Here is a 69,276-nt window from a genome sequence, read left to right as displayed (position 1 = left end):
AATCCATTACTTGTAACCCAAAATAAAGAGAGCAAAAAAAAGAAAAAAAGAAAAAAAGAAAAGAAAAAAAAAAGGCAAAAAGCTAACAAGACTGCAAAATACCAAAAAGTATTCCAGAGCAAGTCATGGCACACATCCCTTGTAACTTTGTTGATCTCAAATCTACTGACAAGACACATATATGCCTTTAAAATACTTACTAATAAATGCAAGATTTGTATGTGTTCATGTGTTTCCCTATATATATAAAAATATTCAAAACTGTAGTGTAACATGGAAGCTGGCAACGTCCCTTTTAATTTTGGTAGAAACCATTCATTTGTCTCTATTATTATTGAAAAAAATTCTTTTTTTCAGTAAACAATATGAATTCTGGCTTTATCATTCTTCATTATCTGAAATTCAAAAATACTTCACAAAACATATTCAAATTACTGAAATCCCACATTCTCAAAACATTAATATTTGGATTTCATATATTTTTGTTGTAGTTGTCCAGAAAATTAGAGGTTAAAATCACACATTTGTGTCCTACGCTGGGACAAATAAACTTTTTAAAGGAAAAAAAGCAGTTAATATAATTTATTCCCTCTACCCAGTTAAGGAAAAGCTAAACTAAATTCATTTTCTAGATGAGGTACAGTGAAAAGCAAATGCCACATGGTTTTTCCTAGGGTTTGTTAACCTATATTAAGCAATAATTGAAATCAGATGACTTTTAGGTTATTCAGGCCATGTTATTTTAAAAGCATGTGGATATGAGTACATTTTAATTCTCCAAAGATATAAGCAATCCTGCCCTTTCACCTATGCATGATGTAGATGATGAGGATGGAATAGGTACTCTTTAGATTACAATGGAAATGAGATATCCAGCTCCTTCAAATTTCACCTCCAGTACCATTTTCCACCACAAATACAGGCATCTTTGACTTGAGCACAGGTCCTATGAGGAGAGACTGAGGGAGCTGGGGTTGTTTATCCTGGAGATGAGGAGGCTCAGGGGAGACCTTATGACTCTCTATAAGTACCTGAAAGGAGGTTGTAGCCAGGCGGGGGTTGGTCTCTTCTCCCTGGAACCAGCAGCAGGACAAAAGGGCACAGTCTTCAGCTGTGCCAGAGAAGGTTTAGGTTGGATATAAGGAAGAAATTTTACAGAGAGAGTAATAAGACATTGGAATGGGCTGCCCAGGGAGGTGGTGGATTCACCGTCCCCGGAGGTTTTTAAGATGAGACTGGATGTGGCACTTAGTGCCATGGTCTAGTAACCATGGCAGTGTTGGATTAAGGGTTGGACTTGATGGTCTCCGAGATCTTTTCCAACCCAGTTGAATCTATGATTCTATGACCTTCAGCCATAGGGGCTGAGGCCTCTTGGCTTGTTCAGCCTGGTGAAGAGGGGACTGAAGGGAGATTTCACTGTGGTCTACAATTTCCTCACGAGGGAAGCAGAGGGTCAGACACTGATGTCTCCTCTGTGGTGACCAGTGACAGGACATGAGAGAATGGCCTGAAGTGAGGGAATGGCCTGAAGTTGTGTCAGAGGAGGTTTAGGTTGGGTATTAGGAAAGGTTCTTCACTCAGAGGATGGTTGGGCACTGGAACAGTCTCCCCAGAGAAGTGGTCACAGCACCAGGCCTGGCACTTGGACAATACTCTCAGGCAGATGGTGTGACTCTTGAGGATGGTCCTGTGCAGGGCTAAGAGTTGGACTAAATAGTCCTTATAGGTCCCTTCCAACTCAGGATATTCCGTGATTCTGAGCTGCTAATGTGATACTCATAAGCCTGCAGAAGCCAAAAAACTCTCTCCAGCTGCTACAGCATCTAATACTCATATATCAAAATATAACAGATCAGACCAGACTAGGTTTATTCCAATTATTTCTGTCTTTCCTGTTTAATTTGCGCATTTGGCACTCTCTCAGTATTGTCCACTTTGCAGCTACTTCGTAGATACTTTGTGCAGGAAAAATTATCCAAGCTGTGTGTATTAGAGAACTGAGGTGCCTGCATTGGAAATGCCTGTACCTTTGCCAAGACAAATAACCTGATCAGATGTAATCATGAGGAAATTTCTAATGTCATATTTACTGTGAAATACACATTTGGGTTCCACGAAACACTGAATGCCTTCCTATAGAAGCCTCAGGGAACAAATAGAAAATGTTGAGGTTATTTCAGTCTGTAAATGACTGCAGCTTCATGAAGGCAAACTCACTCTTTTCCTTTGTGCTGGCTGCAGAATTGCTTCCAAATCTGCCTAGAATCTAATAAATTATTCACATCACCTTTTTCTTTTAATAGGTGAATATTCATGATGATAGTTTGCAATTATAATTTGTAGGATGCTAAATTTCTGGCAAAATTTGCACAGAAATAACCAGTTTCTTTTAATTTTAATGATCATACATCTTCAAGGCACTTGTTGAAGCTGCCTATAGGAATTCAGAGGAGGATTGCCAATTAGTGGAACTCAAAGTATGCAAAGAGTATTGCTAATAAAGACACAGGTGAAAGCTTTGATGAGAGAGTGAGGAAAGGTTAGAGAGGAAGTCCCTCTTGAATTCCTCATTTCTTTTTATCTCTTCTTTAAGGTGTCTACAAAAACTGATGCAAGTGAAGTTTGGAAGGCAGAGCCACATCTCTGGCCTTCCCATGTTTCACTCTGGCACTCTCAGCTGTGCAAGCTCTGCCCCGTTTGGCAAAATGAAGCGCAAGCTGTTTTCTCCTCTGGGAATAAAGCACAAGGGTGAACACCAGGATTGCAATAGCTGCACACCAGGCATGAAATTTCTCCTTGGTATCACAGCTAATTTGTGTAGAGGGAGAATCTGTTCAAAATGCAATTCTGCCCATCTCTGTTCATCAGAGTATTGACAATGTCATTTGGGTGGCTCTGCCCTGTGCAGGTGAGGTCTTCAGTGGCTCTGCAGGTGACCTACAGCTTCCTTGAGGCTCTGCTGCAATACTGTTAAAGTTTGTGGAGATCCACAACACTGACTGTGACCTTCTGGTGCAACTGTCCTGAAGAACCTCACCTATTCCCATCTCATTCCTATATACAGACTTATTTAAGTGTAATTAATTGCATTTATTATACTGGAAACTTTCTCGTTAAAAGATCAAAACAATACTATGGTAAAACAAGCACAAGTGCTTTTATTTCAGGCTGATTTTTAAATATCAAAACTTCTTTTACAGAGATGAAGCATCACAGGGATTTTCATGTCACCGACTTTCCGAAGGCTAGATACCGAGATTTTATTAGTATTTTGACATCATAAAACATCCCAGTGGCATTAAAACACCCATGAAACTTAAACACAGGTAGTGAGAGAGTTTTCTTCCATTTATCAAGTATTGTACTTTCAAGTATGTCAGGGCTCTTGCAGGATCCAGATGGCTTGTACTCAAAAATCAGGTTCAAACACAAACCTGCTGTTTTCTTTCCCCTTCTTTCCCTCCCCCTCCTTTCTCCCTCTATTTCCTTCCAAATCACTAATACTCTAAATAGGATATAAACTCCAGGACTATAAGTGAGGGTTCACTTCAGGGTTTGCCAGGGAATTAAGCTATTTTGTCTCCTGGCAATAGAGTGACAATCCAGCCAATTTTTACAAAAATTTGTTCCACTGCTGTGGACTGACTCTGTCTCTGTCCCTTTGAACCAGCTCTGCTGCTCTCACAGCCTGTCCAACCCAGACAACAGCCAGAGGAGAGGGAAAGGGAAAGGGAGAGGGAGAGGGAGAGGGAGGGGAAGGAGAGAATCATGTAATTAACTTCCAGTAACATGGAGAGGTACTGGTGGCCTGGGAAGTTCGAAAGCTGAAGAAAGACAACACGCCACCACAAAGGCAGCTTTCAGGAGCCCATGACCATCTGTGCTCCAGATTCACACTAAAAGACTTAGTATTTTCAAGAGAAATTCCTGGATGTGCCCTGGAAATGGAAAACAAATTAGTGTCCTTCAGCAAGCAGGTAGGACTGGGTTAGGTCAGGATTGCTTGTGACTGGTAAAGGAAACCGAGGCAGCTGTGCATGAACGATTTTCAGGGCAGAAATTAGCAGGGTACAGACAAAGTACTAAAAAGAGGCTTTGCAACTCCTTATCTCCCATTTCTTTTTTCTTGACTATTTAATACTTTTCTGGAATCCTACACTGACAGCGCATCAAACTATTCTGCTGTTAACTATTTGTTTACTGGACAAATGTATTGACTTAACACGTCCCAAGTCAAACTATGGGCTGCTCGGAGGAAAAAAAAGATCCTGCAGGTCTCTTTAGAGCTATTGAAGAAAATAGAAACGTGCAACTACATTCTAGCAAGGATATTTCTGATGAGGTTCATTTCCCCATGTACAATTAACAGAATTATAATAAAAAGGAGTGGCTTTCTGCAGCTCCATAAATCACAGCTCTTCAAGTTAATTCTGATTCAGCAGGAAGATTCTTTCCTTAATCATGATCACCATTTCATTCAGTGCATGGGAGCTGTAGTGCTGAGTGTCCCCGATTTTTCATGGCTATAAAATATGTATGTGTAATGGTTTGTACCTTTTCACAGAATATTTATAGAGTGAGACTGCCAGCTCAGCCATAGACAGATATTTTCTGAGGCTATGAAATGGTCGAACCAAAAAGCAGGCACCTAAGCCTCCCAATCCAATTTGTAATTGAAAAAAATTAGACATATAATTAACCTAGATAAGTCTGGAAAGCACGTCTTGCAGCAAGAGGGAAAAGATACCCCTTCTCCTCAATTTATTCAAAGGTTAAAAGATGCTTTGTTCACAGGTGCCTTGTTCACAGCCCGTACAAGAAAGGTATTTTGGATTCTAGGTGGTTCCTTCCCCCACAAAAAGACATAATGAGAATCAGATCCAGCTGGAAGCTGATGCTAAATAATTTCACATTAAAAATAAGATAAAGCATAGAATGGTGACAGGAAAGGTGAGTCATGGAAAAACATGTGTAGGGTTGTGTGGGTTGTATATTACCACAGATTTTTAAATCCTGGCCAGATATTCTTCTGAAAGGACTGCTATAGCTGCAACAGAATTTCCCACTCCATGAAGAAATTACTATGTGGAATTTGGAGGTCTGTGCTATACAAGAAGTGAGTTAGGTAGAGGTGACTGCCTACGTCCACTTGAAAAATCAAGAAATTCTTTCTCTCTGACCCTCTCCCTGAGCATTGTGGAAAGAAGAAGTCGATAAAACCTCCACTGAAGCTATAACAGAAAAAGATCAAACAACAGCCAAAGCAAACAGCAGCTGGCTCAACACATATGAATTTCAGGTAATGGTCATAAACAACGGGCTGGAACTGTGGATGCTAATAAAGTGAGATCAAATGTCAAATCTTGCTTTTTAACAACATGGTTTGGTTCAAAACAACAAATAAAATGAAAGCATGGGTCACAAAAAAAAACCCCCAAACATTTTATTCTATGAGTAATGCAGACAACTGCTCCTCACCCCAGCAGTCCCTCTGTTCCCAGCAAGTACAGGAGTGGTGTCTCCAAACAAATGGACAATGAAAAGGCACCTGGGAGACTGAAATTACTGCTGATCCTGCTGATCAAACTCCCTGCTTCATGGTATTCCTCAGCCTGTTGATTTGCACCCACCTGCCATCTCTTCTCTGAGAAACACATCGTAAAGTGCTTAAAGCAAAACCATCTTTCTATTCCTTTTTTTTTGGGTGGTGGGTCACGTGAAGAGTTTCTGGTCTTGGCTTTGACACTTTGAATCTACAGAAGCAGTTGCAGCAGTAATAGACAATAATTCATCCTTAATCACTATCGCGTGCAGAGCCCCTGGAAATAAACAGAACTCACATTGGTATCCAAGCACTGATGTTTAGGGAAGAGATTCGGCATTTACACAGATATTAAGGATATTAATTCATAGCAGGTCAAAACCCAGAGAAGGTTGCTCTTGGTGAGGTCATTGCTGGAGCTGGTTTCTTTCCCATCTGCTTGTGTGAGATTTCAGATGCAGCTGTACAGACACACCAGGGGCATGATGTTGAGCCACATGGATGTGGATACTGATCCAGACTCTCAGCTCCTGTGAGAAGCATTAGCCCTCCCACATCTGTAAGTAATAATCAGATTTCATGCTTATCACAAGAAAAATCCCATCATTGTCCTAATAGACTATGAACAATTTATCCCATTATTTATTTCTTTGTTTGTCAGTGCAATAATCTGAACACAGATGGCCAGGAAATATTTTTTCCATCACGTGACCTTTGGAGTCTATTGTCCTCTCACTTTCTGCACATGGAGCAAGTTCATTTGTAAAAAGGTAGAGGAAAAAAAAATTAGAATAGCCAAGAAATTTGTATTAAATATGTTTACTTGAGCTAGGGAAATGCACCTCTGAGTCCAAACCATCTTGAAACTAGCTATTTCCAAGGCAGAGAAATCTCTGGCTGATCTAAAGATTATTTAGCTGATTAAAGAAAGTGTAAAAGAACTCATAGGAGAAACTAAGTCACACCATGGAGCTGCAGTGCCTCGAGTATGCAGGAGGTAGGCTGAGGTCTGGGTTAGGATCCAAGCCTGAATCCTCTGTCTACCATTTTTGTCCTGTCTCTGCTACACAATGGCAGAGAATTGAAACTCAGAGACAAAGACAGATGGAGGCAAAAAAATCTCTTCTTCAGCTCCCCACACTCTAACAAGGATTGTGGTTCCCAAATTGTGATGGGGAAATGATGGAATAGTCACACAACATCTGTACAGTAACCATTCAGCACTGAAAATTATCTGAAACTGGCAATGGCTACTGAGTGACCAAGTTAAAAGGCAAAATTGAAGAGGCAATTTCAAATTCAAAAAATAAATTAATACAAATGTACTAATTACATAGTTTCAGGATATTGCATCAATATTAATCAAACTTCATTGGATTTTAAGACTGTAAATAATGTGCTCTTTATCTCAAAAATTGAAAACCTGCCAGGCTCACAATGATGAGAGAGAAGGAAAGAGGTTCTAAAACATGCTAGAATATGACAGTGCTTGGACTATCATTTTAAACTGGTGTTGTATGTTTGAGTGGAACTAAACTGTGTTATAAACCATGGTATGAAACCATGAAAACCTGGATAGGAGCCCAAACTGGGATATGTCACACCATGAGAACAGTGGTGTACAGTTGATGCTCCAGAGGTTTATGTACTTTAAAAGGACAGCTCAGACTTTTCCTCCCTAGAGTAAGGAAAACAAAAATATATTTTTTTAAAAAGATTTGTGGTTATGTTTTTTTCTTGTTGAAAATAGATCTTAAAATCTCTTTTTTTGGTGATCAAATCCAAATGTTGTCACCAATATTGGTTTAATCCACAACTTTTTTTAGAGAAAAGCCTCAGTTTTGGAAAAGGGGTGAATTGAACATTGAGTAGTTTAAATTTTCGACCAGGACAAGGCACAAATACTTCATGCAAGGTCAAGCAGCAACACAGAGGTAAAGTGAGGAGACAGAACTCCTGTTTGCCTGCTCTGTGTGCAGCCCCACCACAATACCACACTTCTTTCCATTTCCTATTTACAGAAGCAGAACAAAACAAATTTGCACAGAGCTGTTCAAATCAAAAGGTAATGATTACCTGCAATGAGCAAATAGAAAAAAGAGACATTTCTAAGGAGATCTGTCTGTCTCTCATATATGCTTCTGGGCTGTTGGTGAAATGGGTTTTTTTAGGTTCTTTTTTCTTTCTGATAAATTTGACTCATCTTTTTCTTATTGGCAGAGCACAAAAGAGGTAAGTTTTGTTAATTTGCTGAGAATTTAGTTCTCTTTGCAATTTTTTGTGACTAACCAATGTAATGAAGTTGCCTAGAAATAATTTCTGGGAAAATACATCACGCTTTTGTCACTTCTCCCTTGCAATATTCACCTCTCCCTCAGCTCTTCATGCACATAATGGTGCTATTACATGCTGAGAGGTTAAAAAATAGCTGCATAGAAGAAATGAACTTGACTGGCAGATTCTATGAAGGTCAGAGAGGGAGAGTGACTTCACACAATTTCACGCGGCACTCAGGGAAAATATCTTATCCTACTGGATTTTGACAGGGTCCACATCCAAATCCCTTCTTCTGAATCTTATGAAAACTGGGAGAAGGTTGAATGTAGATATAATCTCTACAAGTGACCTTTTCTGCCTCCCTGCCTTGGTTTCAGACATTAACAGCTCCATATTTAGAAAATATGCAGAGATGAGTTCGGAGCACATTGGAAATCTGCACCTGAAACCTACTTTTTAATGCTGGAGTCTGACTTGCTGCTACCAAGGAACAGAGTGAAGGCAATTCCACCAGCCCGAAAGAGCAAGGTATAAAAGGCTAGAGCCTCTCACGCTCAATTAGAAGAGTTTCTGTGGTCAAACCACCATTAAAAAGGGAAAGACAGAGGAAAAAGCCAGGACTCAGTGTGCAGCATCCTGCATCAGACCTGAGAGATGGACCGGCCTGACTCTCAGCTGCTGCTGCTGCAGGCAGCAAACAGCTCTAAGATTAAAGGCACAGTACTGAAAAGCAAAAAAAAAAAAAAGGGAGAGGAAAAAGAAACAGCAACCCAAAAAAACCCACAAAGCAAAACAAACAAAAAAAACCCCCCACACACAAAACCCCCAAAACCAAAACCCATTCAATACATTAAATCCTTGAGTTCAGCACTGCATATATATCAACTGTATTTATTTGTTGTTTTCTTGAATTTATAACTTCAATATTCACTGCCAATGGCAGTGTACTTGGGCTTTTTTCTATTTTTTTTTCCTATTTACTCCTCACAACTGTCTATGGTGACTAATACACACTACAGGGATATGTGAATTATTAAAAGCTGTCTTTTCAAGAAGACAGAGGTGCTGTAAAACACCCAAAAGGGTTGACGTTACAACTGACATTGTTTCAACCATGCATTCAGTTTGAGTATTTATCAAGATTTTTTCATATATGTCATCAGAACTAATTTTTTTCCCAAAATAATTAGCAATTGATAGGCTTTCTAACCATGTGGCTGTTTGCCATAGCTGACAATATTTCTGATATTATATATGTAAAATATTTCTATTTGCCATTGGTGACAATATTTCTCAGCAAGGAGTTTGCAAAAAGGCTAAAAGGGATTTGCAACACTTGTACAAGGACCTCAAATTCAGGCTCTTGAACTTCTATGACTCCCTGGATTTCAGCCAGTCTGAAAAAGGCCCTAAATACCCAAATACTGATTAAAAAATTCTATAGCTTGGGATACCAGCATATATGTTCCTGATCTAAATTCATAGAACCATTCATGATTGAAATTAAGAATATACTTATGTATTTACACACTGGGAATCCTGAGGGCTGATAATTTTAATTCCTCCTGCTCATATGGATGTTCACATTGTCTTAAAGGGAAGCACATGTAAGAAGCAGATCTCAAGACTATGATGTTAACGTTGATGATTTTAGATTTTCTTTCCAAAGTAGATTGATGGCAGAGTATTTTAATTGGCATATTTTTTACTTGAAGGGGAAAACAAAGGGGTTTTGTAATTTCTTGTTCTTGTCAGTCCTGTTCAGAGAGATTATTTTTTCCCCTGAACACAGAATTTTCTGATCACCAATGACATGCCTCATCAGCTGCAGAGATGAAAAAGAATTTCCTACACAGACAATTCAGAATTACCTGTTAGAGTCAGGCCAGGTATCTTTTCACTGTTCTTTACAGTGATGGCTAAAGCTGGGGGGTTTTAGGATACAAAGCCTCATTTTTTGCCTGTTATCAATGCTTTGCATTTGCTTTGCCTTGTTATCAATGTTTGAAAAAGTTGTGTTCGACTTCAGTGAGAGAAGGAGATGTAAATACAGATTCTTCATCTGAAATGTCCCTTCCAAAATCCTTTTTGTCACCCAGTGACCTCTGTCATCACCACCATCTTCTTCTGCTGCCTCCTGCTCCTTCTAGATACTAAGCTGCACTGAAAGTTGCCCTGCCAGCAACCACATACTGTAGCTACAGACTTGTGCTGATTTAATTTGAGAACAAATTCACTTTAAAAAAGATTGATCAGATGAAAAAATAAATTTTATGAGGAAGTAGGATGCAGTTTGCAGTATAGCACTCAATTGCTACAATGCAGGAAAGTGGCCATATGTTGATGAGTGTAATATTTTGTCCTTTATTTTAATTCTGATTGGCTCAAGATGGTTAGAAACCTTTTACAAATGACTTGAAAGAATGAGTCTGATATTAGGAACGTAAATCCTGCCCACTTCACTAGTAAGAGTGATCCTACTGGTTAACTCCATCAGTTTAGACTGAAAATCTGTTGAAGAATACTGGACAGATTCTAACAAAAGTCAGCCAGGTGGGATAAAATCAGATTTACAGCAGTATAAATCAGGAGGATATGACCCACATGGCATGAATAAAAAAAAGCATAAAACCACAATATCTACCATATGCTTTCAAATCCCTAGGAGGATGACTCCTTTCCTCTCATAAAAATGAGAAAATACCATGTTTCAGTCCCATACAGAGAAACCTGCACTATCAAAATTATCACAATGGAAATTCATAGCAACACAAACCGTTTTCAAGCTTGAAGCAAAGTTTTTGGCTTGGACATGATCTGATCCCCACTGCAGGCAGCACACTGACTAAGGGATTAGCACATCCTTCAGCATCACATCCCATACACTGCAGCAGCACAACCTCTGGCCCCCCACAGACAGCTGTTATTTGACATGGATGTGACTTGCACAACCACTGCAGCTGTGCTGGCCCTTGGTGAGCTGACACCTTTGTTAATGGCTGTCAGAGGAGAAAGCTACTCTGTAACTCGGGACATGAGGGGAGAGGGAATCTCAGCACGTGCTACAACCCTGATAATAAGTCTAGAATTTCTTAGTTCAATCCCTTTTTGAGCTTGTTGTGAACTGAATCCAGCAGCTCATAGCTGGGGCTCTCTTTCTCATACTCCCCTGTATCCAAGACATTGGACAGGCATTTTAGCTTCTGCCCAGAACTTGCTCCTGAGCTGACCCCACTGAGAGGTGAGTGGTGACTGCATGGCTTTCATTGTAACCACAAGTTCCCAAATTGCTAAAAACAACAACCCAAACTCTACAGGCCCAGAGTGCTCCACAGGGAAGCACAGCTGGGTATCTGTCTGCAGGTACAGACCAGGCTGGGAATTGGAAGATAAACTGGAAGATATTGGAAGATATTCTGTGAATATGCTGAGTTGGAAGGGACACACAAGGATTATCGAAACCAACTCTTAGCCCTGCACAGGACCATCCCCAAGAGTCACACCATGTGCCTGAGAGGATCATCCAAATGCTGCTTGAGCTCTGTCAGCCTTGGTGTGTGACCACTGCCCTGGGTACCCTGTTCCAGTGCCCAACCACCTTCTGGGTGAAGAACCTTTTTCTACTATCCAACCTAACCACCCCCACCCCCCCTTCCCTCCCCGATACAGCTTCAGGCCATTCCCTCATGTCCTGTCACTAGGATTAGGCCAGTCCTCCGGCAGGGTGTCAAACAGCTGATTGGGACAAAAGGAGGGGATGAGACTGGTATTTGGTGAACAGATACCAAAGTTGCTTCCACCTCAGGGCTAGAGTAGCCCAGAGGTTGCCATCAGCAATCAATATGGATAAATCAGTGCTCTGGGAACAAAGAATTTCTCTTGCAGCCTGAAGTCATTCGTATGTCCCTTTACCTGTGATGGAACACAACCAAAGGGCAGGACTGAGATGTATTAAAGAGCTGAAAGTCTTTTTATTGATGAAAGTTGAATTCACAGTCCAATTTCTCATTTGATAAATCTATAGCTGTCAGCTACAGGCACTTCAGGGCAGATTTGTTGTGCAAGAGCACAATTTGCTGTACTCACAACTCTGATCTTGGAAGATATAAACACAAAGAATCGATTTCTCACTCCTTTGTTTGAAATGTGGCTGCCTGCAAATGCTGGTTGTGAACTCATTTTCCATGAGATCCATATTGTCATCCTTCCCCTCTACTATGTAAAAGAAAAGTATCCAAAATGCAGCAAAGAGAAAACTGGTCATATAGTAAAGGTGGGATGTACAATGCATGGTGATGGCACATGGGCAGTTATTCTTACATTGGAGTATAACCTAAAATCTGAGGTTTGTAATAAACTGGAAAGGACAAACAGATAGACAGCCTGCATCTGGATGAGACAGTCTTCCTACTCATTCACTTCCTACAAAACCACATCTTTAGTTGGTCTAAATCTGCACAGCCCAATTGACTCTTACAGTGTAGCAGGTAATTATTCATCCCTACCATGGAGGAGCAAGTTCATCTGTAGCCTGAAGAACTGGATTTATCCTTTTGACCTCTGCAGAAATTGCTAAAGCAACGGGCTTAATGAAGAAAGGGAAAGTTTAGGCACAAAGCATTGAATTAAGTGTGTGGAAAAGACCTGCAGCATCATGTAGTCCTCCCACCAAGACAGGGATAGGTACCAAAAGCAATTAGTTAACATTCATGTGACAATTCATTCTGAGGCAGAGAGCAAACAGCAGAGTGCAGACTAAGGGGCTGAACAGCTCATAGCCACCAGCAAAGGGTTTAGATCTGGTGGGTCTTGAACAATCCTTTAGATGCCCTGGAACACACACCTTTGGGCCTGGGATTCTGGAGACTGTGCTACAAGCACAAGAGAGGGGCTCCTGAAAAGGTAGATTTGGAAGCCCAGTCTTCATTTTCTCATTGGGATCAGGGCTCCCACTGGTGACTAAAGCTACCGAAGGCAGTTTCACTGGTGGAACAAATTCAGGAATCATCCCCCCAGTGAGCAGCTTTAAATTAACCTGATTATTTCATCCCAGGTCTTTGACAAATGAGTCTGATTTATTTAGCTCATTTGAAACAAGTTCATTTTAATGAAGTTATTTAAATAACTCCATGATGCCATTAGCCAGATTACATGGTGTCCGAGGGGCATAATGCATGATCTCATTTCCAACTTAAACCCCTTCCATTTCTTTCATCCTCTAACTTAAGTAGCAGGAGATCAGAACATATATTCTTCCATTTCTCTCTAGATGGCAAAAAGTCGTTTGACAGCTGCCAGGTATTATCAGCTCATTTAGACACTCTTTCTCTAGCCTAGGAAATCAGATTAGAACATGAAACATATTTCTGCCAAATCACATGGAAATACAGCCCTGTTTGAGGTACAGAAACATATCACTGCCACTTTTAGAAATGGACAGTGTTATCCTGGCCACTGCCCTGTAAATCGCCAAATTTCGTGCTTTAATTGCTTCTGGAGATTTTTCTCACCAGATTTTGCACATCTGTAATAGGAAAAAACAAATGAGTTGTGGCTTGGGTTTCAAGTCCTACCCTGCAATAGATTTTCCAAGAAACCAACTTCTCTCGGTCATATTCGACCTCCCCACATCAGTGCATTGGCACGTGGGCACAGAATTCCCCTCCACAGAGCACCTGGCGTGTCTGAGCCTTGCTCTGAACAGATGAGAGAGCCCAAGACAAGGGATATGGGCACTTTAAATCACCACTAAAACTGTGTCCTAGCACTGGGTATAATCTTGCACCAAGACCCATCGCTTCTCTGTGACTTCAGGTGGAATTGCAATCAGCAAGATAAATGTTTCTGAAGAACTTGGCCATGCAGGACTGGACTGGCGTTATTGATGTTATTTATGAAGTGTTGAGTTTGTAACCTACTATCTGAGTATCAGATGGATCCCCCTGATCCTTCTGAGGCAAATGTAAACATTTCTCAAGATGTTGGAGGATAACCTTGTCTCCCTAAGTTGGCCTCTGTCTCTTCCTGAGTGTGAGGCATCCAAAGGAAATGTTAGGCACCTACATGTTAGGACCCATCCATCTGGACATCACCTCAGAACAGATCCCTGATGGACTATTTCCTTATTAAAAGGGAAGAACCAGTGTTCACTTTTTTTTTGCATGATAGCTTCTGGCACAGTCCCTTCCCTGAGATTTGGCAGGCCTCTGTCCAGGCTCCTCCTCAGTGTGGAGCATGTGTCCATGGGCATATTCTCCTCAGGGGTGAAGCCATGTAAAGAGATATCTAAGGTAGTCTCCCTGCAAACACTTTTGCTCACATTCTGCAGTTCTCTTTTTTGGCTTTGTAACAGCTTTATGGGTTTGTGCTGGAAACTGGGTCACCGAAAAGATCCAGGACAAAGCAGAAAAACAGCAAAAATTACCTATTTTTCTTAACCCAGATCACTTCAGTCACGTAGCATTCTGTCAGGATGGTAAAGGCAGGGGGATCTGCTCCCTCTCCTCTTACACTGAGCCTGACACAAACCCAGGGTAGGAGGCCTGATGCTCAGCTGGGCAGGACAAAACAGAGGGCTCACATCCAGCTCCCTGGAATATGAAGGACTTTTACATTGCATCCTCACAGGAGAAATCTGACGGTAGTGACAGAAATTCTTGTCTGGTTCTAAGTATGCTGGCTGCAGGAATAGGGTCTTTTTCTTGGTGCTTCTGGTCTTCGGCTCCAGCACTTTCAGCCACTCTTCAAGAATGTGGGTGGAGGGCTCCAGGGACCTCTCAAGCAAAGCAAGAAGAGTTTAAGCACCTCTTGAACAGCAATTCCAGAAAGCAGATGAGATCTATCACTGACTTTTCAACAGCTTTTTAGACCTTTACATTTAGAGATCAAATAGGCTGATCTCACCCTTCATTAGTTCCCTCAAATATTCTTTTTTTTTTCCATATAAAAGGGTTTGAGTTGGATGTTGGGCTTTTTGTTCCATAGAAAGAAACCACTGAGAGAAACCTTTAGTCACACCGTATATTGCAAGAAAAACAATCAACAATGGATCACATTAACAAACATGAGAGATAAAAAGAAATATTTAAAACTAGGGCTGGAATGACCATCAGAGATTGGTTAGGTTTTGTCTCTGGTGTATGTATTGACAGAAACTTCATACTGCTGTGAAAGGGAGACTGCAAGACCAGCATGGGCCCAAAAGGTATGTTTTGTAAACATAAGAAAACCTTACACTGTGGGGAATAATGCCACAAATAGCTTTTCTTTCGATGGAAAGATTTGAGTTTAGAGATGCATTCTGCCTGCCAGCTCTGTGATAATCCAAAGACAAAAATAAAACTGGACGACCTGCTTAGACAGTCGAAGTTGGAAGCAGAACAACAAAGAGGAGAAGAATTTCATGTCCTAGTAAAACAAATTTAGGAACAAACCAGAATGAAAATATAAAGTAGATGCTGCTTGCTCACATCCTCTCGGAGTCGAAAAAGCCGATTCACAGCTCCTGGATATATCACAGCACCATCTGCCAGCAGAGAGTAGAATTACATGATAAATGATACATTTTGCCTGAAGAAACATTTTGTCCCCTTTAAATGCACAGGAGGTCTGTCATTGCTTTCATGGTAGCCAGCATTTGGCAAACACTGCCAAAAAGCTGAACCTACATAAAAGCTGAATCAACATGCAGCTCCAAAACAGGACATGTTTTTTCACTGTGAAATATATCACTGTCCTCCCAAACCTCAAGACTATGATCATACAGCTCCAATTACTGGGATTTTATGGATGACATAGGCCAAGGAAGCAGCTCTTGGCCCTCATGTTGTCCCTCCCTCCCCTACAAAGCTGCTGCCCCCCTGCCCACCCATGGCCCCTGCACACAACCGGTGCATGATACGATGCAGAAAGCACCTGACAACTTTTGCCTGTCCCTTCAGCAGAAAGAATTAAATTTTGCTACCCTCTCCTCATGCCTCCCTCTGTGTAGTAGGATGCTCTGCCTGGAATGGGGAAAACAATTCGAATGATGCCCTCTTTGCAAAGCTATCAGAGGTAAATGAAGAAGGGGGCATCAAGCAGCTTTTGGTGTTGAACAGTGCTGAAACCAGCCTGACTTATCAATCTCAAAGTTAAACATCCTGATAGTGAGATAAAGATATGGTAGACCTGGTAAAATACTTTATACTATAAAAGCCCAGTCCCAAATTCTAACACACCCCTTCTTGGGATGTACATGTGGGAGTCCTCCCTCAAGTGGAGATGCCCTTCGAGGTGATTCCTTGAGGCTGAGCGAAAGAGATTTGCCCATGGTCATTGGTATGGGTGAGTAACATCAATCTCTACTAATAATTGAGTTTGCTAGCCTGAATACAATTGCTTTAATACAATTGCTTCAATGTAATTGCTTCAATATTGCTTCATAGTGCACTATATTATAATAGTTGTTACAGCTCCTATAATGTGTAGTAAATAATTCTGGTTAAGATCTTTCTGTCTAATCATTATCATAATAAGTCACATATATTTATATAAACATATCTGGTCTGCCATCCTTAATCCTGCAGGACAAAGTTTTATAAAGGTTCAATTCCACCCATATAATCCTTTACACAGTGATTGTTGACAGTCTGATTGGATCCAGCCATATCTAGGCTCCTCTCTGGGAAGGAGTTTAGAAAGCAAGGGGGTCCTTTCTGCACCTTGTGACTCAAGAAGAGGGCTTCTCTAATAAACTTTGTCTGAAGCTCCCACTCTGCCCATGACCCCCTTCCATCAGCACCTCTGATTTCAGTAGCATAAAGTAAATCACTTCCCAGCTGGGATCCATCTGCTCCTCCCATCTGCTCTGTCCATTTCTCTCCCTTCTCTTCTGCCAGTGATCCTTGACTCCTTGTTCCTTCTCCTCTTCTGATGTCCATACACCATCTTACAGAAACCACTTCCTCCTTCCTGTTTTCCTGGATACCCCCTCCAGCCACCAATTTTTTTATGGATACTGTGAATTGCACAGCTGCCTTCCTGCTAAACTCAATAGCAGGAAACATGCCTCATCCCAGTGTCACTGACAGCTCAGACTCATGTAGACCTTGATGGCAACTTGTCCTCTGCTCACTGTCTCTGGGACTCTGGTCCTTCTTCATTTTGAGCCATATCAGCACAACCATTCCTAGTCTTGGGTTGGGTTCAGTGGGATGGCTACTGCCATGGGCCCAGATTGTGGGGAAAGCTGGGCTCCTCTAGATAGTAACCCAGGTGGTAGGTGTGCTTGTCATGCAGCCCAGGCTGACTGCAATTGGAATTTATGTGTCTCGGTAGATGTTTCAGGAAAAAAAGACAGGAAAATGCCCGCAAACTGTGTGTTGAGGCTCCTGAATACAGTGCCATTCCCTAATATTTTTCAGGACTCTGGCAGAGGGTAAGTGACACAACAGGCACTCCAAATATATCAATAGAGACTTTCAAGGTGGGTCAGTGTTGGAAGGGATGAAGATGAATGGCAAAGATACGAAGCCTGGAGGAAAATCTGCAACCCATAAATGGACACTTATATGTTGGACTTGACTCATTTACACCAGATGTGACACCTCATGAATGTGACAGTTTCACCCCAGTTCTCTCCAGTTCATTACTGTATTGTTGTATTATCATGAGTATCCCCAGTTGTTGTTTTTTAAATTGTCCTCCATGTTGTCTTTTTCTCCTCCCCTCAGTTTTCCCGCCTTTTCCCTGTTTTCCCGCTCCTCTGCCTGCCATTGGTCAGTGTTTGGTGCAGTGCAGAGGTAGCTGTCATTGGTCCATTCCCTTAAGTTACACCTTAACTCCGCCCCTCTTTACCCAGTTGTCCAATCACCTTTATCCCCAAGTTGTCAGTCTCTTGCTCCTCCCTAGCCCAAACTCCACCCTCAAACCTACCCTATATAAGTTGTTGTTCCCTCAATAAACTTTGGCATTGCACCTCGACCTCCACTGTGTGAAGAACCCTTCTTTGCAGTGCTCAACCCCATTCCCTTTTTCCCCGCGGGTCGTGGCAAGTGGCGCCCAACGTGGGGCACAGTGGAGGTCTCTTGAATCAAGAGAACTCCTGTGTCACCATCTGGGCTCAGGCATCTCCGAGAGAGGAGACTGCTCCACCGACCCTCCCCTGTGAAGCAGACGACTGTGGACTCTTTCGGTTGCACGAGTCGCACACCGGACAAGGTGAGCCGCAGGGGACATTCCCACTACCTTCACCCCACACCACATCCCCGTAACGAAAAATTTAAAAAGGGAGGAGTAACATCTGAGAGTGCGACTCGATTAACATCATGGGTCTGACACTCTCGACCTCCCAAAAGTTCGTGTACCGTCGCCTAAAGGACTTCGTCATAGAACATGGCCACCCGCTTGACAAGAAGTCCGCTAAAGCATTAGCCAGGTGGCTGGACCGCCAAGGCTGCCCTATAGCAGATGACATCAAGCTAGAAAAATGGCAAGACTTAGGTTATAACCTATGGCGGGATGCGGACAAAGGCGACAGACTAGCCAAGCAAGCTTTAATTGCATGGAGGCTTGTTCTGATGGTGCTACAGCACCAAATGAGGAGCAAGAATATCAGCCTCCCCACAGATGAGACCGAAAATACCAAGCAGGATGTGAACAGCAGAGATACACAAAATGGCGGGAGGGAGACAGAGACAGATAGTACATCACAAGATGGCGGGAGGGCTCAGAGGAGGAGATCGCGTCGAACGCAAAATGGCGTCGAGGAGGAGGGACCCCGAGATCGCCCAGAGAGAAGGGGGGAGGGTGAAGCGCGCGAAAGATCAGCGCGGGAAAAGAGGAGGCGGGCCCCTGTAGCTTCACCCCTCGGGCCGCCTCCCTCTCCTCCCACACGTGGCGCAAGAAGTCCCTCCCCCGACACACCTCCGACTACACCTACTTCCGCCACTCCCGTCTCCTCCCCCGATGTGTCGCCCATCCGGAAGGGACAGGAAGTGGCGGGCGGGGCAAGGGCAAAGGCCAAACTCTCCTTCCGCAAAAATGGCCGCGCCCATAGGCCGCCTAACACCAAGGCCTACCCCGCCTGCCGCGAACCAGATTCTGACTATGATTGGGCGCCGCGCTCCCCTGAGAGGCAACCCTCTGTTCCGGACGTTTGGGAAGCCTTCAGGGAGGAGGCTGCGAGCGCAAAGGACGTTGAATTTTTAAAAGCCTTTCCGGTATATTACGAGGAGGGAAAGCCCCCTGAATGGCGGCCGGTCTCCTACCCTATGTTTAAAGATATCAAAAAGGCGACTGTTGAGTACGGGTTAGGGGCTCCTTTTACCATCGGTCTGTTGGAGTCCTTCTTCCTAGCATACACCCTCATTCCCTATGACATCCGAGCGGTTATTGGGGGGTTGTTTACTACCATTCAAGCCTCCGTATTCGAAGCGGAGTGGAAAAAACGCATTGTAACTTTTGTGAATGAGAAAATGGAAAGGAGGGGGATTCCTATCAGACAAGCCGTAGACATGCTTTATGGGGAAGGAAACTATTCCAGGAGAGGGGATCAAACATGTCTTGACCCCAAATTGTTAAATGTGACAAAAGAATTGGCATTGGAAGCGGTAAAAGAGTGGCGGACGCCTATGTACAAGCGCCCTCTTTTACGCTAATTAATCAGGGTATTAAGGAACCATTTGTTGATTTTATAACTAGGCTCAAAGAAGCAATTGCTCGGCAGGTACATCAAAAAGAAAGTCAAGAGATCCTATTCAATAAATTGGTCATAGAAAAAGCGAATGAAGACTGCCAGAGAGTTTTAAAAATGCTAAAAGATCTCACGCTGCTGGAAATGATAGAGGCGTGTAAAAACGTAGGTTCCAACGCCCATAAAGCACATATAATGGCCGCTGCTCTTTCAGGCCCCCAACGCTGTTTTGAATGTGGTGAAAAGGGACATTTTAAAAAACATTGCCCCATGTTTAAATCAGAGCCAAATCTACCTAATACTCTGTGTCGTAGATGCGGAAAGGGACGTCACTGGACCTCAAGTTGTCGTTCAGTAACCAACATCAATGGCGAACCCCTTTCCCCCAAGAGATCACCAAAGCTCCAAAAACGGGTCACCTTTTCATCTATGCCGGACTTGAGGCAGTGTTCATGTGAACTGCCGGGAAACAGGGAACTGAGCGCCCGGGGGGGCGCGATGACACAAGTTACCCCCCATTCGCGCTCCATTTTGCGCCAAACACCGCGCCCAGCTACCCCGTAGTCCGGCTACCTCCGGCAGACCAGGTTCCTATCGGGGAACAATGCAAACCCTTAAACTGGAACATCCTAAGTGTTATCCACCCTTCTACTCACCTCAGTTCTTACGAACAATTGGCCAGGGTCACTCCATCGGCCCCGGTCGATCCAGACCTGACTTATTTGGTAACATCCCATTTCTCGGCAGTTGGTAAAGGCATCGTAGTGGTACCTACTCTCCTGATGGGGTTGACACACTCTAACATTGCAATATGTTTAACTGTTCATCTTCCCCCCGTACAGTTGGAGGACCGCTTCCCCGTGGCAAAGATGGTCTCCACTGAAGACCTGCTAGGCGTGCTATCCGCGGACGAGGAGCAGAGGCAAAAATCACAGAAGGAGGTCCTCTGGACCACGACGGTTAAAACCTCTCGCCCTCTCCTAACATGTTTCATCTACTTTTCACAGCCAAGGAAGCCGCAGCGGGTCAAGGTGGAGGGTCTCCTCGACACGGGGGCGGATGTCACGATCATAGCCTCCAGGGACTAGCCACACGGGTGGCCAGCCCAAACTGCGTACGTCCGAGTCAGCGGCGTGGGGGGAACCCAGTACCCCGTCAGGAGCAGGGAGGTACTTACTATTTATGGGCCGGAGGGCAGACCAGCGACGCTCCAACCGTATGTATTAAATATACCAGTTACACTTTGGGGACGGGACGCAATGGAGCAGCGGGAACTGAAGTTAGGGACCCTGTCTCCAGAAGAAAATTTTTAGGTGGGGTCACTGAAGTTCTGCAGCTCCCCAGACTGAGCTGGAAGACAGATACACCAGTCTGGGTTGATCAGTGGCCCCTACCATACAAAAAGCTGCAAACTTTGAACGAATTAGTGAATCAAGAATTGGCAAGAGGACACCTGGAGTCTTCCACCAGCCCCTGGAACACTCCAGTGTTTGTCATACAAAAATCCTCAGGTTCCTGGAGATTTCTCCAGGACCTGCGAAAAGTCAACGAGGTCCTTGAACCAATGGGAGCCCTCCAGCAGGGAATGCCTTCACCATCCATGCTCCCTGCTGAATGGCCCCTAGTGGTCATTGATATTAAGGACTGCTTCTTCCATATTTTTCTTAATCCGGCTGATTCGGTCAAATTCGCTTTCTCTGTCCCTGCAGTCAACGCTTGTGAACCTCACCGCAGGTTCCAGTGGCGGGTGCTTCCCCAGGGGATGAAAAATTCCCCAACACTCTGCCAGATGTTCGTGGCAGAGGTGTTGAGACCCATTCGACAGAAGTATCCGCAATCAATCATCTTCCATTATATGGACGATGTATTGATCTGCGCCAAATCTCAATCAGCAGTAGATGAAACTCTAAATTCAACAATTTCGGCCCTAAAAGACAAAGGATTGGAGATATCCCCTGAAAAAGTGCAAAAGGAAGCACCTTGGAGGTATCTAGGACTCCAAATTACCAAGAAGGCCATAAAGCCTCAGACAATCGAGATTGACCGACGGGTCCGCACTTTAAATGACCTCCAAAAACTACTGGGTGCGATCAATTGGATCCGACCTGTGCTGGGGATCACAACTGGAGATTTGCACCCCCTTTTTGAGCTGCTGAAAGGAGACGCTGATCTGTCCTCTCCCAGATTTTAACATCAGATGCAATAAAAGCCCTTACCACTGTCGAGAAAAAGATAACAGAGAGACAAACATTCCGGAAGATGGAGGGGCTACCATCTTCTTTAGTTGTACTCAGAGAACAACTCCAACCTTTGGCCCTTTTGGGCCAATTTACAAGCGACTATAGAGACTTTTGCTTATGGGAGTGGATGTTCCTCCCTCACCAATTTGGCAAAACCATCACCACTATGGTTGAAATGATTGGCAAAACAATATCCAAAGGTCGCACTAGGTGTTTAGAGCTCAGTGGAGAAGAACCGAATTTCATCTATCTCCCACTGACCTCTGAACATCTAGATCAACTGCTGCAGACCTCTATTGATTTTCAAATTGCCATCGGGGGCTACCTGGGAGAAATCAGGCTACACCTCCCGGCGTACCCATTCATACAGAGATTAGTCCAGATTCCGATAAAATTGAAAATTATGCAATCAGAGTTACCTATCAAAAATGCAAAAACGATTTTTACCAATGGCTCAGGGAGAACAGGTAATGCAGTTATAGTTTGGAAAGAAAAAGATAATTGGCACCAAGACATCCATAGAGTACAAGGTTCTCCCCAAATAATAGAACTCTCAGCAGTTGTGCGAGTCTTTGAAATTTTCAGTGGTGAACCAATAAATATAATTTCAGATTCGGCTTATGTAGTGGGTGTAGTCAAAAGAATTGAAAACTCATATCTAAAAGATGTAACTAATCAGATTTTATTTAACCTATTAACCAAATTATTGTTTCTTATAGAGAAGAGGGAATTTGAATATTACATTGTCCACACCCGGTCACACACCGCTCTACCCGGTCCTGTGGCGGAGGGGAACCAAATCGCCGACCATCTGGCAGGTATGGCTGTAACCCCCAATTTATATCAACAGGCGAAACTTTCACATGAATTTTTTCACCAAAATGCGCGGTCACTACAAAAGCAATTCGGCTTAAAATTATTGCAAGCAAAAGAAATCCTAAAAACGTGCTCTGATTGCCAAACATTTACACCTGTTGTTCCAGAGGGAACAAACCCAAGAGGTCTATCATCCCTGGAAATCTGGCAATCGGATGTCACCCATGTGGCGGAATTCGGCAAGCTAAAATATGTACACGTGTCTATTGACACGTTCTCTAAAATGATTGTAGCCACCGCGCATCCTGGAGAAAAGAGTAGCCATGTCAAAAAACACTTCCTGTCTGCATTCGCAAGGATGGGAGTCCCCAAACAGATCAAAACAGATAATGGACCCTCCTATGTGTCTGCAGACACGAAGAAGTTTTTTGAACAATGGGGGATACAGCATACCACCGGGATCCCTCATAACCCCACAGGGCAGGGTATAGTGGAGCGTGCACACCAAAATGTAAAAAATTTGCTTAAAAAAAAAAAAGGGGGGAGTATTGGCCTGTCCCCCCAAGAAAAGTTAGAGAAAGTAATGTTTTAAATTTTTTAAATATGATGGAGGAAACGCACACTCACTTAAGCAAAAGTCCTGTAGATCGCCACTTCAGAACAATCTCTCCAGCTTTATCAGAACATAAAGCAAGGGTAATGTACCGAGATCCATTGACAGAGAAATGGACGGGCCCTTTCCCCTTAATTACCTGGGGGAAGGGCTACGCGTGTATTGCAGGCTCCGAAGGACCGAAGTGGGTCCCCGCTCGACAGATTAAAATCTACCAAGGTTAAGAGAAGAAAAGCGCAGAAGAGAACATCCATGCTGCCGTTTCGCCATCTCCTCCTAATTCTCTTGGTTGGATTCGTCCATCAGACTACAGCCGTACCATTAAAAGAATGGATGAACCAACCAGCGGAAAATTTGTGGGTAACACTGGCCAAGGCCACTGGCACAGACACCTTGTGTCTGGCCTTGACCAGCGCGGGAAGTCCATTTAGAACATGCCTGGTAGGGATCCCCATCACCCCACCCGAATGGAACGCGTTTGTGTCCCAAACGCGGATAAAGGGACCCCTACCGCTTAACTCCCCCAATTTGGTGCAAACCATCTCCGCGTTCACTTTTGTAGACGTTCCCTTCCAGGAAATTGACCTTCTTGGTTCGTTACCCTCCACAACTTGTGTTATTTTCCATAGATACACCCGACCAGTTTTGTTTACACCCCTTGATGTAACCCCATACAAACCCATCTATAGAGGGACCGCTTCGCCGTGGTGCAATAGCTCGATAGCGACCACCGTTCCAACAGAACATATTCCAAGAAACATGAAACTCCCAAAAGGATATTTCCTGCTGTGCGGAGATCGGGCGTGGCCTGGAATTCGAGCCTACCCGGAAGGGGGTCCCTGCACAGTAGGAAAGCTAGCCCTTTTTAACCCGGTGAAGTTCCAGTTAGAGAATCAATTGGTATTTTCTAGAGATCGAGTTAAAAGATCCCTCTCGTTTACGATGAGTGCTCCCCTCCGGTTTCCTGAGTCCAAACCTGTTGTCCCAAAACCCCTATTGGAACCTAAAATCACTCTCCAACCAATTCGGCTCCAAAATTCTCTCCCTGCGCCACATATGAATATTGGAAAACCTCAGTATTGGCCCACACCTCTGCCCTTCCCAGAGGATTGTGACTCCAATATCCATATCTGGTCTAGGGTCAAAAACTTTTGGGCGTCTTTTCCTGTCCCCGGGATAGGGACCGCACATGCCCTCTCTCTCCTGACACATCTGGGTTGCTGGTTGACCAAGGAGGCAAATGCCACCACTCGGGCGATTGAGGGCCTGCTCGAAGACACCTAAAAGTTAAAAGAGGTTAGTTTACAGAATCGAGCTGCCATTGATTTCCTTCTCTTGGCACACGGCCATGGGTGCCAAGAATTTGAAGGAATGTGCTGTATGAATTTCTCCGATCATTCTGAGTCGATTCACCAAAGCATCAACCAGCTGAAAAGTTTGGTCGGAGAAATTCGTCAGGACAAAGGAGGAAGTCTCGACAACCTCTTTGATTGGATACAGTTACCAAATTTACCTAGTTGGTCTAGAAAACTTATTATGTTATGTATTTTATCCCTTTTCGGTTTGATTTCTCTTTGTACCATTTTACCATGTTTAGTTTTATGTCTACGTAAATTGCTGCTAAATTCCATCCAAGCCAATGCTGCTGCTCTTCAACAAAATAAAGAAGGGAGAGATGTTGGAAGGAATGAAGATGAATGGCAAAGATACGAAGCCTGGAGGAAAATCTGCAACCCATAAATGGACACTTATATGTTGGACTTGACTCATTTACACCGGATGTGACACCTCATGAATGTGACAGTTTCACCCCAGTTCTCCCCAGTTCATTACTGTATTGTTGTATTATCATGAGTACCCCCAGTTGTTGTTTTTTAAATTGTCCTCCATGTTGTCTTCTTCTTCTCCCCTCAGTTTTCCCGCCTTTTCCCTGTTTTCCCGCTCCTCTGCCTGCCATTGGTCAGTGTTTGGTGCAGTGCAGAGGTAGCTGTCATTGGTCCATTCCCTTAAGTTACACCTTAACTCCGCCCCTCTTTACCCAGTTGTCCAATCACCTTTATCCCCAAGTTGTCAGTCTCTTGCTCCTCCCTAGCCCAAACTCCACCCTCAAACCTACCCTATATAAGTTGTTGTTCCCTCAATAAACTTTGGCATTGCACCTCGACCTCCACTGTGTGAAGAACCCTTCTTTGCAGTGCTCGACCCCATTCCCTTTTTCCCGCGGGTCATGGCAGGTCAGTCCACTAAAGACTCCCACAGGCACAAGTGAGGAAACTATGAGATCATCACCACAGACAAGGTCCCAAAATGAATCACTGCTCTCTATAGGATTATTCTTAGCCCAGGCCACAAGGTAATAATTCTTCTCAGAGGAGATTCATTCTGCAGTGAAGAATCCACACAAGCTCCCACCGACGCTCTGTTACTCCTTCTCTGGCATCTCTTTCGTGGCAGCACTTCAGAGCCTGAGCAATCCTCCATAGCCAGCCCCTACCCACTTATGTGAGCACATAAATGAGCAAGTGTTATATAAATACTAGATTGTTTATATATAGAAATGGTTTTTTTCTGTCAATGAGTAATTTGCTACACCCATATGTAATTAGATACACATATATCTATACAGATAGAAATCTATGTAAATATGAAAAATCTCATAAACAAACAGGAATCAGCCTGTCTGTAGGACCCTGCAGTGAGGAAAGGAGGTGTCTTTCCCTCCAGGTTTGTTTCCTTCAAATTGTGTCAACTACTGCTTCCACTTAGAAATACCCTCCCCTAGAGAGCAGCATCTCCATGTCTGCAACAGAAAGGTACAGTTTCTTGGGAAAGGATGGAAAAAAACATGTACAAAGGCTTAGTCATCTGATAATCCACAAGAGGTAGTCCATCTTTTCTCTGTGGACTTGATTTTCGCTTGGAGCAAAATTTTTATGACTGACATTTAAGATGCATTTTTGAAATGTGATTCCTGAACCAATGCTAAGCACCCAAATATCTGGCAATGAGACTGGGAATGGATGAGGTTACAGCAGTGGACATTTGGTGGGTCAAATCAGTGGTTCAGCTCCACCAGCCCAAAGGGGCAGAGGGAATATCTCGTGCTAAGTGGGCACAACAGATAAATACATGCAGCCAAATGAGAAGTTTTGGAGCTCTGGATTGCAATGACCTAAGGAAAAAGGCACCATTTGTGGCAGCATCTTTCCACGAAACCACAGTCAAGAATAGTAAACCAGTCCAGAGTCTGAACTGGGACCAGTACACCAGGCTGCATTAAGCAAGGCACATCATATATATTAAGGCAGAGGAGAAGGACCATTCCCCTGTGAGCACCAAAGATCCTTCTGATGGCAGTGCAGAGACATCCTTATTGAGGTCCAGTCCACTGAAATGAGTACTTCCTTTTTCATTTAATTATTTCATGAACTTACAGGAGCCGAAATTCTTAAGACCCCCATCCTTCCTGCATTATAGGCCACTTGCATCTGCTCTGGCCAGTTCTGAAACTGCTGTAAATGCTGCTACATGCCTAAACAGCAGCTGGTCAGGGCAGCATGTGGAGCACCTGCTCAGGAAGATTTTAAAAAGTGAGGCAGTTGCAAAAGTAGGGTACAGGTAAAGAGGCTAAAAGAGAGAGACAGCTGAGGACATGTGGCTGCAGCTGTTTTTTTGGAAGGAGATTCTCCATGCCAAAGGGGTGCAGCACTGACATCATGTTATCATGAGGAGCTGAGGAGATCCCTGTATCAGTTCATCCCTGCAATTGCCTCACCAGCCCTTCCTGCCCTCAGGCCCTCAGCTGCACATCATCTGGGATGTCAGTCTCCCCAAACTGGAGACAAAAGGTAGTAAGCAACATGTTCATACACCAGCCCATGGGTTAGATAATATAATCAAGAGTTATTGCTTTCTCTTCCAGCTACAACAAAGTCTGCTTCGGGGCCTCCTATATTGATCACTACAACTCCTCTCAGTCACCTACTTCAGATTTACACCATACACACTTTTATGGGTCATTTCAAAAACAATCTGCTAAGGTCAGACACACTTCATGTCATCTTGTACATCATCCACCCTGAACACCTCTCAGTATTTAGTACACATAATTTTTTCTAATTTCTACTTTTTGAATTTCTTCTCTTGAATTTTGCAGAATAGAACTTTATTTCTTCTATTACAAAAAAGGCTCTGTACCAAGATTTCTGTCACCACCCGTCTAATCAGATTTTGGATTATAAAGTTCACGCTTTGGCTTCAGGATTTACAATGAGTCACCAGCATGCTGATCCTCTTTCTCACTTCTTCATCTTACCAAGCAGTCTCACTTCTCCCCAAATGCCTGATGAGAAGTGAGTGCACTGTACCCACAAAGCAATGCTAATTGGGCTTTAACTCCATTGCAGCAGAGGGAGAGATGTTCCATCTCTGGGATGCAATTGGTGGGTCTGGAGCATGTGGCAGTAGGGACATCTGGTGGCTACCAGGAACATGAGGCCTCTGGAATAAAACTCAGTATGAGTTAATAAAAAGCTAACTTAATTTTAAAAAAAGAGATTGTTAGGTCCATAGCAAACTCTGTGTTTGAGTCTTTCATCAACTTAAATAGGTATAGGTGCATGTAATTGTTCCATTAACATGAGACAACTCAGGATGCATGAACCTCATTTGCTCTACAAAACAAGAGTGTTACAGAGTGAGATTTCATCCTGCTCCTGAAACACCAGAGAACTCCAGTCATCATTTTATTTACATCTACCTTGAATTTGATATCAAGTAAATAAAAAAACTTGAGATTCCTGAGGTTTGATGTACAGAAATAGCAAGTATACAGAGACCACAGCTAATTTAAATGTGCATTGAACAAAACAGATGCTATAAGTCTTGCTTTCAGATCCTTATCCCAGCTACCTTCTTGTCCCAGCTCCGTATTTTCTCTCTTTTCTTTCACTACCATAGTTTTATGTGCAGTGTCTCCTCCCTAAGCTGCCCTGCCTTCCCAAGACAATCTGAGTCCCATCTACAAGCCTTTGTTTCACAGGTGCAAATCCTCACCTTTTCTTCATGACTGTTTAACGTAGAGTAGGAGACAGCAAAACTGAGCTTTGTAATCATTAAGGCTGGAAGGGACCTCTAAGATCATCGAGTCCAAGTGTTAACCCAGCATTGGCAAGTCCACCACTAAACCACGTCCCTAAGTGTCAGATCTACATGCATTTTGAACACTTCAAGGGATGGTGATTCCACTACTTCCCCAGGCAGCCTGTTCCAATGCTTGACCATCACCACCACCCTTTCAGTCAAGAAATTTTTCCTAATATCCAATTTACACCTGCCCTGGCACAACTTGAGGCCGTTTCCTCTTATCCTATCACTTGCTACCAGGGAGAAGAGATCGACCCCCACATGGCTACAACCTCCTTTCAGGGAGTTGTAGAGAGTGACAAGGTCACCCTGAGCCTCCTTTTCTCCAGGATAAATATCTACAGTGAATTTATCCTGGACGTAAACAGCTCTTGCAGCTGCTCCTCATCAGACTTGTGTTCCATCCCCTTCACCAGCTCCATTGCCCTTCTCTGGACATACTTCAGCCCCTCAATGTCTTTCTTGTAGTTAGGGGTCCAAAACTGAACCCAGGATTCAAGGTGTGGCCACAGCAGTGCCAAGTAGAGGGACACAGTCACTGCCCTGGTCCTGCTGGCCACCCTATTCCTGACACAAGCCAGGATGTCACTTGCCTTCTTGGCCACCTGGGCACACTGCTGACTCACATTCAGCCAGCTGTCAAACAACACCCCTGGTTCCTTTTCTGCTTCACCCCCTTCCACAGAAACACAGAGCCATGCTGGAAGGACCCTGTTTGCCCCAGTATCTCAGCTGTAGCATACTCAGGGCAACCAGAGTGACCTGAAACCTTATGGGCAAGATGCAGTTGCCTAATCACGGTCATCTAACCCCATCTGAGATGTCCTAGGCTAGATGGGGCATTAGTCCTGCCTTGTCTCCCTCCAGATGCTGCCTCAGAAGCACACAGGACTCACTGGTCATGTGCAGGCATCTGTGAGGCTTTTAGGGGTTTAAGGTATTAAAAGGCACCAGATGTTTAGGACAATTGAATTCTGCCTGGCAAACAGATTCTGCTGACCTCTCCCAAAGTGTCAGGCTTCCAACAGCCTGTGAGGAAGGTTTGCAGAAAAAGCTGTTCTCAGGGGACAAGGGCACGTTTCAAAGCTCTCAAGGTTTGAGGAGGATGCAGCTGGACAGAAGTGGCCAAAAAGAAGTGGTGGAAGTGCTACAAGGATTTTAGACAAAAATTGTGGGCAGGGGGTGCCAGGCGCCATCTTGCCCTTATCTACCCTCTTTGTCTGTGAGGGGGCTCAGCGGGTAGACTCTATTTTGCCAAGGATTGTGGCACCTACAAGCACCCAGAACACAGGGCAGGGAGCACCGCAAACATACTTGTTTATTCTCAGCTTTATGGCTCATTTTTGATTATAAGCCTTGTTTTTTTGCGAGGTCGTTGGGCACGAGGGAAATGGAAGAGTGATCCATTGATCAGGCATCACAACAAGGAGGTGATGGAGACATCGTCCCTGGAGGTGTTTAATGAAAAGACCGGGCACGGGACTTAGAGCCACGGTGGTGTTCGGCCAGAGCTTGAACTCGGTATTTTCAGAGCTTAAGCGATAGTCTGAGGAAGGACGTGTGGGTGTTACAAGGGGTGTCTGTCCCAGGAGGCCCCTCAGCGAGGCGGCGGCTCCGTGCGCTTTGTGGCGCCGCTGGCGCTCGGGGCCGCGCTCCGTGCACTTTGTGGCGCCGGGCGGGCGGGCGGAAGCGCCGGGCGGGCGGGCGCGGGCCCTTCCGGCGGGCTCGCAGCGCCTCGCCCCGCCGCCACCGCCTCCGCCTCCCCCGCTCGCCGCCCGCCGCCCGCCCGGCGCCTCCATCCTGGTACTTGGGAGTCTCCATCCTGGTTTCTCAAGTGCCCGGACCCAAAACAGGAAGTAAGTGCGCAGGGGCCCGGCGGGATCGCAGGGCCGGGAGCTGCGGGCGGCGGCGGAGCGCGGCGGGGACGGGGCGGGGAGGGAGCGGCTTGGTGCGGCCCTGCGGCTCGCCGCGCTCCAACCGGGCTGGCGGGCGGGCAAGGCCGGGCCGGGCTGGGCGAGCAGCAGGGCCCGCGGCGGGGTCACCCCGCGCCGCCGCCCGCCGGGGACACGGGAAAATGGCGGCGGCCCCGGGGCCAAATGGCGGCGCTGCGGCCGCGGGGCTGAGGCGGGCGATGAGGCGGGCCCGGAGCCGCCGCCCCGGGGGCAGTGCCGGGGCCGGGCCGCTGCCTCCCGCCGGCTTCTCCCCTGGGAGAGCACTGGGCCAGCCCTGGGCCGCGGCTCCCCGCCTTCCCGGGGTGCTGCCCGGGTGTCTGGAGCGCTACGCAGGAGGAAATTGGGAAGGGGGTGGACGGACCCTGGAAATCACCAAACCTGGGCTCCCTTGGGAGGGCAGGGCGGCCAGCGCGTTTATTATATTTATTATATCTTAATTAATGTTTTTATTATTGTTATTTCTGTTTTAAACTCTCTCTCCCTCTCCCAGTCGGATGTCTTGTAATAAAAGGCCACCTGCACGATCACGTTCGAATCTCCCATTTTCCCCTCGCTTGGGGTATCCTGAGCTTGTGGCTTTTATCTGTTTTGTTTCATAATCTCGGGGGGGTTTTTTGTTTGTTTGTTTGTTTTTTTTATGCCGAGATTTGTGGTTGCTTGGGGGTTTTATTTATAAGTGTTGTCTGAAATGTGCGAGTCTGCCAAGATCAGGGGTTTCATCTTAGAGCGGTACCAGGATTTTTCTGTGCTAGAATTATGCTCTCTGTTTTGCTAGAATAAAGGATTCCGGTCGGAAAACCCTTCTTTTCTCCTTTTTTTTTTTTTTCTTTTTGAGGTCTCTGTGTTCTTGGTTGTGCCCTTGAGAGTGGGTAAGCGTATTGCATTTGCATCAGCTACTTCTTTAGCTGAGAGATAGTGTTTGTGTGTGTTCATTCACAAAGAGTTACCATTGTTTGGCCTCACCTGGCTATTGTTAGTTGAAGTAATCTAGAAAATGCTTTTTGTTTGCCAGCGCTGCTCTGGCCACAGATGTAACTTGGCCTCTTGACAGCATAGTTAAAATTCCTTTGCAAAACCAGGAGATGTGGTTTTTGCAGTGAGGTGGACACATCTCATTCAGATACTCATTTCTGTCATTGCACGTGGTTATAATAATCCACAACTTCATGATGTTTTATGACTTATGGAAAAGATTTGACATCAACTAAAACTCCTTAAGTAGAATGCCTGAAAATACTGATTTTTGTCTTAACCACTCAAAATTATAAAAGGTAGGTATGTAAGAGACAAAGACCTCTGTACTGAGTTTTACATGTTCTAATAATTCCTTATTTGTGACTATTAATTCCGTGCTCATCTGCCCATGAGAAAGCAAGAGAGAAGTCTCTTTGCTTATCAGTCTTACAGTTAGGATAATAACTGTTCATATTTTTCTTGTGTGCTAAACTTCTGCCCATTGTTTGTAAAGGTGAAGAAGCTACTGTAATGCTTCGAATGAAACTGGGTTTACATGAAAGAAAAGTAATTTTAGAACATACCATACTTACCAAGATCTTTTAACCATAGTCATAACCTTGTCCCCGAGAGCCATTTTCTATTCCCAAAAAAGAAAACTTCTAACTCTCTGGTTTTGGTGATTTTGTTTTTTCCTTTTCAAAGAGCTGGGACATAGCTTTTATTTTGTTTTGTTTGGTTTTTTTTTTCCCTTGTGTGACATTTAAAGCATGCTCGGTGCTTTTTATGAAAATATCAATGGATAGGCCAGAAGTGATGGGAGTTCTGCCAAATTTGGATCAATGCAAATGAGAACACTTTGTCCCATTGTGTCTCCCATATATTCCATCTCCGCGATGGCCCACTTCTCTAAATTCCACTGATGAGTCAAATGTAGCTGTTCCTAAAGGACTGTAACCTCATGCTGATACAGATTAATAAATCTTTGTATGCCTCAAACTCAGGCCCTTGGGTCCTTGTGATTGGTGTCTGTCTGGTTTGGTTCCTTCTCATATCCATTTTTGCAGCTGTTAGAGGTAACTTCTGCATGGTGGAATTTCACATTAGAGTGGAACCCATTTGGGGTGACAAAAAGGAGGGTTTTTTTGCTGTTGAATAACAGCATAAGAGAACAGGCACTAGTTGAAAAGTAAAACCTCCTGATGACATATTAGAAGTATTGACTTGGTATGGAATACACTTAAAATTCAGGCTTCCTAAAATATGAGGTCCTGTAATGACTTTGTTTCCTGTGTGTTATTCTTGAACAAATGCCTTGAAATCCCAGTGCATTCCGTGTGATTGTTCCAGTTAAATGCCACAATAACTGGAAGCCTCCCTTAATAATCTTCAGGTTTTGCTTTTTACAAGACTTAATGAATATACTTATTGCCCAGTGCATAGAACGCAGCCCTTAAAGCAATTTCATATAGAAATTTTAAAAGATTTACAACAGTCCACTGAAGACTGTACTTAACATTCAGTTAATAGCTAGGGGCCATAACAGAATTCTGTCTTAAAGGGTAAAAATACTATTTCTTAGAAGTGCTTAATTTTTACAGCCCACAGAATAATTGAGCCCATCTGCCTGATTTAGAATTACAAGAATTTTTGGATTGAAATATTCACTTTTTTTTTTGTAGTTTGGTATAAAATCAGCTTTCTGTGGGCTTTTTTCCTGCCTAAATCTGCTGCAGGCTTCCCAAATAAATCAAAACTGCTCTATTATGTGGCTTTAGTGGAAAACTTATATTGGGATTCTGTATTAAATGGTTCTTGTAGGCAAGTATTTCCCCTTCTCTTGGGCTGCATGTTGAAACCTGTTTGAAATTGTAATGGAGCTCTGAAAATGTTGGGTTTGGTAAATACACGCAGAAATCCAACAAGGCAAAAAAATGCTTACTGAATTTACACGAATTTCTAAGGTGCTTTCTTAGAAATCTAAGATTATGCCATCCACAGTGTTGGTGTAGATGTATCCAACAGTGTTGCCTTCCCCAAAAACAAACTCTCCTTCAGAACATAAAATATTAGTGATAGATTGGCATCTCTTTAAAGAGTGTGTCTGAATCAAGGATTAGAGAAAAGCCTGGGGTTGTTCACTAAAAATTAAATATTTGAGTAAGCTTTTTGTTTAAAATAGAAAGTAGTGCATTTTCAAAAGCACATTTAGTGAAGTTATGAAAAGAAGGTGGTATTTTTGAGGTGATGAGACTACCTAGGTCATAATTCTCACTAATTAAGAAGCCTTAAGAGCATTGGCTCCAGCAGCAGCGCTGGGCTTTGGCCACTGAGCTCATCATAAACTCCAAGTGGTCCCATTGTGTGTCATATTTGATGCATGTTCAGCAACTGTGGTACACTTAATCATTGAAGTGTAAACCAGTGGTTTTTCTGTGGTCTGGAGATTGCTTCCTGTTCAGTCAGAAGAACCACCACAGTTATTGCTGGATTTGGTCACTGATTCATGTACTCACGGATTGACACCCTGTCCTGGGGTTTGATGTGTCTTTAATGAACAAGTTTGTTTGGTTGTGTTCTTCCTTCAGTTTTCTTGTATTTGTGTAGTCTAATGAATAAAAAATTATGTCCAAAATATGCACTTGACTTTGACTTAACTCCTGATGCTCTTTCCATTCAGTTTTCAGTTATGTCCAAGGCCATATCCATTAAAGTTGATGGGAATTTTTCCTGTCAGCTCAAGGGTTTGACTCTTCCTGAGTTTTTATCAGGGCTTGGTTATGGTTATTGCCTTTACTCAGAAAACTCTGAATATGCTAAACCTCAAGTATCTTACACAGAACATTATTATTTTTTTTCTGGAGAGCCTGTTTTTATACTTGCTTTTCAACTTACTATTGGGATAAAGCATTCTTGGGACATTGGCAAAAGGTTACAAAACCCTGCTCAGTCCAGGAATTACATTGAGAAATTGTTTCTTGGGAAGTCCCAGTTCCTTGAACAGTGTGTAGTGCCCAGTGTTTGGTGCTCTGCTGTACCTGGGAGCTCGAGCTGACAGCTTGATCCGAGGAGCTGCCTGTTGCTGTTGGATGTGCTGCCTCAGCTTTGGCTGTTTATTCCGTTACAGCTCTGTATGGAAGTGTCAGGGTGGCAGCTACTGATCATGGTGTATCTTCCTCCCCACCTCTGGAAATGCCACGTTTGGATCTCTGGGTGGACCTCTTTTACGCTGTGTCGTTTTTCTCTCCTAACATGGCAAACCAGCAAGGCAGAGAATGCAAAGCGACAGCCCTGACTGCCCCGTGCTGGTGATTTGGGAGCCAGATCCTGTAAACATACTAATTGATTTTCAGCAAGTCCTGAGTAACTGCTGAAAGAATGACGCAGCTTTGCTGTCTCTGTGTTCAGTCTTCCAATAAAAAAGAAGGAATAGTCTGCTGTATCTCCTGTTGTGACTGGTACTATAGTACCACTGCTTTTAGAAGAGCTTTAGGTGAAGTACATGATTGTTGTGATGTGTTTTGTAAAAAGAAATCACATGTCTTTCAAGCCTTTAGGACAGTGAAAAGAAAAATAGGGGCTTTCAGCGTGTTATCACTACCAGTTCACAAAAAACTAAAGAATTCTCCATGACGTTTCTCATAACTTTGGGAATTTTGATTACAGCAGTCCATGTAGTGAAAGTTATTCACAAAGTGTATATAAACATGAAAAAGGGAATCTGTATGTTTTGGCCCAATTTCTTCACTCCCCAAAGGCAGAATGAGTAACTCAAAACTAGTTTGATAAAGTTACAGTCTGCTAATTTAGCTGTAATGCTTTGGATGTCTTTCTTCATGTTTTAGAGTTAAGGATGCCTCATCAGGTTCCTAAAGTCAGTACTACAGCCATGCAGCAAGCAGAGGCTGTAAAACTCAGGAGATGAATCCCAAGGAAGTTTTTCCCTCCTACACTTGCACGTGGCAACAAGGACTTGTTGCTGATGGTAGATGTGAAAGTAAATTTGAGAACCCTCTGATACAAAATGGCAGTGTATCTGAAATTTTTGACACGGTCAGAGGGGTAATACCACTTCATTCGGGGAATGAGCTACTACATGTGCTTAAAGATCTGCCAAATCTTCAACAAGCTCAAGGGGTGATAAGTAATTTTATTGAAGGACTGGCAGTGGTTTTATCCTTATAGGAAGACACTTCTCTAAAATTAAATCATTTCCCACTGAAGCAGTGTTGTTAACATTATAGAGGGGATTTGAAATCCATGTTGTAAATTCCACTTATGTATGGGTAGATGAGTATCCCTGCCTGGTACATGGAAACTTTGTAATGTAATTGTGATTTCTTTTTTTAACACTATAGTCAATGATTTTTTAACAATGTAAGTAGAATTGCTGACAACAATATTTTGGCTTCAAAATAAAAGTTACAAGTACTTTTTGCCTATGTCTAAACACATAAAAAGGGCTGAACACTTAAAGGAGAAATAATATTTTCTTTTTGCAAATCTCTGCCAAATTCACCAAGCCCAGGTGCTTTAAATGGATTAAATCATTGCAAAGCTTCTGGATATTTTAGACGTGATTTCATTTAGCTTCTGCAGCAGAAAATTAGTTACATTTCTTTGTATTTGAGGGGTTAGAACTTTTGTTGTGGTGTTTTACTCTGTTTTATTTAGTCATGGTGATAATTTACATAGAATTTCTTACAAACTTTGGGTTTCTTTACTGTAGTTTTATCGTGCAAATGAGATTATCAGAAGCACTTCATATTGCCTTGATTACACTAGGAAAATATTTGTCAGTTCTGACTAGCTTTGGGTTATGTATTAGTAGAATTATGGAATGAACAGTGAAACAAATATTAGACCAAAAGCATCAGATCTGAAGAATTTAGAAATACTGAAAAAGTAATAGCTTAGGTATGTGTTTAAAAAAAAAAAAAGAACAACCCCCAAATTATTAGTAAATTGCAAATGCTTCTGAATGGGGAGTTTAGGTGCTATTTTTAACTGGAAAAGTAACTTTAAAGCTGTCTGATGTTACCCTGTGCAATATATAAGTATGCAGAAAGTAAAGGTAGGTGAATATCTTCAATTGTGGATTTCTCATGGGAAGGAGTAGACTCTGTGAAAGTTTATGCTGGTTTTTTGGGATACAGGAAGCAGAGTTATGGTCCAAGCAGAGTCCAGCTGCAGAAAAGTAATCTGTGTGTTGCTCTTTCAGGTTTGAGTATGAGCACAGTTGAAGAAGAGTCTGACACAGTGACAGTAGAAACCGTGAACTCTGTGACTTTGACTCAGGACACTGAAGGGAACCTTATACTTCATTGCCCTCAAAATGGTATAGAATTGTATTGCATAGTATTTTTTAATTCTTTTTTTGATTGATCTGACCATCATACTTCCCTGCCCCCAGATTCTACCAGCTACTGGGGTTACTATGCTACAATTGAGGTTTATGATGCTACAGTTTGTTCTGTTTCGGTTTAAAGAAGGATAAAGTGTGGAATTAGGTCTAAATCCCAAAATTGTCTATAGGTGCCCAACAGGGATATAGCTGCTCTGATTTATTTCAGTGGAAACACATCCTTAGAACCAAGCATGTACCCAAATTTGTGTAGTAAGGGACTGATTTTAATGTGACAAACTGTGGATAGAATTTACAAAGAAAATCTCACAGGAAATGTGTGTTGAGGAAAGCATGTGAACTGTTGTTGCCTGTAACTTAGACCAAGTTCCTGGGTGGCAATAAAGCTCTGAACCACCCTGTCACATTTGTTTTTACTTTTTGATTTGGCCCACTTTGTTAGAACTCTGTCCAGAGCTCCGCTTAGTTAACAGGAAGTAACCTGCATATGTTTTTGTTGTTAGAAGCTGATGAAGTAGACTCTGAAGACAGCACTGAACCTCCACACAAGAGGCTTTGCTTATCAGAGGATGATCAAAGCCTTGATGATTCCACTCCGTGCATTTCTGTTGTTGCAGTTCCAAGTAAGTTCTTTTGTGTACACTTCTAGCAAAGATATCTGTTGGTAAAGGTTAAAAGTGGATTCTTTGAATCACATTAGAATATTTTGCGTGGGTTTTTTCTTTTCAAATTTTATTAATACACTTGGGTATATCTTTATCTCTCATACCCTTGGATGGTTTTGCAGTGTTTGGTATCTGTACAGTACTGGCAAAATAGACCTGCCTTGCAGACAGAGAACTGCAGGCACAGGTGCATTGAATAAATTGAAGGATAAGTGAATGAACAGCAAATTAGATGCTCTCCGTCTGCAAAGAGAGGTTAACTTTTTTTAATGATCAAACAGTATTATTAGCATTTCAGTGTTATGTAATATTGAGGTGTATGGTCCTTTTAAGGTAGAGACTGTTTTAAAAAAGGTAGGATGAATACTGAATTAATCTTAAGGAAGTTGACTGAATATTAGATAGGTCAACTTAATCTCTCAAAGGGAGGCAAAACCAGATCTAGTTAAAATACCAATTTGCAATACCTTGAGTGGCTGTTTATTTGGTGGAACTTAATAGAAATTCCTTAGAAGTAAAGGCATTATCATGTTGAAGTTGAAGGAGAACTGGGAAAAACACATACGGGCAAAAGATTTGAATTTTATCCTTTAGTAATTGGAAAATACCAGAGGTAGGGCTGGAAAGGAAGTATTAATACAGTTCCAAATATTTGCATCATATCAGACACCTGTTGTTTATATGTTTCACTTTAGATCTTAGTTGTAGTCAAACGTAAAACTGAAGGTTTCAAAACCCATATTTAAATTTTATGAAGAGGAGCAGTTGATAATAATTTTAATGATTTTACTGTGTCAACAAATAAATACCGAATAAAGTTTTTTCAAAATTTTCAGTTCAGAGGTAGCAATGTGTAAAACTGGTAGCATGCATAAAAATGTTTCCAGAGTAAAGTGTGCAGCTAACTTACCCATTCTGAAGTTTCAGAAAATGATCAGAGCTTTGAGGTGACCATGACTGCTACCACTGAGGTAGCTGAAGATGAGATTAATGAAGGAACTGTTACCCAGATTCAGGTACAGTAAAAGTTTGAAATTTTACCTCTTTGATACATGTTTTTATTTAAATCAAAATGAAAAGATAAACAAATACCAGAAAGACTTATAAAATTAACAAGACTATTTTAATATGAAATTAGTGTATTTAAGCATGGATCTTGTTTATAAAATACTGTTCTGTTTTATGTATGAGAGAGGTTTTTTGTTAACTTACTGCCCAAAGAGCAACACAGCAAACAGTAATAGAGGTAGCCTTCCACTGGTAATCACGTGCTCTGTGGTGATCTGCATAGAAGACAAGTTTATCTGTTATTTCTGTCATTTGTTGATTATAAGTTAAGCTTTATAACAGGCCTAAGTAGGCTTTGTCTAACAATTACATGCAGTTCTCATTGTGGGTGTACCGTGTTTCAGAGTTCTGGATTGGAGGTGCTGGACGTAGTCCTTCCTCCACCAAAGCCAGTGAGACTCTTCTTATTTACTGGACATGAAACAGGAAGAAGAATGTTACTTAATTAATTCTCAGAACATCTATATATTAAGATGCTGAATCTTACTCAGGTGTTCCAAGAAAGGTGAATGTACTTTCAATGCCATATTTAAAAAGGGGCACTTTTGAACAGTCAGCAAGGTGACTTGGTGTGCTGATTCCATTTTCCCTTAAGTTATGCCTCCATGTTAATTGCAAGGTGATAAAGAATTGAAGGTCTTTACTGGGTAATTTCAAATTGGTCTTTTAAGATTCTTCAGAATGAACAGCTGGATGAAATCTCCCCAATGGGCAATGAAGAAGTGTCAGCTGTTAGTCAAGCCTGGTTCACAACCAAAGAGGATAAGGATTCTCTAACCAATAAAGGTAGGAGTTATCAAATGCTCTCCTATACTGTGAAAAGCTAAATTATTCCAAATGTCTCAGAATATTTTGCATGTTGCATAAAGTAATCTCCAGTCTGGCTTTTTGGAAATGGGCTGTGCCTGCAGTGGTGACAGTGACTGCAGTGCTGTGGTAGAGTAGGGCTGTAGGTACTGTGTGTTGGCCCAGATGGGGCAGACAGTTGTGTTTCCCTGGTCAGGAGATGGGAAGCTGCAGCAGAGAGGGGTACACCAGGAAAAAACACAATCTGACCTCAGGTTGGTGCATCTTCCTCCAGGCAGGGCTTCTTAGTCTGGCTGCCATGATTCATATTAAAGAGTTTTGGGAATGGAGGTGCTTCAGAAGAAGACAGCTCATGCAGACCAGGATCTACTGAAATAATCGCTGCTACTCCTAAAACTTCCACACCATTGGCATTCCTCCCTTTCAGAGTGAAGCTGTGCAATCATGTAGTAGTTACTGAACTTGAGAGCTTGTATTTTTTCTTTCTCCCCCAGGGCAAGTGTCTTTCTGAATCTGGAGAAACAACTTAAAGTCCAATGAAGATGCGTTGTCTCTCTAGTTTCCTTAGTCTCTCTGCTGTTTTTCTAGCTTTGACTTTTCCTATTTCTAGAGGAAAAATAGGTTTTTTTCAGTCAGTTCAAAGCAATTTCCTTTTTTGTTAGAAACCTTTAGGAAAAAATGTGATGCTTTTGTCTCACAGGAGCAAATGATCTCTTACCCAGTGAGTTTTAGTCCAGTGAACTGAGTGTACTGCCGAGTCAGTGAAAATGTGACCTGAGTGTTGGATATGAAAAATTCAGAGAAAGGGAGCTGAGCAGCTCTGTCAGTGACCACTTGCTGATCCCATGTGTACACCAGCAGTTGCTTCTAACAGACAAGTAATTTCTTCCCATTTTCTCTGTCCTTCTAATTTATTAGATTTAAAGGGCTTCAAAGCTATTCAGTGTATTCAGAAACCTACTGCATTTGTAGCTGTCTCCCAGACATATCAACTGACTATATATCATAGTGATAACAAGGGGCATTTACAGTTGCAAATGAATGAGGGCACTGAGATTCCAATTAAGAGATTTATAATTTGAGGAAGACATTTCTAGTAAAATATGCCAGGAAAAATATTTGAAAATCAGTACTACTTGAACCTTTCTTGTGATCTCTGTGATCACAGAGATCAGCCCTGGAGCAATGCCAGTATGTGCCTTCTTTTTCAGTAGCTCAGAGTTTGGCATATGTTGCCCGAGCTCATAATTTTATAGCAGTCTCCATCTGATAATGCTTTATTTCCAGACCTGTGGGCAGGTTATGATAGTGCTGACACTGAATGTGCAAACAAGTGAAGTGCAAAATATATATCCTTTCCTAAAGTAGTTGGGTATTAAAGGTTATTCTGTATAAAGAGTAGCCATGTCCCATCAAGTCAGAGGCTTGGGTAGAGGTATGAACCACAGTGACAGTAATAGATTATTGTCCTGTCTCTGTAGTTTTGGAAGAAGAGATTGAAGCCACTGGGCACACAGAAAGAGTTCTCTCTCACCAGTTCCAATGGAATTGGTAATAATGCCTGTACTTTTCATTATAATTGGATTTGAGTAAACACTCTCTTTGGTGTGTTCTGCCTCCCAACTCTGGTAATTAGCAGGCTGAGAAGGAAGTACCCTGATTTTTCTGAGCAGAGGCGGGCAGGTAGCCAGCACACACCAGTATGTAAACTGGGTCACACCGGCGTAATCTGAATTAAAAGTATGGTATGACCATAAAGGGAAAAAAGGATAATCTATGTATTTTAGAGTAGGAATGTTTTATTGATAGACTTAAGGTTTGAAGTTTTCTCTCTGAATAAAGTCGGTTGGATTTGCCTTTAAAGCTCAGCTGACATTGTAGTTACTAAGGGCTTAGACAGAGAGGAACATTATGTTTGTTTCTGTTTGTTTGCCACTTTTATTCAGGGAAATAAAACTCTCACCACGAGTTTTTATCTTGACTGTGTCCCCTGAGCATTAATCTCAGTGCAAAAGAAAGGAGAGAAATGGGGACCAGCTTGTCAAAATAGACTAAGCAGAGCATTCTACTCTGTGATTTACCTGTATGAAAAGCATTCACAGTAGGTGGCACTACTCACGTGTTGGGGAGTGTTGAGGCTTATAAGAGAAGCCTACATAGTTGCCAATTCCTCAAGTAATATTATGAGTCACATTTTAAGTTCTAGCTTCTGGAATCATTTTGAGAGCATGGAAATTTCGGCTGTCAGTTTAAAGACAAATTTTCTAGTTGCAGCTGAAGAGAAACTCTGAAAATGTGACTTGACAGCACATAGAGGAATTTATGTTCTGTTTTTAAAATATGGATGTTTTTGAAGAGAGGTCTGACTCACATTATTTAAACATCAGTTGATGGTTGCTGTCAGTTATGAAATAACATCTGTTTAAAATTCTGGTTAGCTTTTTAGTAGCTAAAATTAGTCTTTTCTTTTTTAATTGGAGTGTGAGGGTCATGTGCCAGATACTACTGTTCTTGCTTTTTTCTTGGCTTTCACTTCAGTCATTACTTTGCCGTTTCTATTTTCAGGCCATAAGTGGAAGCAAGGGATGTGGTCAAAGGAAGAAATTGACATTTTGATGAGTAACATTGAGCGTTATTTAAAGGTATGTTTGTAGTATCTTACCTGCTCCTTGGTGTGGTGATGCAGTTCTGCTAGAAGCCAGCTTTCTTTAGTACTTCCCAGAATGTTCCTAAGTGATTCTGACTGATTCATTGTAGAAATGGTCATTACCCGTTTGAAATACATAAGAAAATTATATCCATACACAGGATTTAAGTCTACTTTTAATTTTTATACTGAATATTGCCCATTTTGAGCATCCTGATGTGACATTTTACATGCCTAAATGTCTCTAAATATACATTGGTTATTCATGAAAGCTTTGGTGAAGATGGAGGGAAAAAAATTGCACTAGCAATAAAGATAATTTTCCTTACAGAGCATGAAATACAACTTTCAGACTTCCTTGATGCCATATCCCTGTTTGTTTACTACACTAACAGGATGGCTGTGTCTGCTTTCTTCCCCTTAATGTGTTGGTGTCAGAGTTCAGTGTAAATTGGCTTGCAGTTAACACAGTGATGGTGATAATTGCCCATAAGTAATATTTGTGGTAGGCTTGCAGCTGAGGATATTTGAGCTGGGCCCTTACAACTGAGAATGCATAGCCTGGATAGTACAGTTTCACCATCCTTCACTTGTGGTTTCAAAAAAAAGCCCTGAATTTAGTGTTCGTCCCACAGCATTTGTTGCAGAAAGTGTGTCTGCCCACGCATATATTAGAATTTCTGCCACAAAATCATTCATAGGTAATACTGTCTTTTAAACCTAGTGAAGCTTTTTGAAGCTAGCTAAATAACTTTTCTGAGTTACTGATGAATCATGATTCATTCTTTTCCCACTTACTTGCTTTCTTGTACTACTTTGAATAGTTTAAATATAGTGATTCTTAGTTTAAGCTGAAGTTGAACTAAGAAGTTATAGTTAAACTCAAGCTTTCCTTTCATACTTCATTCCAGTGTTTTGTTTCCATCAAAACAAGAAGAGTAGTTTAACTGAAAGAAATTGCTTTCAGATAATATCTAAAATTATGTAATAAATTGATATAACACTGTTTGACAACCTTCTCTTGTATGACCCCAGGCTAATTCCAGCACAGTATGTTTTCCATGATGTTCTCTTTGATGGTTCAATTTTTGATCTTAAAATATGCATTAGACAGATTTTTTTCTTAAATGTGGATGGAAGTTAGAGTTTCTGTGTCTACCTGGACTCCAGTATAAAAAAACCCAAAACAATAAACCCTAGTGATCAAGGTTTTGTATTTGAGGGAGCTAATCCATAAATACTCAGTTTTACTTTTGAACTGTAGTATTTGTAATACACAAAAAGTTTCATAATGGCTTCAGTTCTTAAGTGTTCTGCTTCTTGATTTCCAGGAGACTTTTATCTAAGGTGTTTTGTTTGTGGTTTGTTTTTTTGTTTTTGTTGTTTTTTTTAAATGCTTCGTTCTAGGCCCGTGGAATAAAAGATGCCACTGAAATTATATTTGAAATGTCAAAAGATGAAAGAAAAGATTTCTACAGGACAATAGCTTGGGGTCTGAATCGGCCTCTCTTTGCTGTCTATAGAAGAGTTCTTCGCATGTATGATGACAGAAACCATGTTGGAAAGTATGAAAACCTCTAATGCTGCATGGTTTTATTGGTATGAGTAGGGTCATGTATTTATGTTTGACATGTTCTGTGTGAGGCAGAAGTTGTAGCCAAGCAGATCTTCCTAATCATGTCACCTCTGCTGAATTCCAGTAAAACAACCTTGACAATAGTTGTGTTAAATTGATGCTATTCACAACTTTAAAAAAACAGATGAACAAAAAAACCCACCCAAAACGAAGGTTCGTAGCAGATTGTGATATGATTAGAAGACTTGGACACAAGCATGGGTCTTCTGAGATGTAACTTTTTCCTAGAGCTTTGACCTAGAGGTAATTGATCTCCACACTGTGCCCTTCTGTAAAACAGTGGTCTGGTGCCATCCAGAAGGGATGTTGGATTTTAGTTTTTGAAGGTAGCTGAAAATTAAAAATACCTTCTCAGTGCTGATTTAATTTTTTTTTTTTTGATGGGAAGTCAGCTTTATGGTGATTGTGAATTGGGACAGGAAGGAAGAAATAGTTGTTTATTTGAGAGACTACTATGCAAAATTTTAATTCTGTTCTTAGTAAGATGACCAAGAACGAGGAATTTTCCTGACAAATGAGGGGAGTTTTAGACCAGATAACATTAGAAATGCGCTGATGTGGAAAATGGCATTTGTTCCTCACGTTCTTTCAAAGCATTCAGTGAGATATGCTTCTTACAGCAGAAATTCCTTATTCTCTTGTAACTGAATGTGTACTGTGTGGTTAGTAAAATAAAAGTATTTATGCTGTATGCTTTCTGTTTGAAATAATGTATTTTTATTTACCTGTTGCCTAGGTATACTCCTGAGGAAATTGAAAAGCTTAAAGAGTAAGTCTCATGAACAAGGTCACTCTTCCGTGTTTATATTTAGTAGCTTGAGCAGTTTTTACAGGTTTCCTTATGTGAAATCACTGAAAAGTTACAAGTAAATTTGACTGCTCCAACACTATCCAAAAATAGTGGTCATTATCTGAAGAGAAATGAAACTATATTTGGATTTTTTTAGAAATTTTTTCCAAAGTGTATTCAGGACAACAATATGCAACAAAGTATAAAGCAAAGCTTCTGTTTCAAAGGAATGTTTCATATTTTTACAAAACAGTCAATATTTGTGGTTATGTTTGTGAGAAGCAGAAATTCCACTTCTTTTGGAAATCTGAGCGAAGGTTATTTCTAAAGAAAGTGGCAGGTCAAGAATAGGACCTCCCCTATGAAGTATTACAGAATTACATAAATTATCACTACAGCTTAAAGAGTCTCATTTTGAACATAAACCTGATCGATTAAGGAGATGGGGCTGCAGACTTTGTCCCCTCCTGCAGATTTCCAGGGTTGAGTGGTTTGAAGAAACTGTTGGACTGAAGGAGGGAAGGGAGTTCATTTCATTGCACTGATGGATATGTTGGGGTCAATTTAGCTGGTTTGTGTTGTTCCTGAGGTGCCTGTGGTTCCAGATGTGTTAGGACTAGTCAGGGCTCAACATTTTAAGCAACCCGCTGTCATGTGAGGGAGGAAAATAATTGTTAAAATTATGAACATGATTATGCAGTGTTTGGCTTCAGTTAAATTGTAGGATGCCTGGGTTTTCATCAGGCATTATTTCGATTTCTCAAGTACTCTTTATACCACCTGAAAATCTTTGAGGAGCTTGTATAGAATGAAAGTTGGCTGTTTATCCAAACCTTCATATTCTGTTTAACAATCATTAAGCCTTACAATGTTCCTGCAAGACAGATGTTTTAAGCATTTAATAAAGGAATATCCTGTGGTTTAGCTGGCCCAAAAGGCTTCTAGAAACACACAGAAAAAATAGCAGTGATGATAGAAAATAGTGAAGTATCAAAGTGTCTTTAAGCCTGTGAACTGCACATTCACCCTGTTTTTATTAGAGAGGATTTGATATTTTGGTAATCTTCTAACTGGATATAGTGCTAATGAGCATGTTTCTCTTTAGGCTGAGAGTAAAGCACGGTAACGATTGGGCCACAATAGGAGCTGCCCTGGGGAGAAGTGCTTCCTCTGTGAAAGATCGTTGCAGATTGATGAAAGATACCTGCAACACAGGTGGGGTAAATGCTGGTGTCAGAAAGGGATGTTCTGGTTAAAATTCTGTCACCTTTGTCATCACTGTTTTCAGAGGGATGTAACTCTGAACTGAGGAACTCACTGTGTGAAATCTGGGGTCAAATTAGAATGTATTTGGTGTAACTTTCTCCAGTTTCACTTCTTAAGAATCAGAATACTCAGTTTACGTTTGCAATCCGTTATCTATTATATGTTCCACTGGAGCATATTTTATTGAGGTGGATTAAAAAGCCTCCCCTTGTGTTTAATGTTTATAAACATACACTGTGTGAGTTAAGAGACAGGTGCACTTCAGAAGTAAAGTATTGTTTATTTTGTAATGTATATATTCAAATGGCAGGAAAATTTATTCATCTGGAAGAGGAAGAGAAGAGAAAGAAATTTGACAGCAGAACAATGAAATTGTGCATTTTTTAATCAAGAATGGAAACAATATAAATTGTTATTAGTTAAGAACAGTTAGATTTTCTTCACAAGTCAATAGTTGCATCTGGAATAAGGTGTTAGGCACAGAAGATAAATGTCTGTTGGTGTGTTGCAGATCAGAACAATATCTGCTGTTTGTTAAGTTGGAGGGCTTTTCTCTCTTTCAGGAAAGTGGACAGAGAAAGAAGAAAAAAGGCTGGCAGAAGTAGTGCATGAGCTGACGAGCACAGAGCCAGGTGACATTGTCACACAAGGTGTATCCTGGGCTGCTGTGGCAGAGCGGGTCGGGACACGCTCCGAGAAGCAATGCCGCTCTAAATGGCTTAACTATCTCAACTGGAAACAAAGTGGGGGCACTGAGTGGACCAAGGAAGATGAAATAAATCTGATCATGAGGTTTGTTATTTTGGTTACTTTTAAAGGCTTGTAATACGTGTTGCTGGCAGGATTCCATTGGGGTCCATTTTGCTGGTTTCTTAGACACTGAAAACTCTAGAACCCTCCAAAAATCACTGCTGTGTTTACAGTTCCTAGAGATTTATTATTGAACATACTTTTTGTTTTTTGTTTTTTTAGTGAATGTTAGTGTTCGTGAAAGGTGTCAGATTGAAAACCCTGGAGACTGAAGTCTTCTTTATTCCACAGAAAAGGTACAGCACAGGCAGCAACCATGCAAGCTTCCCACACGTGGCCCCACCGATGCGCTTTAACCCTTAACTGGAGGGTAGCTCAGTCTCCCTGCCCGTTCAGTCCTTGGCCTCTCTGCTGAGATGACCAACAAGGGTCAAGTGTGGTGGTGGTTTCTGTGATGTGGACGTCTTGTCTACAAAGAGCTAAACTGAGACTGCAAATTAATTTCATGTAGGCCACCAAACACTGATTGGATGTCAGCATCTCTGACTACATTTGAACTGGCAACCTGGTAGTGACTTTGGAAATCTTTCGCTCTCTCCAGTCCTCCTCCCATTTTGAATGCCTTTAACTCAGGCTTTTTAGCCAGTGGATATTTATGGTTGGGTGGGAATAAAAAGGCAAGACATCCAGGGAATCTAAGGATTACTTACAAAGCAATGTTCACTAATTTACTGAAGCTGTTTGACATGAACTCAAAATGAGGACCCTGATTCCACATTTCAGAATGTGCTAGTTATAAATCTTAATATTTCTGGTTTGTTCTGTCCAGATATCCTTCACTCATCCTGCAGGGTTGGTTCTGGCAGTTTTTTCCATTTTTACTTTTTTTTTTCTTTAGCTAGCCAAGAATGTCCAGTGCTATTGCTTCATTTGTGAAGAGAACTTTTCTTAACTTCCACAAAAATATTTCCCCCTCTCACTGTTCACCTCTTTCATATGCTCCATGTACAGATGAGCTGAAGGCAATTCAGAAATATTTCTTGTATTCAAACAGATTCTGGTAGAGAAGACTGTCCCTTACCTGGAGAGCCTGATGGGATTGATTTATGAGGAACTGTTTAATGCCGTAGTTAACTTCATCTACTTTGGCTAAGAAGCATCTGAGAGAAGGCAAAAATCTATGTTAAGGATGGATGGTTGTTATTTAGGAGAAAACAGAAGTAAATAACATGAAATTAATTAAGTGAAAGTTCAGAGTGAATCTCAGGAAGTATTTCCTGCCTTGTTGATGTGTTTGGGGAATGGTTTTTTTTAAAAAGAAAAGATGCAAGTACCACCACTTGGAATGCTTCATGATAATCTGATCTAAGTCCTAATGTATAAGCAAATAAGGAGAATAATCCTGCATGGCAAGGAGATGGACTGGATCATCTAACAGGTCTAGTCCATCTTCTGTGGTTTATGATTCTGCTTGACCTCTGGCAGCGTGGAGCCTTGGAAGCCTGTGTCAATTCATGAGCTCTGGTGGCCTGATCACTAGCATGTCATTCTGCGCTGTTACGTGTGACACGGCCGGAGATGTGCAACACCCCTGCCGGTCTGGAGGGCAGTTCCTAACAGGTAAATGTTTTCTGTATCCTGCCAGGATAGCGGAACTTGAAGTTTCTGATGAAAATGACATCAATTGGGATTTACTTGCTGAAGGATGGAGTAGTGTCCGCTCACCACAGTGGCTTCGGAGTAAATGGTGGACCATTAAAAGACAGATTGCAAACCACAAAGATGTTTCGTTCCCTGGTAATGTACTACTTGCATACTTCTCTTCTGAGAGCTCCTTTCACAAATGTCAAACGAATAAGGCTGCATTTTGTTGTCTGCTTACAGCATTGCTGGCCAAAGAGCACATTGCTCCTTTGCTGGAAGTTACTGACCCCCTTGGATCTGCTGGCTGAATTGCTCCTACAAGCAATCCTTAAGTGTTTCAGTCAAAACAAGCCAAGCTGATGTATACAACTAAACAGATTTTACCATCTCCCCTCGCTTTGGCTAAAGTGAGAGCATGTGTATAAGCAGCTCAGCTGGCAGATCTCAGATGATGCTGATCTTTGGTATGGAGGGCAGTGACCTCTTCAGGTGGAAGAGGATATGTATCTGCAGCCTAACTGTGGCCTCAGGTTAGATGTGTTACCTTTACCATGTTAAAATATAATCTGTGTCAGGTGCTGAGCCTCAGCTGTAGACAGAAGGTAGATCTACTATCTGCAATGAGGAGGAGGGGAGAAATCAGGAGTATAAAGCTCCCCAAATACATCTCATAGCATTTTCTCATTCTTGGTTAGAGAAAGTAGTGTCTGAGCCAGAGGATATTTCAATCTCTGTGACCTTCAGTCCTTCTTTTCTCTGACTTGGGGAGAGTAAAAAAAAATCAGAGAGATTAGTCATGGTCTAATTAGTGAAAGGTGTAATTTAATGGACACTTCTGTGGTTGTCAGTGTGGTTCTATATTAGTCATGCCTGGAGGCTGCAGTTGGGAGGGGAACACTGTTCTGCTTACCACACATTAATAGGCAGTTGTTGCATCAAATAATTCTTAATGTGAGTGCATCACTGAATCAACAGGCTCCTCTCTCTTTCCCCTGATAAAATGGCTTGATACCAAAAGTGGGAGATGTTTAAGCAGTTTGCTATACTGAGTGCTAGAAAAGCTGAGGCCTCAGTTTTGTAACCTGCTGTGGGCCTCTTCATGCACAGGTGAAGAATTGTAATATAGTCACTGTGAGATTAATTCCCTCTTCCTCCCTATTTCTAGTGGCACTACTGTCAAGCTCCTGAACAAATCCCCTTTCGTGTTTTGTAAGATTGGAGCGTTTATTTCTGGAAGCAACATTACACAACTGGTGATACTGGCACTTGATTGTAGTTTGCACTTGTTCATGTTTTTAGAGAGTTGCAAAATTTTATAAGCTTTGCTTCCCCCGCCGCCAAGCATCCTGAAATGCCTAAGTTCTATGAAAAATCAAGGTCACTGCAGTAGTTGACTATACATGTGGTTTATGTGTGTGCTAAATTTCTAGTTTTTGTATGTCTACGAATTGTTTAAGTTACCAATTCAGAAGGATTTTGGTGGTTTTTTTTCATCTTGGGTAAATCTCACATGCAGCATTTCAAATGTGCTTCTTCAACATGCTTTAGCATGAGTATTTTTTCTCTCAGTGCTGATAAAGGGTCTTAAACAACTCCACGAGAACCAAAAAAACAATCCAGGGCACCAGCTCTCAGAGAACAAATCTGGAAGTGGATTACCAAACACTAACTCTGGCTCGGGGGTTCAGCACGTGCAGATTCGCGTGGCTCGCTTGGAGGAAAACACGGGCAGTGCCCCAAGCCCCATGGCAGCTTTGCAGATTCCAGTCCAGATTACCCATGTCTGTAAGTACCTGGAACGAACAACCCACTGCCCTCTAACAAAACCTGAAGCTTTCTTACGTTTAGATGGTGAAGGAGGAGTGGGCATGTCTTAAAGAAATGTAGTAATTCTGCTGTGGTCTTGTCATAACTTCAGGTGAAGCATTTCTGGATTCCATTTACCTGTTTCTAACTTTGTTAGGCAAACGTAGATATTGCTGTGATAGTAATTCCAAGAAGCTACAGTTGGGGCACCTGGACATAGGTATTGTAGGTGTCTGTCTCTGTGTGTGCACACAGGAGTTTGCCACATAGCCTGTTCTTTGAGAAGCCTTCAGTACACAAGCCTCTTAGTGAAGATGCAGAACATATGTTTATTCCTTAAGTTTCTTTGATGGCTCCTGTGCAGAACAACGAATATCATGTACAGGGACTCCTTTTGTAGATTATATATGCTACTGTCCCTCAGTTCTGATGAAGGACACTGAAGAGAAGGTGTGTAATGTTTTTTCTAGTCCTGCTCTTTATTATGCAGTTATTTCTAGGCACAAACACTCTGTAAAGTGTTAGCTGCCAAGTCACCCTGACATTCAGCCAATGTTCTGCTCTAACCACTATATTTTTTTTCTTAAGCTGATGCTTCTCTTAAGGATGAACTTTGCTCATTAGCAAACTTTTAGTACCAAGTCTACTTTGATTATAGTTTTTATTGCTTGGTTTTTTAACTGATTTTATTAACTCCAGTCACCCCATATGCAGACTGTGGTCTCCACCATATCCTATTTTGCACCATTCATGTTTGTGAATTTAATTAGGAAAATTTAGTGCTTTGGTCTTGCTGATTACCAAATTAGTTGATCAGACTATGACTAAGTAGGCATTTGGTAAACAGTTTTCTGTTTATAATTTCATTAGGTTAGCCTATCTTTATCTACTTATCAAGTGCTATCTTCATCCGATGTGTGGGGTTTTTTTTTAATTAGAATGACATGCAACACCCAGCCAAGAACTTTTTATCTGTCATAATATGTCAGTGGTCTCAGACTTTGAACAAAGCTTGGTCAAAGCTGTTGGGTTTTGATGAGCAGGCAAGATGGGCTGGTATTCTGTAACCTTTAGTCCTTTTTGAATTGAATCCCGGAACAGTTATTTTGTGACTTCACTTGTCCCTGTCTGCCTAACAAGCCTTTTTCCCCATTTTAGTCTGCTTTTCCGAAGAATTTCTGGTTGTGTAATCAAAGTGAATTTTGTATTGTGTCTTTCCATATCTCATGAGAGCTGAACCTATTGGCCACTTTCAGCTGCATTTGATAGAAAGCTCAAGGTTTCAAAGGGGCAGTTGCTGCAGGTTTTATGAACACAGCTGGCTGGATGACTGAAGGGCCACAGCTCTGCTACTGGGTAGCAGGAAACCTGCAGCAGGAAATCTTGAACATGACACTGTAACAATAAAAGCTTCAAAACTGAAGCTTTTATCTTAAGAGATCAAAATTACTCTAATTTGCAGCCAGAGAGTCTGAGATGGCAAAGTTTCCAGTGCTTGGATCGCTGTTGTAATCTTGTAGGTCTTTTCCCCTTTTTGATATTTAGGAAGTTACTGGATAATCCCAGGCAAAGTATTAATTTGCCTTCAGCTTCCTGGAACTTGTGATTTTTTTAAGACTAAGTAGAAATCGTAATTATGGTTATAAACATTTTGGTACAAGTTGTTTGGACCTGGTGATCTTGAAATACCTCATGCATCAATTGTTTTCAATGCCTCTCTTCATTACTTTTAGAATTAGTGGAGATAATTTCATAAATAATTACACAAAATATTTACAGCTTTTATACACTGCCATCACAACACACAGGATAGGCAAATACCTTGGGAAGCATCTGATGTTTCATCAGTGGTAGACACACTGTGGAGGGCAGAAGAAATTAAAAATACCAGAAAAAAAAAGAGGTCTGTTGGAAACACAACAATATTAAACCTGACACCAGTTTAAAACAAGCAATACATAATCCAAAGAGTATCATTACACCAAAGGGTATCGTTACATTAGAACCTCTTACAAATCTGATTACAAAAAGTAATTAAATCACGTCAGAAACTTTTATTTGTCTGCTTTTATCTCTGTGCACTAAACCCATACTTACTTTCATTTGCTCTTTTGGATTGTAGAATGCTCTCCTTAAATAGTATTGTGTCTTGTGTACCAATTAGAGAACCTTGTCATTAGGATTGCGGCCAGTTTTCTTTTTCCTCTTAGTGGAATTAACAGTACCCTGCCATGTAGTAATTATAGTATGTTATGCTCTCTGCAGGACTGAACATTCTGGTTTACATACTTTCTTTTTCTTTTTTTTATTTCCTTTTGCAGCCTCAACTGATTCCCCTGCTGCTACTGTTGACTCTGAGACAATAACACTAAACAGTGGAACACTACAGACCTTTGAGATTCTTCCAGTAAGTAACACAGTTTGTTACTGTGTTTTTTTCTTTTAAGCCCAGCTACTTCTTAGACTACAGAACTGTGTGTTTCAATAACAAAAGTTTTCAAGTGGAAAGAGGAAGTTAAGAGCTCTGAAACTTTTTTCTGAAAGTGTAATCCACTAGGGCCGTGGAGAAAACTGTGAATTACAGTTAAATGCTTTAAATCTGTCTTAATGCCTCAGTGCTATGAAGGTTCCCTTTGTGCTTGGTTTTTTTCTCATTGTAGTCTGACATAAAGGAGCCAGAGAAAGCTCTCAGCAAGTAAAGATTGTCTCATTTCCATTGTCCTGTAGTTTATAGCACAGTTTCTCTTTCATCTCAGTGTAAAAGTAAGTTGAATTTATTCCCTTCTTACTTGCTGTTGTACAGCATAATACAGACCTGCTGGGCTCTTGCCCTTAATACTTGTCTTGGTAGCCGAAGGCTATAGATGGAGGTTCTGCTTCTTGAGTGCAGTACAGCAGTTAGTGCAGAAGGGATTGGATTGGATTGGATTGGATTTGTGTGTTTGTTTTCCAGGGAGTTGCATTTAGGCTGGTTCATGTGAATCAACTTGCTCCCACTTTGGCCTGGGCAGCAAGTTTGGGCATTAAACTTGTGTTGTCTTTGCAGTCTTTCCATCTCCAGCCAACTGGAACACCAGGAACCTACTTACTGCAGACAAGCTCAAGCCAAGGCCTTCCTTTAACATTGACAACCAGTCCCACCATGACCCTGACGGCCGCGGCCGCTCCAGCCTCCCCGGAGCAGATCATAGTCCACGCCTTATCGGTGCGTGCTCTGAGCAGGGAACGCTGGAGTTTGGGCTCTGGGGGAGGGGAGCATTTACTAGGCATGGTAAATTTGCAAAGCAGTTCTTAGGTCATAACAGTGTCACTTTGCTTAAAATCTTGAAGACTGAGAATTTGGGGGTTTTGTATTGTTTTTAAATAGCAACTTGGAAGTTGCAGCTTCATTCTGCTGTGGCTGAACAGGATGTCTCCATACAGTGGCTTAGTCCCCAGCAAAACCAAATCCGATGGTTTCTTGATGTTTTCATTTACTCTCACAAAGAGATATTTGTTCAAAAAAGTTGTATAGTAGTGACAAGTATTGCTTTTTGTTAGAGAGAGGGAAGGGGAAACAAACTGGAGATTAAATCACAAAAGTGATACAAAATTTGGGGGAAAAAACTTCTACAGCTGTCCTCACCTGAATGGTTGTCTCTTTCATATTATGTATTTGCTTTATTTGTGACTTAAAAAACAGGTGACACCAAATTCAGTCTACAAAGTCATCATATAGAACCAGGAAAGGTCAACAGATGATCTGGGCTGACATACTGTATATATAAAACTCTAAATTACACTTAGCAATTTGAATCTTTTTGCTTGTATTTGCTGTAAGATTTGAAGATAGTTACAGGAAAGTGTCTGATGTTTTTGGGGGTTTTGTTTGTCTCTTTTTGCAAATGCTGCTCACAGCCAGAGCATTTGTTAAACACAAGTGACAACGTCACAGTGCAGTGCCACACGCCAAGTGTCATAATCCGCACCGTTGCTGCCGAAGACATCCCCTCCTCTGTCACCCAGACAGAACTGACTGTTGACTCAGACATTCAGTCAGCTGACCTGACTGATCCCCCCGATACCCTAGAAGCAAATACTTTCCCAGACGATATCCATCAGTCCAAGCTGAGTGATGAAGAGCAGTCAGCCTACAATGAAGATGATGCTTCCAAATTCAGCAGCAGGAACAGTAGTGAACTGATGGATGGAGTTATGGTAAGAACTGAGGAGGAGATTGCAGATGCCAGCCTGAAACAGGATGAGGATTCTCACTCTGATTTACCCAGCACTTACGTTACTGAGGTAAGGGAGTGCATGATACTTGATGTTTTCCCCATTTCTGCATGGAAAATGATTTAATTACATCTTTGACCTTTATGTTAAGCTATTTGTATGAAATATGTCAGTAATTTCATGTATATTAGTACTTCAAGGGAGCCTACAAGAAAGATGGAGAGAGACTATTTACAAGAGCATGTAGTGACAGGACAAGGAGGAGTGGCTTCAAACTGAAAAACAGTAGGTTTAGATGAGGTATTAGGAGGAAGTTTTTTGCTGTGATGTGGTACTGGAACAGGTTGCCCAGAGAAGCTGTGGCTGCCCCATCCCTCGAAGTGTTCCAACACTAGGTTGGATGGGGCTCTGAGCAATCTGGTCTAGTGGAATGTGTCCCTGCCAATTGTAGGGGGTTGGAACTTGTTGGTCTTTAAAATCCTTTCCAACACAAACCATTCTATAATTCTGTATCACAGTTCTACAAGTATTTGTTCAGATCCACTATCCTTGAACTTCATTAATGTGTTATGGGTGTGAAAGTGTCAGCTTTTAATTCATTACTGAGGCTTCTATTTTATTTCATCTGGAGCATTGAACATCTCTCTAGCTGTGGAGTTGCTTCACTACTCAGGGTATGTTTGCATGGTAACAGTGGAAAGCTGGAATATTAGTGGCACCAAACAGTTGCCTTCATGTAACTAATGTTTGATGCTGTTGCTTTAAACTAGGCAGTTAATTATCCAACATGCCTGTGCCACAGGTAGGTGCACTGCTGAGCAAGGAAGGTGAGGTATTTAGTTTTTGCTTCATGAATCTAATAACATATTTCAAGGTGTACCACCATTTCCATTTTTGAGGACTTCTATTAAACATGCTTCTCCAGTAAGTATCTGTTAAATTGGAATTTGAAGCATTTAAGCTACTTCTCTCTCTGGCCTCAGATTTATTCCGCTCCAACACCTGAGATGCAGAAGTGAGTTTATCCAAATGATTACAGGTATTTGGATTGTTTATATTAAATTCTTCCATCTTTCTCTTGCTGAAACTATGAAAATGACTAAGTCACAGAAATTAGAGGTGCTAAAAAGAAGATACCACTCTTTAGTGGGTAAAAATACTTTTTTCCTTACAAGCTTGATTAGGTTAGAATGTGGGAAGAGAGAAGTTAGAGTGAAATACCCCATCATGTTGTCTAAAACACTGTGCTCTACAATAGCTGTAACTCTGCTTTCCATCACTGATATGCTTTAGCTTTGTCTTTGCCAAAGTTTATAATAGACACTGCATATCCATTGTGCTCTTACAAAGGGGAAGATCTTTGTATGTCTCAAGTCTGCTACTACAGAAGTGTTTGAATCCTGAATACATCCAAAGCTGGGGTTTATTTTGCCATTTCTTCTTTCTTCTCATGTTTGACATAGTTGTGATAAGGTTTTCAACAGTTGAGGCAGACTATCAGCTTTCTACTTGCAGTTTAAAATTTTAGCTTTTTGAGGTAGAATTAATAAATTTTTGATATAAACCTAGTTCCTAATTAAACTGTAGAAAATTCTTATGGCTAGCGGGATATAAAATTAAACTTTTTTTCTATACAGAATTACAAACTGAGTTTGTAATTGTAATTTGCCTTACACTTCTAGTCAGATTCAAGTTTGATGTGTGTATTTAAATTCTAGGAAATAGTGAACCGTCTGTGAGTGATTCTGAGTAAAAAGTTACTCTAGAAAAACATGCCTAAATTTTGCTCTCTTCAAGTCAGTGTTATTTTTATGCACTTGCCAGTGTTGTATTGTCACTGTGGGTGGGTAGTGGGAAGCAGGCAGTCATGCTGCAGGGTTTTATTATTTCTGGCTGGGAAAGGTGCCCATTTGCCACAATGGCTTCTTCAGTTTTTCACGCCTCCTCTTCTCAGTTTCAAGCCTTTCAACACAGTGCTGCTTGTGTGCAGGTTGAGCTGTGCACTTTGCAGAAAGCTGCCCTTGCAGCTCAGGCACACGGTGCCTTGTGTGAATGGGTACATGTTTGGACCTAGTCCAGCTCACCAAACTGCTGCACAGGTAGGCAGCTCCTCTTCAGCAGTACCAGGGAAGGGGTTTTCAGGCAGTTGCCTTTGCAAAAATATTGTGGAATTACATAGGGAAACAAGTTTTCCGAAAGAAACAAGGTGGAGGAACATCAGGGTTTTCTTAGACACAGAGGGCTGTAGCCTCTCCTAAACAATTCCTTCTCCCTCTGAAAACAGTAATAAATCCAGATACCTTCCGTTCTGCCAGAAACATTTGCCAGCATTCCACACCAGGGATTTGTAAAGCTTGAACAAACCGTACACATGCTACACACCAAAGCTGGAATCCAAATGTCTCTGCTGGTTCTGGAAGAACTGTGTCTGGGATGTCTTTTCACTGTGTTTGCAGAACCAGGCATCTGGAGTGTGCTGTGACACTGAGTAGGCCAGAGCTGTTAGTGCCATTCGAGTACTGCAAGAGCCAGGGAAGAGGCAGCAGGAGCAGTTAGGACAGGACTGGAAGAGAGGGAGGATGTTGACAACTTGTGCCTGGAAGGAGTCAGTGCGTTATGAATTTTTGATACCAAAAGGTTCAGGAAAACAAGTTTGGAGCCAAGCTACAGTAAGCAAGTGACAAGCAAGGCACAGCAAGTAGTCGGTCTTCTGAGCTCTTTTCAGTGTCAGTTAAAACTCGACAACAGAAGTTGTGAGATTAAGTATTAAGTTCAGGTAAAGCTTCTGTGTTTGTGGAGCAGGTAAGTACTGTAAAGGTAATGCTTCAGCCTCTCAGAACATATTGGCAGCAAGTAGTGGGAAACCTTAATTATTCCTCTTCACAGAAAAAATTTATGGCTTGAAAGAGAACATTTTATCACCACCTTGCAGTCTCTCCTTCCCTTTCCCCCTGCCTTTGTATTGCTCACAGGGTAGAATTCTTCTCATCTTCTTTTTGGGTGCCTGCACTAAGATGAAACACACCCTGTAAATGCTGAAGTAAACTTATCTCAGATGCTGACATTTCAATTTAATGAGATAAAATTCATCCAGAATTTATTGCTTACTATAGGGTATGGGTGAGCACAGCAGGTTTTTGTTTATGGTACCAGGAGCACACTCTCATGTCCTGTTCTTCTGTGTTGTGCAGGATCTGGGTTCCCCAACAATAGAAGAACAAGTTGATCAGCCTACAATAGATGATGAGACTGTGCTGATTGTTCCTTCTTCCCATGGTTTTATCCAGGCAGCGGATGATATTGATAGTGAATCAGTCTTGCCCCTGACAACTCTGACAGGTATGACAGTCCCTGTCATTAAAGCAGTACATAGCACTTCTGAGTCTCTGCAGACAACACTTGCTTTCTCTTAAATAATTTTCCATGTCATTGCCATGAAATTTTAAGGTGAGTCGGTCCCATGTGACCTTGTGGGAAAAGCATTAAAACAGCAGGTGCTTCATTGCTTGCTGAGCTGTTGCCATCACCCTTGAGCCTTGAACTGGTATACATAGGATGGTAACTCTTTCTGTAGTGTGCATTTCTTCATGCCTGGTGCTGGAACGAAATTTGTTTGTCTTTTTGAGAGAAGACCAGAGGCATCAGCAATGCATTTGATGCCTCTCATCGTGAGGGACTGAGCTGTTTGTGTGTTGGCACAGCACTTACCTGGAAGGATGTGCTAGATTGTGCCACACTTCCCAATGCCAAGAGTCATCTCAGACTTGGAAGCAGTACAGATTTATTCTCACACTGCAGCATGTAACAAGTACTGCCTTCCAGAGGACAGATCTCCTTGCAGAGCCATCAGAGGGTCAGCACTAGGCCTGAGTGTAATACCTCATGAATCCAAAAGTGAGTCGTGCTGATTGCATCCATATTAGTCATCACTTACCTTCTCAAAACCCACCTGGACCTGATCCTGGGAAACGTGCTCCAGCTCAACCAACTTCAGCAAAGAGTTGTACTAGATGATCTCCAGAGGTCCCTTCCAGTCCCAGTCATTCTGTGATTCTGTGAAACTAGAAATTGCAAACTGCCTAGTTTGAGCAGTATCACTTAAAATTGGTTAAAATTCCAGACTGTTTCCTGCCTCTTAAGTGTGTATTTTATATCTTGTTATAATGGCACAGTATTAGTAGTTCTAATGTACTTTGTCTCTTGGCAGATCCTATCCTACAGCATCATGGAGATGGGTCACACATTATTGGCTCATCACTGGGCAGTCCTGACTCAGAAGACTCAAAGGATGTTGAGGATTTAGTGAGCTGTCACTGAGAAGCAGTAACCGTGTCCATTTTCTATCGACCACGTTTGCATTGTGAAATTAGTTACAACTCTGTGCCACATCTCCAAAGAAAGCAGTCACAGTCTGTCTCTTTAAACAGAAACTTCCAGTTTGAAATTACTATGGTGCACTTTCTCTGTTCAGGGTGTTTTACCTCATCTGTGAAGGGTGACTGAGCAGCCAGCCGAGGCCTGAGGTGCCACATCTCAGCCAGGGTGTTCAGTGTTCTGAGGAGCCTCTGTTGCAGTGCTCACTGCCAGGACCCATCCAGACAGTTCTGATCTGACTTGCTACTGGTGTGCTGAACTGCACATGTGGAAAACTGCACAGAAGTCAAGGATTGTGGACTGTAGCCTCTTAGTGCCACAGCAAGAATTAAGTTTGCACAGGTTTCATGAAGAATGGGTGAGGATTTCTGCACTTACTGACTCTTGTAATACATGGAGTTACTGTTACATTTCAGGAAGGAATGAGTTCCATCAAAGACTTCAGGGAGCATGGGCAGCATCATGAAGAAATGGTGTGTATTCCCATCTCATCTGACTCGTTCGTATGTCTGTGGCATCGGAGGAAGACACAGAAGCTTATGGGACTTGCCTGGTCTGCTTGCTCCTGAGGAGTCTGTTGCTGGCAACAGACAGAGCTCAGAAAGATCAGTTGTGGAAAGTCTTTATTTTCTTTTCTCTCATTGCTACAGCAAGCTGAATAAAAAGGGAAGGGCTATGAGAAAGGGAAGCTACTGGGACCCCCACAAGCTTGTAACTTCTTTGAGATTGTTGTGAGTAGGTTGGAACATTTGTCTCTCTCGCTGTTTACCTGACACTACCAGCCACCTCTCCAGAGGTGATTTCTGCAGCAAGTTAGTAGATGGGGAATGATGTGGAGGTGGCAGTCTTGGAGGAATAGCTCTTGTGAGAGTTTGGACATAGGGCCCCGAGGCAAAGGAGGACAATTAATTCCTACATCCAAGGGTTTGAAACAGACACTAGGCTGAGCAGCAGCCTGTTAGCTAGGAATCAAGAGAAAAAGCTATAGAAATTAAAGACTCTTTGTATAAATTATTTTATTTATTTCTGTAATTAGCTCTTCATAATCAAGAGTTGGTCTTTTTCAGTCTGTGGTTTTGTTAATGTGAAAATAAGTTGTAGTTTTAAATGGTTGCCTAGGGAACAGAAATAATTGTATATTCAGTTTCAGCAAAATAAAGAGTATTTGTCTTACTTGACTGTAAGATGCCATTTATTTATACTGCCACAGATCCTTTCAATGCTGCAGTTTATTTGTACAGTAATAAAAAAGTGCATTTTTTTTCCAAAATGAAAAAGCTTGTGCCATTCTGAAACATCAGTACAACTGGAATGTTCATTAAGCGCAACAGTAGCTCTTCAAAAAAAAGCGGAATGTCACGTCTTATGGCAGTAATTTTCCCTAACAAGAGGGACATTACATATACATTTACATGAAAATCATGTACTGATTTATCCTTGCACAACCCACTTTGTTCCTCTCAGGCTGCTTGTTCTCACTTAAATGTCTCAAGTAGAGCTGAGAGCTGAGCTGAAAACATTCTGACACAGTAGCATCATTGCTGGGTTTTCCCAATGTCCATCATTTATCCACTTCATGGAAGTACAGGTTGGCACATATACATAACATGACAATAGAAAACAATATATAGTAAATTAGATTTCTAAATTTAGGTTCCAGGTCTCCTTGTCGATACCAGTAGATCTAGAAGAGAAAAGAGTTTGTATTACTTTAAAAAGCCAGGTACTTCTGCGGAGACTTTCCATGGTAACTGAACTGGCAACTTGTAGATCTGTTTTTTCCTGTAAAACAACCCAGCTTCTTCTGGCTAGAGAGAATGAGCATGTGTTTGTCTGTGAAGCTAGTTATGAAGACATGGGTTGTCTGGTCAGCTTTGTGGAAGAGGGAGGGTGGGTGGGGTGTTAGCCAGGGATGTTGTAAAAAAAAATAAAGCTGGCTACACCCTGGTTGATGAGAACAAATATCAGGTTTGCACTAACACAGTCTGTTCTGGGCAGAGTTGTGGCTCCCAGCTCTAGAATCAGAAACTGGGACTGACCAGGCACTGCAGAGCAACTTCCCAGCTCACCCAGCACTGGGGCTCAGGGCCAGACCACTCCAGGTCACAGCTGGAGGAAGGAGAATGCCCCAAATATAAAATGCTACAGCAGAAAGGAGGAGCTATGAATGTCCCTTCCTATGGAAGGGGGGCTGGACTAGATGGGTGTTTGAAGGTCCCTTCCAACCCAAACCATTGTGTGATTCTATGAACCCCGACCTGCCAGGTCCCTTTGCCAATGCTTGGGACCAACTCTCTTGGAATTCTGCAGCTGTTGAGTAGAGAAACATCTGCTACTTGCTGTAGCTTCCTGCCCCTGTAACCCCTGTGCCTGAAAGGTCACTGACTTCTGCAAGTGCCTGGCTGGCCCCACCATTTCAAGCGAGTTCTGCAGCACAGTCCATCTCTGCATTCCCATCTCACTGCTCTGCTCCCTGGTTTCCTACTCTATCTCCACTGGCAGCTGCAAGTGGCACAGTCACAGAGGTGACAAGTCTTGCACCACAGCTGGGCTGCAGGAGTTGGCTCAGTTCACACGCTTGCACCACAGTAAATAATGAAACTGGTTACCACTCTCATTGTCAGCTTGTCTTATGGAGGCAGGAAAGCTTTTCTAGGAGAATGTAAAAAAGAAGGCAGCACCACGTAAAGAATGTTTTATTCAGAACTGTAGACTCAAAGGCTTGCACGGCAAATGTGGCGGTACTTACAAGAATGCCAGCAGAAATGCAACACAAGGAGATGCAGAAAGCAAAAAATACATTCACAGGTTTTGGAGGTAGTTGCGGGAAGACAAAAGCACTGATTAGAGTGACCTGTGGAAGAAAACAAAGATGAAGAGTTTGCTCTCGCCTGCTCTCAGAGCTGTGATGAGAAGAGGCTCACTGTGACGGCTGGGGCACCACAATGCTCACATCCCCCCCCCTGCACACCCCTCCCTCCTCTTTAACTCCCACCCCACAAGGAGCTGGAGGGAAATGCAAAATTCTGGGAGGAGAATCTGTTTGGTACAACTGCACACTGAGACAGGTGGAAAACATTGATGAAAACTTTGCTACTCAGGCTTGTTGCCATCCTCCAAGTACTTATAAAGCCAGCAGGTACAGGGGTACACACTGCACATGTAGGAGCATTCCTTCAGCCAAGCATTTCCCCAGCTGGCACCTTGGCTGTCCCTATGGCCTCTCTGCACCTCAGCTCAAATGATGCTGCCACCCACCAGGGACCACAAAACTGATGTTCTCCAGTCACAATAGCATTGGGTTTGTCTGTAAAGCTTGGGGAAAGCATAGCTCAAGACAAAGGGACAAATTCTGGAAAGACTCATATAAGACATAATTAAAGGGAAGTTATAAATAGAAGGAAATAGAAGCAAACATGCTCTCCTGGGACATAAGCACTTTGTTGTCTCACCCAGCCTCGCGTTCAGCCAGGATGGACAGTTTACCAAAGAACTTTTTATTGCACAGCCAACTCATAAAAATGCCAACTCTGGCCTGAAGGTGGCCTGAAGAAAGGTATTCTCCTGTTGTCAAAGAGCTTCAAAAGACAGGTGTGTCCCAAAGTGACTACCTGGGCCCCAATTACAGCCTGTTCAGTCACGGGAAGTTTCACCACCTGTTTTGGGGAGGAACTCTGGTCCCTTGTCACCTAAGGAAGGCACTCAACATGGGGTGGGATGTGGGATACTTACTACAAGCAGCAAGGTTGTTAAGCCACCAACAACTAGATTGATGATTCTGTCCTGAAGAAAAGAGAAGATGGTTACATGCACGTATCCCTTGCCAAAAAAAAACCCAAAACACCACGACCAAAAAAAAAAAAAACAAACAAACCACCTGAAACATGCCATTAACCATCAACACTGAGAGCGTCACCCAGGACCCATGTTATCCCCAGCACAACACTGAGGCTCCCTGGTCAGCTCTGTCTGCCACACAGGAAAGTTTCCTGCCCTCCAGTTCAACGGACCCCAAGGAGGTTGTACTGGCCAAGGCCTTGTGCAGCAGGTTGGCTTGTTTGCAAATGGTTTCCTCGCTATGTCCAAATCTATTACAGTTGTGCAAATCATTTTAAAGGGTTTTTTTTTCCAAAGTGGGAGTGCACAGATGGAGGGTGTCAGAAAAAGCTTGTTTTAGCCTCGCTGCCTGAGAATTAATAGCTCGATAGTGTCTTAGGTGGGAATTTGTGGGCTGCTGGCAAGGGGGTGAAGTGTTGCCTGCACCCCAAACATTCCACCCTAACACCAGCAGACCTGAGCACACTGCACAGTGGCTCTGCTTGGATGGACAGATAACCCCCACACACATTTCTTTCTGCAGCATCTCATCAGGATAAAACAATTGGCTGGGAAGACACAACCTTTTTGCACCGAGGAAGAGGTGTCATCATCACAGTCCCACCCCAATGGCATCAGGGCAGGGACTAGCTGTTACACTGGGCTGCATGAGCACCCAGGGCAGGACCCCATACTGATGCACTTACTGGAGTGAAAAAACAACTTGAAGGAAAAGGGAGAACATTCCCATCCCTGTTGGGACACCTGTCTCCTCCCTGTCTTCATGGTGCTGCTCTGAGTAAAAATATCTATTGCCACACGCGGACTGGATTGTGCACAGTCAGCTGTAACACCCCAGATGACTGACTCCCCAAATCAAAGGCTAGAAGAACAGCTACAGCAGTAAAGATGTGCAGAGAGAAAGCTCCCCGAACTTCAGTTAATTACACTGAGAGTCATTGAGTAGGTATGGTGAAAGGAAAGTGAGAAAAGAGTGAAAGCAGTGAAAGCATCTTGCCCAAGACATCCCAGCCAGCAAGCAGGGCAACACGGGTTTCCCTCCACTTGGTGTTGCACCCTTCTTCCCTCCTAGAATTTGGATTTGGAGAGGGAGAAGCCCCAGATCATGCAGAAGTAACACTGGCAGCAGCAGGGCATGAAGAGAAAAGCAGAACAAAGAGTAGGAGGCAGAGAGCTCTGGTGGGAGACCACCAGCCCTCACCTAAGACTTTGTGGAGCTCAGGCTCAGGTGGTTCAGACACAGGGGGATGCTGTGCCCTGATTGTGTTCACCCCCCAAGAGAAAGGGCCACAGCAGGCAGATTCTTTGAAACCGCTTCTATTAGTCTCCCATGGAAGCACCTCCATAGGAAGGGAAGTGAATAGGAAATTGTCACCAACATCTCCTGCCAGTCAGGCACAAACCCTTTCTCAACAGCGCTTCCACACATGGGATCATCAATACAACAGCAGCCTCTGGGAGCCAGTTATGAGGTACCCACCACTGACCCCAAAAAAGGAGCCAAGAGAAATAACTCCAAACAAATAACAAGCAACAGCACGAAATGCAAGCACAAAATGCTCCATGAAAGCAAATCATGACATCTGAGTTGGACTCTTTCACCTAAGCTAAAATAAATTCATTGAAGCTAACTTTATTTTAGATGGTATATGGAAGGGTCCTTACCCCCAGAAGCCACTCTGATACCAGGAGAAGATGGTGTTTTTGCTCTGCCCTTGCCCCGCAGACCCAGCTGAGCCCACCAAGGCGATTTTATGGAGGGGGATCAGAGTTTGTGTGCAGCCTCAGCTCCTCCATTCAGGGTGGCAAGAGGTGAGCAGCTGGATTCCTTGTGCCATGAGGAGATGGGTTTTCAACAGCAGAGAAGGGAGGCAAGGCTGAGGTGCCAGCTGCAGAGCAGCAGTGGGTCACCATCCTGTAGAGCTCACCCAGTGAGGCAGTCACAGCCAGCTCTCCACAGAGAGGCTCAGGGGGATGGACACACGGTTAATACACCATCCAGAAACTCAGCCATGACTGTTTTTCTCCTAATCAACTACAGACTTGGAGGGACAATTTTAAGATGGCGAGAATTCACCCATTTTGCCAGGACTGAGACTGGTCTGACGGGAGAAAACAAGGGGGTCAGACTTGGCAGTGACCACAGAGCATTTTCCTCTGTTTCATGGAGTGTGGGAAAGAGCATCCCCCAGCAGAGGGACCTCTCCTCTGACACTGTTGAGGGATGGATATCCCAGCAATAGCTGAATCAGGTGCAGATGCCAGCAGTGGAGCAGCTTTGCCACGTGGCATCTGGTCCCTGTGGGTCAGGGCATCCCCTTCCCGGTGCTTAAACCCCCGGTCACTCAAATTTTCCAAATGCGCTGCCGGCAGAAGAAGGTATTTCAGGATCCAGGGATTAGAGACACTGATCCTGAAATCCTGGGCTTGGCAAAGCAGTGAGAGGCTGTGTTCCCCAGGGCCTGCTGACACTTCAGCCCCAGGCAGCTTAGCACAGCAAAAAGGTTAAAAATACTCAAGCAGAGGCCAAGACGGCTAAAGGGATTGGAGATGACGGAGCCTTTCACCTCCACACCACGTCCGAGTGCACAGCCCAGCCAGGGCAGACACTCATGGATCCTGGGCACGCAGAAATGAGCTGTGACAAGCCATGTCTCCTACATGCCATGTCACCCAGCTGGCACAGCCAGCTCTCACAACCAGCACAGCTGATTCAGGGAGGATTTTTCTCCAACATCACCATGAATTACAATAGCTGCTAGAGAAAAAGACAAAAAAAAAATGCAGCATGCACAGCAAAACAGCTGCTGGAGGTCACCCTGCACATGGGAACCAACTTCTGCTACACCCCAGCAGTGCATCAATGGGGGTTCCCATTCAGCAGCCGTAGTGAGCTGTTGGTCAGACAGGAGATGAATTCCATGTTTCAGGGTTGTACAAGCTGCATTTTGAAATGGGAGGGTTGATGCCCTTTCCTCCTACTCTGTGGAGGGTGTTGCAGGTGCTGGAGGCACCAGGCTTGTCCCAAGGAGCTGCTGCAGTGCAGAGGTGTCCCTCTACCTCTTTCCCTCTGGGAAAGGGAGACAAGGTCAGGAAGTGTCAAGTCCTTGCAAAGCAGGAGGGCACAATCCAGGATCCTTTGGGATCTGAGTAAAGGTTACTTGGAGCAACAGGGAAACCGAGGCAGGACCGAGGGTGTAGCCTCACCACTGCACCTGCTGCACAGGCTTTGACAGAGCAACAGCTTTGCTCTTTGCCCTGTTCCAGCTCAGCACTTTGCAAGATAGCAGCTTGTGGGCTGAGCCCATGGGGATCCTGGCAGAGGCTTGGGCAGGACAGGGGAACATGCTGGTCCCCCAGAGGGTGGATACCTGGTGCCATCTCTGCAGGAATGACAGAAAGGCCATTTTTATGTCTTACATCAGCAAGTCCAGATGGTCAGCAGCTATCACAGCCTGTTGCAGCCATAGGGGATCCCTGAACCTAGTGCCAGCCCAAACCTCACAGCATCGCAGGCAATACAGGCTGTATACAGAAGAGCTGTGCCCAGGGCCACGCTGGCCAACCCATCCCCTGAAAGACATGGGGACATGCTGGAGTGTCCTCGAAGGCTCCTCATTCCCATTTTGGGCTGCTCGGCCTCTCTGGTGCTTTTTGCTTTCAACCCACAGCAGTTAACCCTTCTGCACTTACATTTAAATGCTTCTGTCATGGAGGAACCCAACTTTCAACTTCTTTCCCAAGAAGTCCTGCACCTGTGACAGTCAGTCTCCTCTTTGACACTGCACTGCTGTGCCTTTGCTTTGTGTCATCTCATACCCACTCGCAGCCAGTGCTGCATCCCTGGTAACCACAGCTGAATCCACAGCATTCCCTCTTCCCACCAGCGACTTCTCTGGGACCATCTTGCCCCCAGTCTCCTCTCAGCAGTCAGCACGGGAGAGCAAGCTTGGCAGGAGCAGCTGGAGCATGGCAGGGGAAGGAGGCTGGTGCTGCAGCCAAACTCTCCTATCCCCACGGGGTGGCTTTAGCCTCAAAGTCACTAGCTTGGAGACCAGGAAAGCGTAAGAAGGCAAGAAGAGGGCATCTCCATCTCTACATCTATTTCCAGCTGCTGGCAAGGGTGCAAGACCCCTAATTTGGGGTGCAGGGCTTCCTGGGGTACAAGCACTGCCCTGCCTCTCCCTGTGGCCTCATGCCCAGCCCCAGCAGAGGGTCCCACTTTGCCAGGACAGCCATCGCTTGCAGAGACCCAAAAGCAGAGCTGGGGCACGGGCAGACACACTTCTCCCAGCAGACCTGCTCCCATTCTAAGGCAAAGTTTAGCTTTTCCATTTCTGACGAGGAACGTTTCCAGCTCTGGACCTCACCAGCGTCTGTCTCTAGGCAACCCCAGTGAATCACGGAGGAAACGACCCCGGGCCAGCACAGTGATCCCTTGTCTGTTGGACACGGGCTCAGCACAACAGGTTCCAAAAACAGCCACAGGAGATGGGCTGGGGGTGATGTGTAGGATACAGGACCCCCATTTGAGTACAGGAACTGGAATTAGCATCCCATATTTATTATTTACTGCTCTCCTTTGCAAGCGGAGGCACAGCTGGAGAAAGACAGGGATCAGGGACTTAAGGCGTGACCTGGGCTCAAATGTTGGGGGATTGCCTGCTCCGATGGCACATCCTGGTCCCCAGAAGTGCCCATCCCTGGAAGCTTCTCAAAATCCCAGACCAAGGACAGCCAACAGGTCCCCAGCACAGGGCACTGCTCCAACAGAGGTACTCTTAACCTCCAGCACTCCCCATTCAGGGCTGGAATCCACTGCTGGGGATAACCTGTCCCCCTCACTTCATCTTCTCGGGGTCCTGCCTGTCCTCTTATCCCACATCAACCTATTTTCGTCCAAAAATTTGGCTCGTATCACTTTATTTATATTTTTATTAAACATTATCATTTTAGCAGCAGTTCCAAGTACTTAGGGAGGAAGGGGGTGGGGGAATGATGCGTTTGATACAGTTGTCAATAACCCTGCACAGTTTCAGCCTGCGCCCCCCAAACATACACACACACACACACATACACACGTTGCTGGGTAACCTCTCCTTACAGGGAACAAACCCTAAGTCGCAAACCTATGTCACCCCACTGGACACAGGTGCACACCACCAAGTATCATGATTCCCGATGCCAGGCAGTGCCTGAGGAGCCCCCTCCCCAGCGCAGCCCCCCACACTGACCCGCAGCAGCGCCGAGAGCCGCCCGGCCGAGCGGCTTACGGGGGATTGACACCTGAAGAGTCGGTGCTGCCACACGTCAGCCACCGCCAAGGAGAGACACCGCAGTCTCCTCCATCCCGGGAGAAAAATAAATTACCGCGAGGGCACCAAACGCGGCCCCCCAGCCCCATCCCCAGCAAAGACCCCCAAAATCGGGCGAGAGGCAGCCCGGGGTGCTGCAGCCCCAAAGCCCCGGCTAGGGGGGCTGCAGGGACACTTGCACCCGGATGGGACGCAGCGGCTGCGTGACCCCCTGACTGCACCCACACCCTTTCCCAGCCCCGCTCCAGGGGTCCCCCCGACCCTGGGACTCTCTGCACCTCGACCCCTAATTCCCCAGGCAGTTGGGGGGATGTTGGTTTTGGGGGGCTTATTTGAAAGTTTATTGTTTTGGGAGGAGACGGTTGTTTTGGGAGTTTTTTATTTGGGGAAGGGGTCTTGCTGGAGGGGGGATTGGAAATAGTTCTGGGGATGTGGTTTGGGTTTTTTTAAATTTGAGGGCTGTTTGTCTAGGCTGGTTTTGATGGATTATTTTTGGTTCGGGGCACTGATCAGGAGGGGGTTGTTTTGGTTTTATTTCAGGACGGGTTTTTTTATTATTATTATAATTCTGCCAATTTGCAGCATTTCCTTCTTTTGGAATTTAGGGGGTGCTCCTTTTACATTTTGCCATCGAGGTGCAGCTTTCTGATTTTCGATGGTGGTTTGGGGGGGGGGGGGGGAGACCAAATTTGTTATTTTACAGGGGTGTTTTTTAATTTGTTTGCAGGATTTGGGCAGGTTCCTCACTCGGGCCGGCTGCGGTTCTCCGGGAACCGCGGCGGGGTGCGAGAGGAGGGAGGGGGCTGCCGCTGTCGGGGAGGAAGTTCCTCATTACCGGGGGGCATTTACACCGGGTGGGGGGTGGCGGGCACACTACGGGACTTCCCGCTGCGTTTTCCTCGCTGCGTTTTGCTCCGCGAAGGGCAGGGGAGAGGAGGCGGTGTTGGCGTGTCCCCGCCGGGGCGGTGAGCGCTGTGCCTTACCCTTGCCGAGGTCTCCCCGAAGAGCGGGCGGTGGTCGGCGCCGCCGGTGCCGTACCCGCGGGCGGGGAATCCCTCCATGGCGCGGGGGGCGCAGCGCCGGCGGCCGCGGGGGGGCGCGCGCTCGTCCCGCTCATCCCGCGCCTTCCTCCTCCTCCTCCTCCTCCTCCTCCTCCTCCTCCCGCCCCCACCCCGCGGCCCCTCCGCGCCCGCTCCGCGCCCCGCGCGCGCCCGGACGGGGACACGCCCACCCCACGGACACGCCCCCGCGGGAGGGACCCGGGATTGGAGGAGGGGGGGAGGGAACTGGGGATGGAGGGAGTTGGGGAAGGGGCCCCGGCTCCGCGGGAACTCCGCGGATGCGGAGGGGGCGGGGTCAGCGCTCTGCTGCAGGCTGTGTCCGCTTGTTGTTCGACAAAAGTTGCGGTATCTGAGCAAATCTCGTTGTTGGTCATGATATGGTGCCCTGGAGAACTGAGCTTCATTTCATTTCATTTCATTTCATTTCATTTCATTTCATTTCATTTCATTTCAATTCAATTCAATTCAATTCAATTAATTTTATTTCATTCGATTTAATTTAATTTCATTTTGATTGTATTTCATTTTATTTTGTTTTGTTTTATTTAATTTCATTTTAATTTTATTTAATTTTATTTTTGTTTTATCTTGTTTATTTTATTTTATTTTTCTTAGGTTTTTTTTTTTTAACTTTATTTTATTTTCCTTTATTATATTTTGCCATCATAGAGTCATACAATGTTCTGAATTGGACATGGACCCATTAGGATCATCAAGTCCAACTCCTGGCTGTACACAGGACACCCCAAGAGTCACACCATGTGCCTGAGAGTGTTGCCCAACCACTTCTTGAACTCTGTCAGACTTGGTGCTG

The 69,276-nt window shown here is 43.3% G+C and overlaps 2 protein-coding genes across 2 annotated transcripts; one reads left to right on the top strand and one right to left on the bottom strand.

The window, feature by feature from the left end:
- The first annotated feature begins 29,716 nt into the window (after nt 1-29,716).
- On the top strand, nt 29,717-59,422 carry DMTF1 (cyclin D binding myb like transcription factor 1). Its single transcript, XM_051795294.1, has 17 exons — nt 29,717-30,166; nt 36,438-36,554; nt 37,085-37,204; nt 38,168-38,262; nt 38,986-39,100; nt 41,687-41,763; nt 43,176-43,333; nt 44,141-44,173; nt 45,300-45,409; nt 46,024-46,252; nt 47,856-48,007; nt 49,424-49,639; nt 51,982-52,067; nt 52,707-52,865; nt 53,558-53,944; nt 57,067-57,214; nt 58,083-59,422. The coding sequence occupies exons 2-17, from the start codon at nt 36,446-36,448 to the stop codon at nt 58,190-58,192; spliced, it is 2,304 nt and encodes a 767-aa protein (XP_051651254.1). The 5' UTR covers nt 29,717-30,166; nt 36,438-36,445; the 3' UTR covers nt 58,193-59,422.
- A 367-nt stretch (nt 59,423-59,789) lies between these two features.
- On the bottom strand, nt 59,790-68,529 carry TMEM243 (transmembrane protein 243). The gene is made up of 4 exons (XM_051795311.1): nt 68,385-68,529; nt 61,982-62,032; nt 60,999-61,103; nt 59,790-59,933 (listed from the first exon to the last, which is right to left on the bottom strand). The coding sequence occupies exons 1-4, from the start codon at nt 68,460-68,462 to the stop codon at nt 59,811-59,813; spliced, it is 357 nt and encodes a 118-aa protein (XP_051651271.1). The 5' UTR covers nt 68,463-68,529; the 3' UTR covers nt 59,790-59,810.
- Nucleotides 68,530-69,276: the final 747 nt, after the last annotated feature.

This window comes from Manacus candei, unplaced genomic scaffold, assembly GCF_025592945.1.
Source record: "Manacus candei isolate 608988 ecotype Guabito, Panama unplaced genomic scaffold, ASM2559294v1 h1tg000042l, whole genome shotgun sequence".
NCBI lineage: Eukaryota > Metazoa > Chordata > Aves > Passeriformes > Pipridae > Manacus > Manacus candei.
The sequence above is the reverse complement of the archived record's forward strand: the minus strand, read 5'-3'. Positions and strand labels throughout refer to the sequence as shown.

Coding starts and splice junctions, on each gene's coding strand:
- TMEM243 (XM_051795311.1), bottom strand. CDS start 68,462: ATGGAGGGATTCCCCGCCCGCGGGTACGGCACCGGCGGCGCCGACCAC. Junction 62,033..68,384: donor TCGGGGAGACCTCGGCAAGG/GTAAGGCACAGC, acceptor TCTTTTCTTCAG/GACAGAATCATCAATCTAGT. Junction 59,934..60,998: donor GCATTTCTGCTGGCATTCTT/GTAAGTACCGCC, acceptor TTTCTCTTCTAG/ATCTACTGGTATCGACAAGG.
- DMTF1 (XM_051795294.1), top strand. CDS start 36,446: ATGAGCACAGTTGAAGAAGAGTCTGACACAGTGACAGTAGAAACCGTG. Junction 46,253..47,855: donor GAAATAAATCTGATCATGAG/GTTTGTTATTTT, acceptor GTATCCTGCCAG/GATAGCGGAACTTGAAGTTT. Junction 57,215..58,082: donor GCCCCTGACAACTCTGACAG/GTATGACAGTCC, acceptor GTCTCTTGGCAG/ATCCTATCCTACAGCATCAT.